Source organism: Abrus precatorius, unplaced genomic scaffold (genome assembly GCF_003935025.1).
Source record: "Abrus precatorius isolate BTA unplaced genomic scaffold, Abrus_2018 Scaffold3, whole genome shotgun sequence".
Classification (NCBI taxonomy): Eukaryota; Viridiplantae; Streptophyta; class Magnoliopsida; order Fabales; family Fabaceae; genus Abrus; species Abrus precatorius.
Window position 1 is genome coordinate 17142745 of NW_020874373.1, and position 72089 is coordinate 17214833.

The 72089-nt window shown below is 30.2% G+C and overlaps 4 protein-coding genes across 4 annotated transcripts; 2 read left to right on the top strand and 2 right to left on the bottom strand.

Moving 5' to 3' along the window:
- Positions 1–4034: 4034 nt before the first annotated feature.
- LOC113861454 (long chain base biosynthesis protein 2a-like) lies at positions 4035–18379 on the bottom strand. Its single transcript, XM_027494272.1, has 12 exons — positions 18127–18379; positions 17988–18053; positions 17732–17820; positions 17487–17632; positions 17272–17396; positions 17084–17177; positions 16281–16444; positions 15721–15882; positions 5263–5389; positions 4986–5152; positions 4799–4906; positions 4035–4477 (listed from the first exon to the last, which is right to left on the bottom strand). Exons 1-12 carry the CDS (start codon positions 18250–18252, stop codon positions 4382–4384), a joined length of 1470 nt encoding a protein of 489 aa, XP_027350073.1. The 5' UTR covers positions 18253–18379; the 3' UTR covers positions 4035–4381.
- Positions 18380–27399: 9020 nt separating this feature from the next.
- On the top strand, positions 27400–34033 carry LOC113863503 (prostatic spermine-binding protein). Its single transcript, XM_027497105.1, has 2 exons — positions 27400–28127; positions 32659–34033. The coding sequence occupies exon 1, from the start codon at positions 27505–27507 to the stop codon at positions 28114–28116; it is 612 nt and encodes a 203-aa protein (XP_027352906.1). The 5' UTR covers positions 27400–27504; the 3' UTR covers positions 28117–28127; positions 32659–34033.
- Positions 34034–58191: 24158 nt separating this feature from the next.
- LOC113862634 (protein AUXIN SIGNALING F-BOX 3-like) lies at positions 58192–61541 on the top strand. The gene is made up of 3 exons (XM_027495723.1): positions 58192–59394; positions 59921–60416; positions 60503–61541. The coding sequence occupies exons 1-3, from the start codon at positions 58943–58945 to the stop codon at positions 61268–61270; spliced, it is 1716 nt and encodes a 571-aa protein (XP_027351524.1). The 5' UTR covers positions 58192–58942; the 3' UTR covers positions 61271–61541.
- A 1468-nt stretch (positions 61542–63009) lies between these two features.
- LOC113863102 (cysteine-rich and transmembrane domain-containing protein WIH2-like) lies at positions 63010–69386 on the bottom strand. Its single transcript, XM_027496524.1, has 3 exons — positions 69178–69386; positions 68816–69089; positions 63010–63477 (listed from the first exon to the last, which is right to left on the bottom strand). The coding sequence occupies exons 1-3, from the start codon at positions 69224–69226 to the stop codon at positions 63426–63428; spliced, it is 375 nt and encodes a 124-aa protein (XP_027352325.1). The 5' UTR covers positions 69227–69386; the 3' UTR covers positions 63010–63425.
- Positions 69387–72089: the final 2703 nt, after the last annotated feature.

Below are 72089 nucleotides of genomic sequence, written 5' to 3' on the forward strand. Positions count from 1 at the left end.
AGTAAGGACTACCACGTACACCCTCTAACCTAGAAAGGCAAGTACATCGGTTTTTAGAGTCCTAGTGCCTTCGACAGTTAGGTGTTTCAGATGTGGAGGATCGCACTATCTGAGCCAGTGCTCTCATGTCAACAACAGTGTTTGTTTTTCTTGTTGGCAGTCGAGACACCTTGTTAAAGATTGTCCTTTTTCACAGCATAGAGCAGCATCATCTACGACCAGTACCTTACATGCAGTATGACCCAAAGCAGGCGAGACCTAGACCAAAGGCGTGTCTCTGTACTACTTTTGAAGCAGAGGTGGCTCAAGTAGCGGACCCTGATCATGGGAAAGAGGTAGTGGCAAGTACTTCTCTTTCCATACTCTTTGATTTTAGAGCCACGCACTCCTTCATTGTGGATGCATGAATAAGGAACCTAGGGTTACCTATGAGTGACTTGAGGTGTAACTTGATAGTGTCAACACCCACTTTGAGTTCGGTGATAACTTTGACTATTTGTGTCGGATGTCCCATAATGGGTGAGGGACGAAGGTACAAGGTAAATCTTATTAGTATGCCTATGATGGGCTTAGATACAATCTTAGGAATGGATTGGTTGACTACTAATCATATCTTGATTAATTGTGCCCAATGACACTTGCTCTTTCCTAAGGAACAAGGCTCTGTGGAAGTAATTTCTACATGCTAGGTAGAAACACCTCTGAACGAGGGAGCTTCCTATTTCATCCTTTTGGTTGTTATGGATGTGGAACAAGAGCAAGACCTTCGGCTGATACCAGTAGTGCAAGAATTCTCTAAGACCTTCTAGAAGATATTCTTAGGATACCCCCAACCTAGAGAGGTAGAGTTTAGAATAGATTTGATTTTGGGAGCTGAACGAGTATCAACATCACCTTATCCAATGGCGCCAAGGGAGTTGTTGGAGTTGAACGATCAAATTAAGGATCTAATGCAAAAGAAGATGATTAGACCGAGTGTGTCACCCTAGGGAACATCAGTTCTTTTGGTGAAGAAGAAGGACGTAAGTTCTACACTTTATGTTGGCTACCACTAGTTGAATAAGTTAACTATAAAAAATAAATACATGTTGCTGCAGATTGATGATTTAATGGATCAGTTGAGAGTTGCTAAAGTGTTCTCTAAGATTGACCTTAAGTTTGGGTATCATCATATCCAAGTCAAGGATGAGGGCATTCCAAAGACAGTCTTTCGCACTCGGTATGGCCATTATGATTATATGGTGATGCCTTTTGGGGTCACCAATGCCTAGTGGTATTCATGGACTACATGAACTGGGTTTTTGGTCTTTAGACCATTTCTGGATCAGTTTGTAGTGGTCTTCATTGATGATATCCTCATCTATTCCAGTTCACCAGAGGAGCATGCGGAACATTTAAGGATTATTCTGGGAATGTCAAAGGAAACACAGTTGTATGCCAAATTATCTAAGTGTAAATTTTGGCTTGACGAGGTGATGTTCCCTTGGCCACATGATCTCTATCGGAGGAATTGCAATTGACCCTTTCAAGGTGGAGTCAGTGCTACAATGGGAAAGACTAAGGACAACTGTAGAGATTCTTAATTTTGTGGGCTTAGCTGGTTTTCACTGGCGATTTATGGAGATATTTGTAAAGATTACTTCACCTTTGACATGGTTAACTCGTTGAGACCAACCCTTCATATGAATGGAGGAATGCGAGCGAAGCTTCATTGAGTTGAAGCAGAGGTTGACGACCTTTCCAATATTAATTCTTCTTGACATCAGCAGACCTTTTGAAGTGTTTTGTAATGCTTCAAGCCAAGATTTAGGATGTGTCTTAATACAAGTTTAGAGAGTAGTAACTTAAATTTTTAGTTATTTAAATATATATAATGTTGAGTAGAATAAGGGAATGAAATGGAATAAAATTATAATTTTACTATTTGAGTGTTTTTATGAAGGAATAAAAACAAAAGGACAGGTTTCATCCCTTACCTCTCAAATTGGAAGAAAATAAAAGGACTATTTGATGGAATTAATAGATTTGACTGAATTTTATTCAATCCCATCTTATTTTATACAATTTATTACAATAAAACCTAATATCATTTTATTTCATTTACTGAATTTCATAACTTTTCAGCAATCCAAACGCGTCACCTTAAAGCAGGATCGGGTAATCCATTATTCAAATAAGACTGTTCCCTTAGACCTTGCATTTTTAACTGATTGGACTATTCAATATTTTAATATATTAATAATGTTTTACAAAGTGATAAAGAGCCTCATTTAATTTTTCTATCTTTAGCTATTAATTTTTCCTTAACTCTTTCTAGTGTTTGGTACCTTTTTTCCATTCTTAGAAAAAAAAAGTTGCACAACATTAATATTACTTAATTTGATGATAGCAATTTGTAAAATTAATCAACTAAAAAATGTGATTGTTGCAACTTGCAAGCTATTAATTATCAAGTTTCGTCGATGCTCTTAATGGTATATTTTGTTTTACTATATAATTGCAGTTTTAATATATTTTCTAAAATAGATTCTTTTCCAAATTTATTATTTATATAATATTATTTACAATAACTATAAAAGCTGCTACTGCTTAAAGAATTCTTTTAAAATTAAAAGTACTTAAATCTTATCTCAAATCAACAGTATTATAAAATAGATTAAAAGGATTAGTTATACTATCTATTGAGAGTGAAAGTCAGAATTACTTAATTATAGAACTTTGATCAATAATTTTGCAGCTCAAAAATCTAAAAAAATATTAGAAAAATGATAATAAGGCCCTTTTGATATTAAGGATCCAAATTCAGATGGCATACATCTTCGGGTTGAAAAATATCTAAAGATCATTACAAAATGTGATCGAGTGTACCTTTGCTTAACTACCGCACTAAGTTGGAGAGTAACTGATTTGGTGTCATATAAATGACTACAGTAAGTACCTGCACCGTTGCTCAACCAAAGCACCAAGCTGAGGAGCAACTGATCAAGCAACTATCCTCACCTCGGGCAGGATCACTCCGACTTGACCAAATGACATATACCATTCAGTAATGCAAATAAGCATGCGTCAATAAGATCTCTCTCATTAATCAGCATAAATTGTGTCTAACCCTCTATTATCGAAGGGTTTAGCCACCTAAAAATGTCCAATCCCATCAAACAACTCCTATTACACGATATTAAACCCAGTAGCTAACAATATTATGATTAGAAACTAAACTTACGAAACTAATGCCTATATAGAGAAGCACAAGGATCCTAGGTACGTCAACTCACCTGAAAATATCACCATCCAAGCTAATACTGAAATAACGATAGCAAAGCAGGAACAATGAATTCATTTAGTTAACACGTGTAAACACTCAACTCTTGTTCATAATAAACAGAATTTGCCGATTAGCAAAAAACAAGTTTCAATTTGTTAGCGTGATGGTATACTACAATTTGTATATGCTCATTCATACAGAGACCGTTATAGTAGATTAGTATAATTCCGTTATTTGTATGGTAGGTTAAGTGAACAAGTGTAATTGAAAAACGTTGTAACGCAAGAATTGTCCTTAAAGAATGCAGGAAAAACTTATAAATAATCATCTTGCAATTGAAAAATAGCAGTTTTTTTAACAATACAGTGTTTGGTTCCTCGTTGAAGCCCAGTGTAATAATTCTCTCTGAAGGAATTAGTATGTGCGCGTGTTGTAATCCAGTTAGGAGCAGAGTGAGTAGATTCAGTCCTCTAACATAGGCAAGGCAACCTCTTAATTTAGCTAACCATCCAAATCCAAACACGAGTGCAACCATTACTTCCCTTCATCATTTATGGTTGTTGATTCGATCAAAAGGGCTGACTTTAAGTATATGTAACCAATAGTCAAGACAGCATTAGGATGCTGAGAAAGTGAGAGTTTGAAGAAACGTGATTCCATGATAAAAATCAGGAAGATAATCTATTGGATAAAAATTTGCAAAATAGCAAGTAGCCAGTCAGACTATGCACTTCCAGGTACAGTCCCATTACGCCCTAATAAATATTCAACTTCAATTTTACAATTTTATTAAAAATTCCAAGATTTGGTTTCAATGAATTACTAAAAAATTACAGGCGTATCTATACAGATGATCATACGACCAGATAAATATAAGATTATATAGACTTCCCTCTAACAGGAGACAAAATATTCACCTGTTTCTGGACAAAAAATAATTATATCTGCAGCTCCAAGTATAGTTAACACTTACAAAAACAGCGACAAGATTACTAGACATGCACATGGCAGTTAGTCTGAAGCCTACCACCCACAATTGAAACAAAAATGCTTCTTATAAATCCATTATCATCATCAATTTTTGCTCTTCTTTATGCTTTTTGACAAGAACTTCTCTTAGTCAAACTTCAGTGTCTTTCCCTCTTCCTGCTGCTGCAATGATTCAGCAGGGAAGTATTTTATACCAACGAGATCACCAACTCTGCTGATAACCTAAGAAAGGAGAACAATGCCAATAAAACATAACACAGAATATACCTGGTGTAAGTAACAAACACCAACAAAATCTGGCAAGATAAATATTGCAGCAAGTAAAATGACAAAACACATTGATCCTTGAAATCTAATACAAAGGGAGTCACCTCAGTCTAACAAAAGCTTTGTTTTCATAGCTATGACAAAGTACAGACACACAGTGACATGGGAGTAGAAAACTAAGCAGCCAATAGTCTACTACACTAAGGTGAGATATTCAGAATCAATTAATTGATGTATTTTTTGTGACGTTAATATTGAATGAAAGTCAATATATACCTCCAAGGCTTTGATAAGGTCTTCCCTTGAATGAGAAGCAGATATGCATATACGGGCTCTGGCAAGTAATAGTGGTGTCGCTGGAAATGCCACCGTCACGACAGCAATCTGAAAAAGGATCATTCACACACACACACACAGCGAGTTAACAAGTATAAATATAGTTGAATGTTTATGACAGGCTCACATTTTGCTTGAGACACTCCCTTGAGAAGGCAGGGATTTTGGCTGGGTTGTAAAGCATGATTGGCATTACAGGAGAATCATTATCCCCAAGAACCTCGAATCCCATCTTCTGCAGTTCCAACCTGAAAAAATTGCTGTTTTCTCGAATTTGTGCAAGTTTCTTGGCACCTAGAAGGTAACAACTTTGCTTCAATGCAAAGTAAGAAAAGTATATGCATCGGATGCATTTATGATTGGTGCAAGAGAAAGCCAAAGAAAAGTACAAGTGCTAGCCAAACCTCTATTGGAACCATCCGCTCCCAGAATAACTTTTATGGATGATATTATTTGCTGTGCAGCCGGTGGTGAAATTGAAGTTGCATAAAGATGAGCAGGACAAGTGAACTTCAGGTATTTGATAAGCTCCTGACAGTAGATCCAAAGTTCAACAAAGGAATGCAAGCTTAAATTATAATATTATTAATAAAAGTCAATAACTCAATGATCCAACCTCATAGAGAAAATGTGAAACACAAATCCACAAAATGAACTTCCACATAAGAAACAAAATGTATTCTAGAAGTAGCTCCATGATCATAACTTCAGTTCAATGAAACTAGAACTTCCAATTTCCCCCTTATGTCTGACTTCTATTGGTCCTTTTATTTTTCTCTTCTCATACAACCATATTTCTAAAAAAAAATTTTGGCTTTTTGTTGAACTATATAGCATCATGTGACCTATGTAGCCAACATCACCTAATGAGATAAAACTTGGTTGGTGTTTGTTCTTATACAATCATAGTTATTTCAGGGTGCACAGTGCACACTAGCAACAAGGGTTCATGATTTTGTCACTAATTGTGCGTTACAATGTGCTGGACAACATCGATTATTTTAGCAAACATGTCAACATTTTAAAATACAGGTTTTGCTCTGGAAAAAGTTTTTTCTCTCAAATTAAACTCAATCCAAACACACAATAGATATATTAATTTAACCTACACTAAAAATATTATATAAATAAAACACATGAAAATCTCATTCACACCTAAAATATAGCAGTGTTAATGTCTCAACTCTCCTTAATTCAAAATATCCTCAAAAACACCAGTCAAGGCTCAAGTTAAAACACTGCATTTTCTTGATGTGGGCCAGAATTTCAGGCCACTAGGGGCTAACTGCCACCAGTCAAAAAAGCTACAGTCAGAGGAGTCACTTAACTAGTGTAGACAATGATTGCCAGCCTTACCATTCAAAGGAATGAGATAACAGCGAAGGGAAGAAGACAAATAGAAGATGAGAAACAGTAATCAATAGGACTTGTCAGTGCTAAGTGGATGTTTCACGGGCTCCAGGTCTAGGCCAGAGGTTGCTGGTATAAAGGTTTCTAAAGTGTCAGAGGAGAGACAGTTTATTTACCTTAGGTTTTCTAAAGTGTGCTTATTCACATTGCTCATATTGTTCACAAAGGATGCAACATACATTGGTGCAAATTTTATGCCAAGCCCCTCATTGCCCTTCAAAGCAAACTATTGCAACAACATTACGCCACTAATAAATAAAGCACAATGAAAGCAATATGTAATCTCTTCCTGATTTTAAATTTAAAGGAGAAACCAGTAAGGCTCATGATCAATCAGAAAAGATTTCAACCTCTCTTTGTACCATTTTCGCAACATACTACTTGCCCTGTGTTATGAATAGCTATAATAGACTTATTAGGATTAGGGTTTATGTTAATATTATAATAACGGGCTTGGCCCAATAGGGTTACATATGTATCCTTATAAATATAAGGTCTTTACACATTGTAGAGCATCCAATTCCAGCACACTAATTTGTCTCTCTCTATACTCTCTCTCTCTTAATTCAACAATGGTACTAGAGCTTAGTCGATTTAGATGACCAGCTCAGATGAGTAGATGAACCGTGAGTTCAGTAAAGTTATATATGTATCCTTATAAATATGAGTCTTACACATTGTAGAGCATCCAATTCCAGCACACTAATCTGTCGCTCTCTATGCTCTCTCTCTCTCTTAATTCAACAATGGTCTTAGTCAATTTAGGTGACTTGCTCAGATGAGTAGTTGAACCGCGATCGAGTGAGTCGACGGTATGGACTTATGGTCAATGTAAAAAGTGCACCGTAAAGGAAACGATGACACTAAATGATCCATGTGTGGAGGGTTTAGAGCCCAAAAAGTGTCGTTAAGTGGACGACAGCCCACGTGGTGTAGACTATGAATACTCATGATGAAGAAAAACTTTCCCTGTGGAGGGAGCCGATATGAATAAATAGGTTCACACTTGAGAGGGAGTGTTGGACCCATGTACTCATAGCCTTAAGGTTTTGGGGTTGTATTGTTGTGTCTTACTCATTGTAAGGCTCCTTACCTAAAAAAAACTCAACCCAACAGTGGTATCAGAGAGCCTTCTAGGGTTCCTCCTTAGTCGCACACTACCGCTACCGTCGCCGCCACCACAAAAAACAAAAAAACAGCAGCTTCAAAAAAGACCGACCATGGCTGTTGTGGGGATAAAAAACTTTTTCCAATGTCCAAAATATGCAGTAATTCGATGTTTACAGTTTGAATGCGGCGTTTCTTTCTAGCCATTGAGACAAAACCCAGACAGTTCCATCACTATTTGTGGATATAAAATGTCTAAACATGATAGCCAGGATGCGCAGCACAAGGGAGCTATTACGGAGATTGTATCTCTATCCAAACTTACCGATGTTAAGCTGGATGGAGACTGTACGAACTATATGGAGTGAAAGTATTTGGTTGAGATTAACCTGAGTGGAAAGGGAAAGGATAATCATTTGACTGAAACAGCACCTGTCAATCCTAAGGATATTGACACATGGACAATACACGACAAAAAGATCCTTGTGCTGCTAGTAAACTCTGTTGATAGACAAATACAAGCGATTATTACCCATTGCAAAACCGTGAAGGAGTTGTGGGATTTCTTGCAATTATTTTTCTGTATGCTCTCTTGCAGGAAATTTATCGACCCAAACAAAATAAGCGAAAGCTAATGGACTATTTTTTAGAGTTTAAGAAACATACTGAGGAGATATAATCCTTTTAGCTTGCAAAACCATTGACAAGATGATAGTACAACAAAAGAAACTCATGGCTTTGAGTTAGCTTTCTAGACTTGATCCGAAATATGAGGTAGTTCGGTCTTAGATTTTATCAAGCAGGTTGATAATCTTGCCAATATCTTTTCCAAAGTTATACAGTCTTCCTTTGAGGAACTCAAAAGCACTACAAAAAATGAGTCTCCTGACCATTCTGCCTTGGCAGCCCAATACAATCACCGTGGTGGTCACAGTGGTGATAGAGGTGGTAGAGGTAGTCGTGGCCGTAGGCGTAGTAAAGGTCGTGGTATTGTACAGTGCTACAACTATGGCGAATTTGGCCATTATCGGAATCAGTACATTCATCCTCCACAAAATCAGTCATTTTTTCACTCACAAGATAATTCCCGCTTTGCTAACTCGGTGTCTCAGCCTAATACAGCTAGTCAAGAGAAAGAAGGACGTACTATGCATATGAGTGATGAGAAATTTATTCATCATACTCAGTCTCAGATTTTCCAACAGTCATCTACATCCTCTACAGCCACTTTTGTCCAAAAAAGTAATCTTATTGCATGTCTTTCCTCTTCTTCCAGGCATTGGGTCATTGATTTTGGCACTACTGATCATATGACTAGGGATTCAGGTATCCTTTTCTCTTTTTGTCTACCCAATTCTCATTCTTTTCCATTAGCCAAATTACTTTATCATTAAATTGTTCAGTAATATTCTTTTTTGATTCTTGTGCTTTTCAAGATCTGGTGACACAAAAGATTATTGGTAGAGGTAGGATATCTAATAGGTTGTATCTATTGAAAGAAGAAAAACTTCCGCCAACTTCTATTGCTTCTAGGAATGAAAAAGTGTCTCATTTCCAACTTCATTGTCGTCTGGGTCATTTGTCTTTAGGAGTTCTTAGAAAATTATGTCCTAGTATATAATCTCATTTTTATTGTGAGTCATGTCAGTTTGCTAAACATCATCGTAATGTTTATTAACCTTATTTAAATAAAAGGGTTCATGCCCCCTTTGAAATTTTTCATTCTAATGTTTCGTGCCCTTGTACAGTTACTTCTAAATCTAGTTTTAAATATTTTATTACCTTTGTAAATGATTATTTTCGTGTAACATGGCTATTGTTTATGAAATTCAAATCTAAAGTCTTTTTTACTTTGTAATTTATGTGCTAAAACTAAAATTCAATCTAATACTTGTGTGCGTATTCTTAGAAGTGATAATGCTAAAGAATATTTTTCTGTATTTTTCATTAATTTTATTAATAACCATAGCATACTTCATCAATCCTCTTGTATTGTTATCCTACAACAAAATGGAGTAGCTGAACGTAAAAATCATTATCTTATGGAGGTAGCTCGTGCTTTAATGTTTAAAATGAAAGTTCCTAAACCTTTTTAAGCTAATGATGTTTTTACCACTGCATATTTAATTAATCGCATGTTATCATCTATGTAGTGATAAAATCTCACAAATTTCTTCTTTTCTATTAATTTTACAGCAATTAAGTAAAAATATTATTTTTGTATTTTCAACAACTGTGTTTGATGACAAAAAATAAGTTTTGATTTTGACTCTAATTTTAGAATTTCAAGTAACTTTGATTCATTAGAACTTAAGATAATCATGCTTCACTTTGGACATTTGTCACTATAAAAGATAAGCTAGGAGATGGAGGGGGCAACAAGCTATGGAGTTGTAATTTTTGTGACAAAGTGGTCAAAAGTTCATACTCAAGAGTGAAAGCACATTTACTTAAAATATCCGGTGTTGGTGTTGCTCTTTATCCTAAGTAGGAATGGAAAGAGGCGCTGGCTTGACATTTTTAATAAACAAACAAGACTTAGGCTTTCTCTAAGACTAGTTTAAGTTTAGGGTTTCGGGTTTGAGCTGTTTATTAAGCCTAATAGACCGGTCTGTATATATATATATATATATATATCATAATTTAAAAATAAAGCTGTCAAAATATATTTAAGTAATAAATTTATTTAATAATATATTTTTTATATTCTTAATTCTATTTTTATTAAATTAATATATTATGTTATAATTTTTTTATAATTATAATAAACAAAAATTATATTCTATTAAAAATTAAAAATATTTATACACGATTACACTTTTTAAATAATAAATTTATTTAATAATAAATTATCATATTTGCAATATTTAAACAAATTAAAGAATAATTAAGTCTTTAAACAGAAATAAGACCAACCAAAACTAAACGACATAAAATTTAAAAATAAAATAATAAAATTATATTAATATATTTTTTATACACTTAATTTTTTATTATTAATTTAATTATTTAATTATTATATTAATATATTATGTTTAATTCTTTTTCTTTATAATAAATAGAAATTATTTAAATATGAATTATATTTTATTCAAAACTAAAATTTTATAAAAAAAGATAGAAAATAAAATAAAAAAATTCAATACACAATATATATATATATAATAGGACCATATCGTAAATAATATAATTTTAAATAAATTATGTATAATAATATATACTTTTTATAACTTACTACGTATTTTATCTTTACTGGTATAAATTTTTTGACCAAAGTACCTGTAAAAAAAATTTAGATACCAGATTCATTGCACACAGCCACACCTAAATATAAATATGTCAAATTTTAAATAATTAATTTATATTATATTCAAAACTAAAAATATTTATACACAATTACACATGTTTAAAAAATAAATTTATTTAATCATAAATTATTAAACTTGTTACATTTAAATAAGTTGAAGAACGTCTAAGTCTTTGAACAGAAATAAAACACAGTTAAAACTAAATGAATTAAAATTTAAAAATAAATATTAATGCTCTATTAATATATTTTTTATATTTTAATTTTATTATTATTAATATTCAATTATTATAATATATATTAGTGTGTGTGTGTGTGTGTATATATATATATATATATATATATATATAAATTATATAATAATATATATTTTTGTAATTTGCAAGTGTTTTAATTAAATTATTAGTTAATTTATCAATTTACATGTAATATATAAGCACGTGTTTTAATTTATTGTATCAGTAATATTTTTTATATTATATTAATGTTATAGTGTAATTAATTTTATATTTATTTGTTAATTTAAAATAACAAATTAATGTTATTTTAAATTAACATTAATTAAATTATTAGTTAATTTATCAATTTATATGTAATATATAAGTACATGTTTTAATTAAATTATTAGTTAATTTATCAATTTATATATAATATATAAGTACGTGTTTTTATTTATTGTATCAGTAATATTTTCTATATTACATTAATGTTATAGTGTAATTAATTTTATGTTTATTTGTTAATTTAAAATAAAAAATTAATGTTAAATATTTTGTAATTATTTTTTAAATTTAATAGTTATTATTATTGTCATTATATATATATATATATTGCATTAAGTTTAAATTTATTTTATTTTTAAAACATAATATATATTTGTTAATTAATTCAACAAATTGTATGAATGTTATTTTTATGATCAATTTTATGTGTTCACTATAACTTTATTTGTTGAATATAAGATGTCTTTAAACAAACAAAATATGCTTCTAAAATAAAACTAAAATCTTTTAATATTTAAATAATTTGTAAAAAATAAATCAAGAAAATATAAATATAATTTTTATTAATATAAAATATTTATAATTAATGTTTAAATAATATTTTAAAAATTATTTATAAAGTTATATAAATATTATTATAATTATTTAATAATTATTAATAACATAGATGAAAATTAAAAAAATATGTAAACTAATTTAATAATAAAATATTTATATTTTTATTAATATTAAAAAAAATTGTAACTGACTTCAGGTCAAGTCATGCTGAAAATAAAGCCTTTAACAAGTAAACTCAAGCCTAATAATTATGCTACAGGTTAAGTCTGTTTAAAATAAAGACTGGCCTGGTCTGTCCTGTTTCTATCCCTAGTCCTAAGATCCCTCCTGAATACTTGGCTAATTTGAAGAGAATTTGTGAAGAAGTTGAGAATAAAATTAAGCCCAAAACTATCCAACTACCTTCAGCAGCTCCAGCAATCTTATCCTAGAAAAGGAAAAAAATAGGAAGTGGTATACTAGAAAGGGCTTTCAATGTGAATGAAAGAAATCAACTTAGGGCAGAGATAGCAAGAATGTTTTGTTCAGCTGGCTTATCATTTCATCTTGCTAGAAATCCTTACTATGTTAGCTCTTATTCATTAGCTGCAAACCATAACCTTAGTGATTTCCTTCCTCCTAGTTATAATGCTTTAAGAACTAGTCATTTACAACAAGAGAGATCTCATATTGAAAGATTGCTCCAACCTATAAAATCTTTATGGCTTATAAAAGGAGTTACATTAGTTTCTGATGGATGGACAGATGTTCAAAGAAGGCCATTGATAAATTTTATGGCTGTAAGTGAAGGAGGGGCAATATTTTTAAAGGCTATTGATGGTTCTAAGGAGTACAAGGATAAACATTACATGGCCAGCATAATAAAGGATGTAAAATGATGAAGTAGGGCAAAAAAATGTTGTCTAAATCATAACAGATAATGCTCCTATTTGTAAGGCAGCTGGGATGTTAATTGAAGCTGAGTTTCATCATGTGTTTTGGACCCCTTGTGTTGTTCATACTTTGAATTTAGCATTGAAAAACATATGTGCAGCTAGAAATATTGATGGAAATGAAAATTTTTGCAATGAGTGTCATTGGACTACTCTCCTAGTTGATGATGCATCTTTTATCAAGACTTTCATAATGACTCACTCTATGAGATTGGCTATTTTTAATGAGTTTTCATCTCTTAAATTGCTTTTTGTTGCTGAAACCCGTTTTGTATCAATGATTGTCATGCTAAAAAGATTGAAGTTATTGAAACATGCTTTGCAAAATATGATCATCAATGACCAATGAAATAGTTTAAGAGAAGATGATGTTGGTAAAGCTGCCCATGTGAAAGAACTTATTTTAAATGATATATGGTGGGATAAATTAGAATATATTCTTTCTTTCATGGATCCTATATATATCATGCTTAGAAAATGTGACAGAGATGCTTCTACTCTTCATTTGGTTTATAAAATGTGGGATTCCATAATAGAAAAAGTGAAGACAATCATATATAGGCATGAGGAAAAGGAAACAAATGAAGTTTCTAATTTTTATGATGTGGTTTATAGTATACTGAATTTTAGGTGGAGCAAGAGTTGTACTCCACTTTATTGTTTGACTCATTCATTGAACCCAAGGTAAATTTCAACTTAGTTAATATCTCTTGAAAAATAAAAATCATACTATAACAAATTTTTTAATCATATGTAGGTATTATAGTGAAGAATGGCTTAGGGAAGCTCCAAATAGAGTTCCTCCACATCAAGATGATGAAGTTTTGAGAGAAAAGAACAAATGTTTGAAGAGATATTTTTCTAATGCTGAGAAAAGAAAAAATGTTTTTGTTGAATTCTCGAATTTCTCATCTTGTGCCTGTGACTTTGCTTCTTTTGATTTGATTGAAGATAGGTGGATATTAGACCCAAAATCTTGGTGGGCAATGCATGGATCTTCTGCCCTTTTACTTCAAAAGCTTGCCTTAAAGCTTCTTGTACAGCCTTGTTCCTCATCTTGTTGTGAGAGGAATTGCAGCAGTACTCATTCATTCATTCTTTGAAGAGAAACAAAATGGATCCAAAAAGAGCTAAGGAGTTGGTTTATGTGCATTCCAACCTTCTTCTTTTGTCTAGGAAAGAAGAAAAGTATACTAAAGGAGAGACAAGGATGTGGGATATTAGTGGAGATGTACATGATCCACTTGATAATGGTGCTGGATTTCTTGAATTGGCTGAATTATCTCTTGATGAACCAGACTTAAAAGTTATGCTTTTTGTAGACGATGGGGATGGAGGAAATGTGTGACAATGTTAGAATTAAATAGTATAAAAGCAGAACATTCTTTTTATGATAGTTCTATATTTCTTTTGGATAGAACTAACATTTCTTTTGTAGAATTCTAACTTGAATAGGGGGTAAAGTATGTAATTTTTTATATGTTCATAGATAAGGGAAAGATATGATCGTATGTATCTTTTTTTGTAAAATGTGATCATTAATATGTGAATGTAACACATTACTATAAATTAATTATCAATATCTCTTTATAAATATTATTTCTTTAAATTCATGTTAAAGTATCTAAGTCATATCGTATCTTGAAATTTAAATTTTTTCCGTATCCCCGTATTCGTATCGTATCAGTGTCGTTTGAAGTATCTAGGCTTCATAGCTTGAAACAATCACCTAGAGCATAGTTTAGGAGATTCAATGACATGATTCTGGAATTTGGATTAGTGAGAAGTGAAAGTGATCATACAATGTTTTACAAACAAACTAACCATGGTTGTATTTTACTTGTTTATGTTGGTGATATTGTTATTACAGGTAGTGACAAAAAAGGAATCAGCAACCTAAAGAAATTTCTTCAAACAAGTTTCACACACAAAACTTACAAATTCTGAAATACTTTTTGGGTATTGAAGTCATGCACTTCAAGTAAGGAATCTTCCTTTCACAGAGAAAATATGTCTTAGACTTAATTACTGAGACTGGACTAAAATGAGCTAAACCATGTAAGACACCTATAGAGCCAGGAGTGAAACTGATAACAGATGAAGTTCTTTTTGCATATCCACAGAAATACCAAAGATTAGTAGGTAAGCTAAATTACTTGACTGTCACAAGGCTGAATATTGCTTTTCCAGTGCATGTTGTTAGCCAGTTTATGTCATCTCTGACAGATACTCATTGGAAAGCACTAATCCACATTGTGAAGTATTTGAAGAAAGCACCAGGAAAAGAAATTGTGTACAAAGATCATGGACATGCACAGATAGAGGCATTTTCTGATACTGATTGAGCAGGATTTATGGACAGAAAATCTACTACCGAATACTCTGTGTTCTTAGGAGGTAATTTAATTTTGTGAAAAAGTAAGAAACAAAACATTGTATCGAGATCGAGTGCAAAATCAACATACAGAGCGATAGCTCAGACTACTTATGAGTTAATGTGGTTGAAACATATGTTGGAAGAGATAGGATTTGGTAGCATTAAGCCTATATGCAACTTTGGTGTGATAACCAGGCAGTGATACGCATTGCCTCAAATACAGTTTTTCATGAACAGACAAAACATATTGAGATAGACTATCACTTTATTTGCGAAAAAGTTCAACAAAAACATCCATCCATCTCTCATGTTAGGACAAGCGATCAACTAGCAGATGTGTTTACAAAGGCTTTAAATGGGACACGTAGCAATTATATTTGTAACAAGTTGGGCATGATTAATAATATCTATGTTCCATCCAGCTTAAGGGAGAGTTTTATAAATAGTTATAATAAACGTAATAGGATTAAGGTTTACGTTAGTATTACACTAACGGGCTTGGCCGAGTACATTACATATGTATCCCTATAAATATAATGGTCTCTACACATTTTAGAGCATCCAATTCCAGCACACTAATCTATCTCTCTCTCTATGCACTCTCTCTTAATTCTACACCCTGTAATCATTAAATTTGAATACGATATTCAAATATACATGCAGCATACCTTAGATCCTGCAATGTAACCCCCACATGATCCAAATGATTTGGTGAATGTCCCCATCATGATGTCAATATCAGCAGTATCCACACCTAAGAGCTCACAAACACCTCTTCCTGTTTTTCCCACTGCTCCAATGCTGTGTGCTTCATCCAAATATGTATATGCCTATACATCAATGGAAGTGTACGGAGTGTAACCATATACAAAATTAAAATTACAAATAAAATCTGATAATGAAAAATTAATCCAAATTTCCCTTCAAGGGAAGGGAAAGCAAGGAGCAAAATGAAGAAACACCTTCTATTTCGACGGTTTGAACGGAATCCACATTAAACACAGACAATTTTTGTGGACACAAACCAGTTACAGCAGTTCATTTATAATAGTAACAGGATTCTTTTTCCTTATAGACTTATCGCAATCTATGGATCTTAAACTGAGATGAAATACTTCAACAGCTCCCCTTCCCAAAATATTAAAAAAACAAGGCACGTGGAAAACAAGTACTAAAGAAAAGAAATGCACGATTTGTACAGAAGATAGGGGTTACAATATTAACCAACCTTGTATTTTTTGCATATAGCTATGATCTCTGGAAGTTTGCAAAGCTCCCCTTCCATACTGTATATCCCTTCTACAATAACAATTATTTTCTTCCATGGCCTATGGGTCCTTGGCTGTCCCTCTGCAATTTGTTCTCTTAAAACTTCTTCAAGATGTGGTGGTGCTGCAGGTAACATAGCAAAGAGAAAGCAAATAAACAATGCTATGAAGATTCTACGCACCATAATATTAACACAAGAACAGAAAATAGACAAAGGCAAAACTTCAACCTAATAGCTAAGTTAAAAAAATAGACATAACTAAAGAGACAAGCGTTCAAAATCCACATAGACATAACTAGAGGACTAGCAATACACTCTACTATTGAGTGGAATTCATGTGGATCATGTTAAATAACAAATGTTACTTGTTAAATAAGGGATGAGACCCACATCATTTAGTGGGTCCCACACGAATTTCTCCCGATAATAAGAAGTGTGTTGGAAAGAGTATGCCATGAAGTGTGTTGCGAGCGCTTCTACTCAACTAAAATAAAAAACTAGTTCAGTAATACCTTTTATGCTATGTCAGCAGAAATTACATGCAAAAACATGTGATTTTATACATTTACTGTATATAAAATGGAAATGATATAGTGCAGAACAGTAGCCAACATTATCTCCCAACCAATAACCGAAACTAAGACCTTTCTTAATAACAGGAGATAGGTTTTAACAGTCTACAACCTTGGTATTTGGAAACTGAAAACATGACTACTTAACAACCAATTCATCTTATTTTAGTATGTGGCATAGACACTCACTATTATGTTGAAAAACGCGAATAGTTGCTCCAGATCCTCGTGCACCGTTAACAATTGAGTTGTGGTTCAATGAATCACTGATGATAAGGCTTCCCTGTAAAAAATATAGAAATATCAATAACTAATCACGCAAAATATACAATCTACATATCTCACTGAAGCAAAATCATTGAACCATTATCACAGACCTTCCTCATCAGGACTGGAAGAATAGCAGAGTTAGTCACATAACCCATACCAAAAACAATAGCAGCTGGCTTTCGAACAAAGCTTGCAACTTGTTCCTCCAACTCATTGTGAAGTGCAGTAGTGCCTATGAGAGAAGCCACATTTCAAACACATGCATAGATAGATAACCAACCAAACTGTTTTAATTGCCAACACACAAAATAATGTACTTAACCCCCATCCACCCGGCTGCTGCACGTGCTCGGCGAATACTTGTTCAACGTCTCAACAACTCGAGGCGTACAGTATTCATCCGCCGCAGCAAATCCAAGATAGTTGTAAGACCCCAAATTGAGACATCTACTTATCTTATTGGTCCGTCTGCATTAAGAAACAACAAGAGAGAGCCACATAAATTACAACTGCAACAGTTCCAAAGAAAGAAAATTCAGGCATTTCAAATTAATATAAGAATTATACTTTAGAGTCTTATTATTATCATTCGAGTAGCGTTCCACTACATCAAACCAAGCGTCAGGAGCACTTGATATCGGTCTTCCAAAGCAGTCCTGCCAAAAGACAAATTCGGAAACAAACAAACAACCACTTCATAAATGCAATCCAAATGAAATTAACGTTTAAAAATAAAATTAAATTAAAATTTGGAGTATCGAAAAACCTTTTCAAACACTGCTAGTAACGAATTATATAGAAATTAAAAGAGAAAACAAAATACCTGAATACGGAGATATAATCGACGGATATAAAAGTCTTCGAGGCCTAAGCAGATCGGAGCGTAACCCTGCATGGGAGAAAGAAGGGTTAACAATGAAATGAAAGGGGTGGATGGAGAAGAAGGGGAAAAGAAAGAGAACCTGAAGATTGTTGGAACTGCACCAATCGATGAATTTGCGGAAGAAATCTCTGAATTGACCGAAGGCGAAGAGCAAACCGTAGCTGAAGTAAGTTGTTAAGGCTGTGAGATAGGGAATTGCTATCATCTCTTCCACCACACACAAACACGATCTAAAATCTAAGTGCTACACACAGAGAGATGACGTTTGATCAGATTGTAATTGGAATTGAAATCAAATCCAAACTCCAACTAACTACGCCTAGTTCTTGTTTGTTTGCGTGTCAATAATTTTTTTCCTTTTTTTTTAATATTCTTTTTGTGTTAATAAACAAGTAAATAAATAAATGTGGGGCGGGGCTTGGAAGGCTTAGTTTTCGGAAAAATAAGAACAGAGAAATATCTGGAAATTCATTTTTACACACCCTCTGCAAATTTTAATTACGAAACTCTTCCGTAAATTTTTTTTTTTCCAAAGGTGTAATTAATTTTGAAAATCAATGCAAATTAATTTTTCAAATTAAATTTTGAAAATGTTTAAAATTTTTAAAATTCTAAAAAAATAAAATTTTAATTTAAAAAAAAAGCAATGTAAATGTAAAAAAATGGACCATAACATCTCAAATTTTTTTTAAAAATAAAATAAATAGAAGTTTTCAAAAATATTATCTTTTGTAAAAATATCTAAAATATGTTTTTTTATATATTACATAATTCATACCAAATTAAAATAATTCAACACTTACACATAAGTCGCACGAGCGAGCATAAGTGTGTTGATATTGAGTACAATTCTGCTTGAATGTAAGTCGTATCAAACACAAAATTAATGTGACTTATGTATTAATGCATAAGTCATAACAAGTTATTACAACTTATGGTTAAGTATAATTATATTTAATATAAGTATATCTCGTGCTTGATCAAAAGCTGAACATAAGTCACTCTAAGTTATGTGACTTAGATTAGGGCACCCTATAGATAAGTAAGTGAGTATATTTATTTATAGTTGCATAATGTAAAACAAAATAATTGTAATATTACTAGCATCTTTATCTTGTCATCTTTGCTCTTGAACCAAACCACAAAGTTTAAAGATATGTGACAAATACAATATGCATGATATGCTACTAATGGATGACACACACTACCTTTTACATTCACACTAGCTTTTATAGACCTATGTCTATAAAAAAATTACAAAAATTTATTCTTCCAAAGTGACATACTATCAAAGGTTACTAAAAAAGCATCACATTCCCTAGTCTCTCCCTGAACTACGGCAAATACAACAAGCAATATGTTCGAGTTACCATCTTGGACAATGACCATTAATAGTGTTTCACTATACTTTCCATACAAATGTGTGCTATCAATTGAAATAAATGGTTTGCAATATTTAAATGTCTCTTACAGAATATCCAAAACCAAAAGGCTAAAAACATTACACAATTAGGATCAACAATATTACCAACATAATATGGTTGAGTCAATAGATGAACTAGACGTATAAGACTATAGTTCAAGAAACCATCTCAAAAGTTCATTGTAAGAAAGTTCCTAATTACCATAAATCTTGTCAATTTTCTTCCATTTCACATATCATACCTTCATATACTTTAGTTTAAATTTAAATCTTGACTCCACAACACTTTGCAATACTTTAATGGATATTGTTGGATTAGATTACACTATTGACAATATTGCACATATAACATCATTATTTAATTGCCGATAGCCTTCTAGAGTTGAAACAAACACACATGCGTGTGGTCTATTATACTTCCAAACTTCGCATATTGAAATTTTATGACAATAAGTAACACAAATACTCCAATTGCATCTGCTGCCAAACTTCACACATTTACCATAGCATTTATATGATTTGACTCAAACTTTATATTCATTTAATCTTTGAATATTGTAACTCTTGATTACAAATAAAACAGCTTTCTTATACTTGAACAATTGTTTGACTTCTACCTCTATTCATCCATCCAAACTAACAATTCCACTTATTTTTCTTAAGAACTCATCAACACTACTGGGATTCATTGCATCCAAATTCAATGTTAAATAGTGACTAGGTTGTCGTTGAGACTGTGACATGAACTATTGTATCTAACTAATATCATCTATCTTCTTGTAACATCTATCTCCTTATCAAATCCTTCATCACTTTCATTTGGTACAAGGCCATCAAATTGTTCTTCTTCCACATCTTCCGTGTGTTTAATCAAATTTAAAAAGTCAAAACTAGTAATAAGCTAACCATCCAATAGTTCACAAAGTTATGCAAGCTTTGACTAGCCAATATTTCCTCTTTGTCATTCATAATTATTTATGTCAATATGATCAATTAAAGAGCATGACGTCCTAACAACTAAATCTTTGGGATTAGAACCTCCTAAGTTGAATTGACATTCTTGCAAACTTATAAATATTTTCATTATGCAAATCTCTCTTAATTGGGCTTGAAAATTAAACATTATACTCACATCATTATCATTGTAAATTGGATAACTTGTATATTTGATCAGGCCTTGTCCAATGCTACCGGTAACTTGTATAACATCTCCATGACCAATCTATTATTTTCATGCCCTAATTGCTACAATATATTGTTTTGCAACTATAAATAATTGATGGTTGAACAGATAACTATGCAAATTAGTAAAACACTACTGAAAATAACTCTTTCTGTGATATTTGTAACTTTGTCATTATAGTGAACTAATATATAACAACTTCTAGTCATATTTCTTCTAATATTACAACTATTTTGCAAATTTTTTACTTTATATAATAACAAATAAATATACTCACTTACTTATATAATAGATATTATAACCTAAGTCATATAAATTTATAGCGATTTATGTTCAACCTTTGGTCGAGCACGAGATGTGCTGGTGCTAAGCATGCCCATGCTTGACTATAAATCATACCAGCCTGCCATAATTTTGGCATTAACACATAAGTTACAGTTACACTCAAGCACGTGCTCAATAGTAGTATGTCCCCCTACCATAATTAAGTATAAGTGCACTAGGTTGGTGTCACTTGTATATAAATTTTAAATTGCTCTAACCTAGTGCAATTATGTAGTATAAAAACATAATATATTTTGAGTTTTTTTTACGGATGACATTTTTAAAAATTTCTATTTATTTTATTTTAGTTTTTATAAAATAATATCCTAATATCTCATTTGGAATTTGAATATTAATAGGCTTGTGATTAGAAAATTCTGAGGCCTGCTATTCTATAGTGGAAGTTCGACCCAAATCATATTATTTAGTCCATGAAAAACAAATGTTAAATTGATTAAAACAAATAAATATTATGTGTATTGTACGGAATTATTATAAGTATGTATTTAATAAAAAAATATTTAAAATGTAATAGACTATGATGAAATAAACTTAATGTTACTAAATGTAATTAATTGATCAATAAAATAAACAAAAATTCTTACTTAAAAGTTTGATTATTATTAGATGATTGATGTTAGAATATTAAGTTTGGCTTAAATAATGATAGTTTAAAATAATGTCCTTTATTTAATATAAAAATAATTTATTTTAAAAAAAAATGTCTTAAAGTATGTAACTCGCATAAGCTTATTAAATAAAGAGTTGAACTTAAACTATCATTAAGAATCTTATATTAAATTTAGATTCTTAATGATAGTTTAAGTTTAACTCTTTATTTAATGAGTTTATGTGAGTTACATATTTTATGACACTTTTTTTTTAAATAAATTATTTTTATATGTATTAAAAATAAAAAAATACACATTAAAATTTAAAACATTAAATATTTATCAAATAAAATTAAAATAAATATTCTAAGTAGTCTTAAAAATTTAAAATCACTAGTAGTGCTTTTGCGATGCAATGAATTAATTTTTTTTTGAAATTATAAAAAATCCATAAAAATATATAAATATTTTAACATAACATTATTACATAACGACCATTAAATACATAGTAAAATAATACATTGTGAAATATTTATTATTTAAATATATAAATATTAAGGTGTTTAAAAAAATAATATATTTAAAAAAATACATAAAAAGAAATAAATTATAAAAAAAATTAACATTATAACTAAAATAATATCTCAAGATCTAATGATGAAAATATTAGAGAAAAAAATTATTATTTTTTATATAATATTTTAAAGACACATTTAAGTTATAAATAGATGAGAAAATTTAAGAAATAGAAATCATATGCAATAAGTTATTGCAAACTTATATTTAGTCTTCTCCAGCAAATCAAGCTTGTAAAATACAAGCGTTTTGCAAAGAATTCAAAATATAGAAGATGCTCAATATAATAATAGAAAGAAGGAACGAAGATTCAGAGTGAAATCAAAGAAAAGAGGGATGATTATGAGAGAAATAAAAGAAATAAAATAAAGAATGTATTTTATAGACTAGTTGAAGGAATGGAAAATTCTTTCCAGCGAAAACATATAAGCTTTCAAAAGAACAAATAGGTGATAATTAACGTCATTAAGGTGATCAGATGAAAAGTTTAGAAAGGAGAAATTTTGTTTCTATGACACAAATATATACACTTTTTTTAAAGAAATTAAAAAATATAATGACAATAAAAATTCTCAATTTTACCATACTTTGAAGATATTATATCTTTCTATAAAATCATATTCTCAGTGAATAAAAAAAATAAAAAAATAAAAATTATAAATGATAGTTTTAATTTAAAATAAATTTTAGATAAAAAAAAATATTTGCCTAACCTGCTAAAATGCAAGTCAATGACAAGTTGTAATAGACTAACTTGTCAAACTCATTTTTAATTTTTAAAAATAATAAAATAATTATTTATTTAGTCTTCGATTGATTAATTTGTTAGCCCACTTTAAAAATGATCAAGTTAAAAAATTTAATTTATTTTCAAATAGAGTCAGACGAACCAACTCATTCTATAACGAAGTGAAACAAACCTGTTTTGACATCACTAAATTCAAGCAATATTTAATTTTGTATTCTTTTAAATATTTTTGAATTTATCTTTTTACGCCCTGTACATTTATATAACAATCCTCCTTATTCTTGAGATTCAAATTTTCTTAAGAAATTAAAAAGATTAAATTTATCTAAAAATTGTACATACTTAGTATTGCGCAAACAAGAAGCGAAGTGCTTGTTTTCTTCTCTGTTACAAAAGGCCACAATTAATTTTGCAAATATATTTTTTTTCCACAAAAGCTGAAGCACTTTGAACGATAGTAAAAATTTTCAATTCCAGCAAAATCAATTTTGGACGAACAAACAGGCCTAAAATTTCCTTTCTCATTAGAATTTGTGAAAGAAAAATAACTTTGCTTTCTTCATTGTGGACATCATATAATTCCCCATGCAATAACCATTATAGCTGGACACTATTTTTTAAAATTAATTTTCACGTAAAAGTGTTTAAAATTAAACCAAATAATTTTTAAATTAATAAATAAAAATAAAAACAAAAAATATTGTCAATTAGTTTATTTTTAGTTTATATTATTAAAATTGGCCTCATCTATGATATATTTTAATTACTTTACTATAATATATATTTTCATGTAAAAACTAAATTTTCTTCATAATATACCATAACTTTGTGTAAATACATGGATTGTCACTCTAACTTTGTATCTAACTTTCATGTATATCATTTTATTATTTTTTTAGCCTCTCATAAAAATCATAAATATTTGAGAAGCTTCATTGCTTATGTTGTGATTTATCTCAACACAAAATATTAGTATGCTTGTGAGAATGTGATTTAAGTGTCATATCTAAGAGCTCTGTTTACGATAATATTGAAACCTCAAACCTTATATTTTTTATTTTTTTGACAATCCACTATGATAAGTGCTTATGCATTATTTTTTTATAAATGTTTTTATGCTTGATCCTCTAATGTGGTTCAAGAATAATGATTGGGATTTTGAGCTACACATTATGGGAATTTATACTAATTAGATTGATATTTATGTTTTAGGAAGAATGAAAAAAAATGAGAGCTTTTAAAAGGATAATCAATAAAAAGAGAAGCAATGTCAACTTTCTCTCAAGATTTACAAAATCAGCAAGATACATGGCCAAATTCATGACCATTTATCTATACATGTGCTTTCTAGGCTAAATGAATTGTTATGAGTGCAAAGGCAAAGATCTACAGTTTATGCCCATAAATCTACTCATGTACTTTTTGAATCACATAAAATAAGCAAAGTCTTAAAAGCAGAGAGATAAGCGTTCAGATTCATGACTGTGTATCTATGCTGAACTTCATTAATCATGTTTTTAAGCGTGTAGTTTAATAGAAAGCTTAAACGGCTGAATTATTAGAAAATAAGAGAGATACACGGTCAAGTACATGACCATGTATCTATGATGTATCTAAGAGTATAAAATGATGTGCATCAAATTTTAACATCTACGAAATAATGAGCAATTAGGCTATTTGATATAAAAAGAGGAGGATGGAAAAACCTAGAAGGGGATATGATTAGCGAGAAAGTAGGTGTGACAGCTGCAACTGGGGGATGACAATAAGAATTTTTTCTCATTCTCTAATCTTGGATTGTAGTTTTCTTATGTTTTATTTCTAATTTATTTTCTAAATACCTAAATGAAATGAATCCTTTGTAATCCTTTTCTTGAATACTTCTTCAAACTATTTCAAGTTTTGTTTTTTTGAGTTCAATTAAGTAGTTTAGCTTGTTGGTTGATAATTCATTTTATCTCCTATCTTGTTTTCATATTTCTAGTTTTGAATAGAAATTTAGTATAAATTGATCATTACTCATTTGAAAAGAATTGCTTGCAATCTTAGAGATAGAATTGCATAAGTCTTATGCTTTAAGGACAATCCTAATTGTAGAATTCACAAATTAAATTTAATGCAGCCTAGGAGTATTAATTAGGAAGAGATTTGGGTTAATCAACTCAAGGTTAGGAGTTATTTATCTTGAGAAAGATATTGGGTTATTTTAAGAATTCTTCCAACTTTAAGAGATTAAAACTGGGTAGTTAATGGAGAAATATAATTTGTTTGAATGCTTAGGAGTATTTACAATCTAGGTATCTGCTTTCTTTATCTGAATTTACTTAATCTCGCTTCTTAATTTTAATTCCTCAAATCAGCTTTCTTTCTATTTACTATTTTTTATCTTAGTAAAATTATCATCATAATTCTTTTGTTTGTGTTTCTTAACAATTGAGTGATTACGGGTTGAAAATTATAATTAACAGCCTCTATAAATACAATACTTGGTATTTCTTTTTAATGATACTTCTGTGACAATAGATGCACTTGTGTGTTCATTTATTCGAGTAATCAAATTTCTCTATCTTTAATTCTTTAATTTCGTTTGCATATTTGTGACCCTTTGCAAGGCCTTGATTGCATGTGGTTCAAACCTTTACCAATTTTGATTAGAGTTTTTATTGATATTGATTCTCTTGTTATGGTTCTAGCATTGTTGAATGCTTGGGTAGGGAATGAAAGTCATCCTTTTTTTTTTTTTTCCAAATTATCATCAACTTTATGTCTAGTCAACAAGTGTCTTTTACTAAACTAAATGGACATGTTGTCTTTGTGTGGCTTGCTTATTTATCTTAAATTTTATCGTGAGAACTTAATTTTGATTTATGCATCTTTCAATATTACTCTAACATAAGGTCATTTGACTTTACGATTTCTACCATGTCTCCTTGTATATTCATGGTTGGTTTAATGAAGTCTTTTATTTGAAAGGCTTTGAAAGAAATGATGAAATTTGTTTAAGTTTAGATAGCTTCATTCTTTATTTGTCTTGGAGCTTATGTGGACCTATGAGTCAATTATCTTTATTGATCAAGAGTGTCATGATTATAATGTCAATCTTAAGAGAAGAGTCATAGAAAATTAAAGAGAATGTTTTATTATGGTGGCACTAATTTCTTCATAAAATATGATGTTAAGAGTGTAAAAAATAGTGTGATTTAATTTTATGAATCTTATTATCAAGTTTAAGAACCAAAATTATTTATATTTTTATTATGAATAATATAATATAACGTCCTATATTATAATTAACTTCTATATTATAAATTACAGTACTTTTTATCTAAGAAATGAAATATTTAGTAAAATTACTTTTATTTACAGTTAATTATGTCTATTTTTTAATATTAAGAGAACTATATTCTTTTTTGTTACAAATGATTTAAATTTTACTTATATATTTTTTAATTGCATTTCAAATTTAAAAACTAAAAGTTTTTACTTAATTTTTTTATTAACTTATATAAATTTATATATTTTTCTGCAATATTTATATTGATAAAAAATTATTACTTTATATTTTTTTGATTATAGAGTTAATTTAAAATAATTTTATTGCATATATATATATATATATATATATATATATATATTAAAATAAAGTATTTATGTACGTGCAATTAACTAGTTTTATATAATTTAATATTAAATTGATAACAGTCAAATACTATATAAATTTACTGAATGACAAATAAAGCTTTACACTGATATAAACAAATCTTTCCTCTATTTATCATCAACGGGAGAATTAGAAAAATAACTTTGTTAACTGATATTCTTAATGAATCAGTTAAGAAACTAATAATAAATAATTATATTAAAAATTATGTTGAATGATGTTTTTATAACTTAAGATATTAGTATTCATAATTTAATACACAAATTTGACTTTAGAAAATTTATGTTTGCACCATTTAAAATAAAAATAATTTTAAATTTGAATAATAAAAAGAGTTTAAAATAAAAAAGTTATATGTCAAGTTAATTAATATATTAAAAAATAGTGTCATAAAATAATATATACGAAATTCACTGATTAAAAAACAGAAAATATTAGAAGCGTCATTAAATTTTTTTTTTATTATAATCTCTTATATGTATTTAAATATTATAATAAAAATAAAAAAATTTAAGAAAAATAAAAAATTATATAAAAGTTATCTGACTTAAATATGTTTTTACAAATTTTTCATTTTAATTTTTTAAATTATTTTACTTTAAATTTTAATATTGATCTATTCAAATAGCGTGACATATTAATTTTTTATTTAATTACACTAGCTAAAGTTAAAGACTAAAAGTAAAAATTTATAAAAAACAAAAATTAAAATAAAAAAAATTATTTAAAGACACTGAATCCAGAAATTAATTAAAATGTAAATACTAAAAACATATTTAAACAGCCCTTACTTGACAGAGCAATTTGGATTTTGGGAACAAAGGAAGCGAATCGGTGAGAGTGTGTAGTGATTGAGAGAGATTGGTACATCTCATCTCCCCCCAAAACCCTAACTTGCCCCATCCCCAAAATCTCAGTCACACCCGCATTCATGGCCGAATTCAACGACAACGACCCCCAAGAACCCACATTACCCTCCAAACGCAAACTCGATCCCATCGCCCAAGACATCCAACACCTCCCAACCAAATCTCCTAAACTCGCATCATTAGAACCCCAACACTCAAACGACAACACTTCCCAATTTCCCACTTCCCCTTCCCACCGTGTTCTTGGCCCCAGTGAAGACGCCAACGACGACAACCAACATCAAAGCGACAGCGATGATGAAAATGAATTAGACGACGACGACGAAGAAGAAGAAGAAGAAGAAGATGATGTGGAAGAGGAGCCTGAGGTGGACCGAAAGGGGAAAGGGATTTTGCGTGACGACAAGGGAAAGGGGAAAATGATAGTAGAAGAAGGAGAAGAAGAAGAAGACGACGACGACGATGACAGTGACGACGACGATTCCGACGACGAAGGAAGTGGTTCCGGCGAAGACAGCGATTTTTCCGATGACCCTCTCGCGGAGGTCGATTTGAATAACATTCTTCCGTCGAGGACTCGCCGGCGAACGGCTCATTCCGGCGTGCACATCGCCGGTGGTGACACGGGGAATGTCGGTGGGAACGATGATGATAGAAACGATAGCGGTGCCTAAATCCTGCGAAGGTTAGTCGGGATTTTGGAGAAATTGTTGCTACTTTTGGATTAGTTCAGTTGTGGATTATGAGTAGTGTTCTTAGTAATTTTTTTTCGCATAATGCGGTTTTGGTTGTTTCAATTGCGAATTGCTGCTAAAAAATTTCAATTGCAACAGACATTCTGTGTTCAGATATAGGTTTTTATTTATATGTGCTTGGTAGGTAGGTAGGGTTTGGTTAGCGATGTTTTGAGGGACTTGAAAGCTAAACTGAGATAATGTTAATGGAAATTATGGCCATTTAGTTTCTGTTCAAGATTTAGAGGATTTGGTGAGGTATATTGGACAATTTACCAAGATCAGAACATGGTATAGCATGTGTACTAAAGATTGAACAACTTTCACCTGATTCTGCTAATGAACACTTGAGATGAAAGATGACTCGCCATCTTTAATGTTGACTTTAATATTAATAGGTCATAGAGTCTTCTTCTTATCGGGTGCAGTTGGTTAGTACTTGATGTTCTATAACCTGTGGTGGACCCCAAGTTTATGTAGGAAATATGTAGATCTTGTTTGATTTGGTTTATAACTGACTACTGAGTCTGCATGTTTGTTTATACTAAGTTATATCCTTTTGTAAATTGTAACTAGTCTTCCCTAGTTTAGTAGTTATCCCGAATGTACGTATCTTTGATTTGTATGAGATGGTGGATTAATTTTAACTTTGCAATTCAGTGATTCACTATTTAAAATGTTCATATATGAGGAGTGTAGCAGGTAGTGTGTGGGTTTGAATATATTCATCGTCAGCTAAGTTTGGAAATTCAGGTGGAGCTAAATCCAAATCTGCCCCTACCATCCCCATTCTCAGGCCTACCCTAGATGCCGTTTAATTGTGAGCAATAATGAATTATGTCCCCTTCATACTTTTAATTTATAATGAAAACAGAAGAGTTTTTGTCACTATAATAGATGCTTCTGCTATTCATATGATGGAAGACAAATTAGCTTTAAATTTCAGTTAACTTGTATATAAAACTTTAGCATTTGATTGGAATTTGAATGTTTGAAGGATGCCTGATTGGCCATGTTGAGTTTAACATTTTAGTTAGTTTGTTTATCAAACTTTAACGTTGTATCAGAAGGTTTAGATGCAATCATCCTTACTCTCATGAATGGAGGACAGGATATTTCCACAACTAGAAACAATGGCATCAAAATGAAAATATATTATACTTGTTGAGTTTTTACCCCTAGTGTCACCCTCTAAAAGTACAAACACAAATAATTTGTAAACAACTGTTTTTTCATAGAAACATTTTAAAAAATATTAAAAAAAGAAAATGATCTTTGAAAAGTAAGAAATTTCACAAAGACAAACAGGTGCTTGGTTCATGATTGCATTGATAGCTTGCATTTACTGATCTGACTTATGTGAACTGTTGTTTTGTTTCTGTCACATTCATCATATCATTTTGTGGATGTTGCTGAGGAGTATAGGGGTCTAGACTTTTCTTGACAAATATATGTTGTTCTATCACTTCTGCTGACTAGAAACCTTCATTAGTTGGTTAAATGCAAATTTTGCTCCTTTCTTTGGACATGCTTAAATATAACATGCTTTCCCCTATTTTGAAATTTGAAAAACTGTACTTCCCTTCCCTATAGAGGAAAATGGGTTACATTTTAGTCTATTTTAATGTAAATGAACATTGGTCTATTTTAAGAGTGCCTAGAGAGATTGAAAAAATAAAGCCCCTAAGGTATCCATTTACATGAAAATGAATTTAAGTAAAACATAATATCTTATGAGTCTAATCTACCAATTGGATAATGGGTAGTAAGCATTATGCGTAGTACTCCTTCTGGTCCTTTAAATAAGGACAAAATTTAGGGTAGTATCATTGGCACTTTCCGTATTGTTTTCGAATAACTGTTGGAGTTTCATCTTGATGATCTGCATAATAAGGTTTGACATTAAATGTCAGTACACATTATTGATATGAAACTTCAATTCTAATCATGGTTATCAATCTTGGATAGTGACGTGTAGCAGCCAACGCTAAAAATGCTATTGTAGGATAGGGCACAGTGGGATTATTGTTTGATTCTTACAAAAGTTGTATAATTTGAACTTAATCCTTATAAAATATTTGGTTAGAATATAATTTCTATTTTTTACGAACTATTGTTTTTAGTCTTTTTAGCTAATGTGATTCAACTAAAAGCTAACACTTGGTAGTATGTCAATTATCATGTCAGTTAAAGGGATTAAAAACAATAGTTTGTGAAAATGTAAAGACTATCCTTACCAAAAATTTTATAGGGACTAAGTCTAAATTGTATAACTTTTGCAAGAACTAAATACTTGAGCCATTAAAAAAATTATACTCTATATATATAAATGCAAAAAGGTTTTAAAAAAAACTCAATTCATGACATATTCATAGTTCTTAGGCAAAACATACAAGGAAATAACAATTAAATTAAAAAAAAAAAATCCCCGAAGGCATTGCTTTTTTAGGACAACGATTTTATTTTTTTTAAGTTTACTCTAGCAGTGCTATGGCCGCATCAACGGCCGTTCAAAATCGCCCTGCTATTCAGCTATACCGCCACTATAGCCTACTATTTATAACTATGATTCTAATTACAGAACACCTACGTTTTGTCTTTATAAGAAAAAAACCAATTCGTCAACATCAATATAAAGTTATTATATGTCATAAATTTATGGTGTATTTCAAAAATATTCATAGTAATAAATGGTTAAATTAGCAATTTATACATTAAACGAATGAATTTATTAACTTGTATGGTAATGGGAAGTATCTTGTTGATACGAATCTCACAGTAAATAAAGGTATAAAAAATTTAACAGTTAATGCATCTGAAAATGGATCTTTATAACTTGAAGATGGCCTTGCTGTGTGACTAGGTCACTGATTCGAGTTAGAGTCTGCCTCTTGCAAATGCATGGTAAGGCTGTGTGACGAGTCCATCCCTTCTGTGGCCTTTGCCTTGGCGAGAGGTTTATAACACCAAGTTGACTTATTTTAAATTATTCAACTTAGAGAGCAATAGTTTATTCAACTTTCTCTTGTTGCTTTATTTTATCATAATTTTGAGTTTGTGAAAAAAAGGAGGGCGATATTAATTCATCGTTTCAGTTGAAGCTGGCCCAACTTGTCCACTTCCGTGTGACTATTATTACCTATTTAACGTTTTCTTTCTCGCGTTAGCATGGCTGTTTCTTTTACACTACGATGTGTATTGAGGCAAGGTTGGAGCTAAAACCGTCAAATCTTATGCGACATGTTCTACGTATATAACATCTTGTATGCAAAAACTAGACTGCTGAACGCCTTTTGTAATGACACAAGCGCGGGTAGGTATCCTATACAGGTAAATGAAAAAAGAAACTTGATTATATTTTTTCAAATCGAGAGTATGTTTCCTCTTGGTATCTTACAACTTGTTTGCGAAATTTCGTTGCATGAATATTACCTTAATTTTATCGAAAGTTAATATAATTTTAAGCTTAATTTTATCCATGCCTAGGGTTACTACCGCAGTTATGCTTTAAATGACAGAAAATTAGTTACATCTAATAGAAAAATTTATTTCAGCGGCATATTCTCACAGCACACTTTACAGTAAGAAGAGACAAGAAGAAAAGAGAGAAAAGTGTTATAAGATAGAAAATATAGTGTGTGAAAAGCGTTACAAGATAAGAACATATTATTAAAACAGCTCCTTCTAGTAAATACTCATTTTATTTGATTTTTGTGATATAAAATAGCTTGTGTTGAATTTCGGAAGCCTACAGAATATTTTAAAAGCTCTTGAATGGAATCGACCTTCCTATACTTGACGACCCTTTTATGCAATTCATAATGTTTTCATTCATGAGTTTGGTTTACAATCACTCAAAATCGCATCTGAATACAAAGTTGGACCTTTTTCCTATTATCTTTACAGCCAGGGATGCACATACTTATATACACACTACATTAGCACATTGGAACAAGTTGTAGTACACAAAACTACCTTTAACTCTTGGATAAAATGCCTGGTGAGAGTTGACTTGCTCAGCATTTTTCATTTTCCAGCATGGGGTATTTGTGCGATTCTTCATCATGTCCATTGCAATCGGTTTCTATTTGCTCTTTGTCATCTGTTAATACATTCACTGCTTTAAAGATTCTCAATTAGGTCATCCTGTCGTCTCATACGGTCATGTCGGATCCCTTCAAAAAATTCTCCAATATATTCTTCAGTGTAAAAAGTTGCTACGCTGGTTGCTGGGGTCACGTTTGGGCAATTGTCACAACCTTCTTGTTTTTCACCGTTTGCAACGTCACAAATATTGCACTATTTGCTTCCTACAGCATTATATCAATTAAATTTAACGATAATTCGCATGAAATTCAATAATTTTACAAAATTTATAGTTAATACAATGTTACGCGTTACTAGTTCGAGACAGTAGTATTAGTCATTAAAAAAATGAAGAGTGGTACATATATACTGACTAGTACCTTTTTTTTTGTACAGTGGATAGCAGCTTTTGACTGCATGTGTCAAGTGTTTTAACCTGTGGCTCTTGAAGTGGGCCTACCCATGTTACTTGAAGGGAGGTTTGGTAAAACTCCACTTCAAGCCCATTTTATACATTTTGGTTGTAGATTTCAAGGGCTTTGTGTGGACCATGTATCTTTCTGTTTCCTGTTCTTAGTTTGACTGAAAAGAATGAGCAGCGTGCAGTTCAAAGCAAATTGGAACTTCTTAAGCTCCACCAAGTTACAAAGCACTGAAAAACAAATGGGCAACTTGTGATTATGATTTCAGATGGTAAGCATAATTTTAAAGATTAATAGCATATTTAGTTTTATTTAATTTCAAAAAACAATCACTTGTGTTTTAAAAATTCTCTAAGAAAGTAAAAACATAAACTAAATATGCATTGAATTACATTATTACATAGCTACTTTGGACAATAATGAAGTTTCCTCCTATAAAATATGTCAAAAACTTCTCCACATTTACAATTTGAACTCTCCTTAAAAAAGTTCAAAGATAATATGAAATTATTATTCTAATTTTTTTAAAAAAAATTCTTGCATGTTAATATTCCTAAATTCTAAATTTGGACATGCTGAAATGAGCAACAAAGATATGCAATGGTGGGTTTGTCTTTTGACACACTTTTTCTTTTCCTTTATGATAAAAGGACTAAGTGGGTGACATCACCAGACCATTTATGTGGTCCTGTGTTCTCCTTCATTCTATCCATCCATTTCCCACACCTTTTTACTTTTCAATGTTTGAAACTAACATCCATTTGCATTTGTTGGTTTTGGGGTTTACCCTTTCTTGCAAGATTGAATGTTGGGGAGGTGTAGTTTGGGGCAACAGAAGTGGGGACTTGTTTTGTTTTATTTTCCCTTTGGAACAGTATTAGATATATCCAATTCAACTGTTTAATCATCTACACTCATAAAAGCAGGACCACCATGCATTCGTCATGCGTTATGATACCGCATGCTGCCCCGTTCCGGTGTGGGTCTTCTCGCACACAACTTAATTTCTCCTCAATACAATTTAACCATTATTAGTTGTTTAAACTAGTCTTATAAGGAGCTGATATTTACATTTTTAAGAATTAATTGGACTTTTAGTCCCTTTAATTCGGTTCAGGTGTGATTTTAGTTTTTTATTTTTTTCAAACTAATTAAGTTTCACTACTTTTAAAATTGTACATTTTGCTCCCTCCATCGATTTTATTCTATTAAAATCATCAGATTATTATTTTTGTCCAAAAAATGAGGATTATGTATTGGGTAGAAAATTTGACAAAAAAATTTACAATATTAAAAGTAGAGGACTTAATTAAAAAAAAATATTAAAATCGCAACAATATCAAATTAATTAGACAAAAAAAATGAAAAACTATATTCTTTATTATTAAATTTTTCTTGCAACTTAGTTATTATCACTTAACATCAAGTTTTTCATTTACGTTTGGATTGAGCTTTTATTTCCGGACTAAAAACGGTAACTGTCAGGGTCCAACTCTTTTTATTAAAGTCTATCATTTAGTATAATGATTTGATTTGACTCTAATCTTACTGGAATTTTGATAAGGCTAGATGCGGGCCACAACTAACAGTTTGACTAAAATACAAGAAATTTTCAATAATTGTAAGTTAATTTCAAAATATTCATTTTGGTTCAAAGTTCAACTCTTTCAGCTTATCAAAATGTATATATATTGACTCTTTACAAGGAGTGTTTTAGACATGAATATGGGGTTAATCTTGTTACCAGATTTGGTAAGCTTAGTTGCATAGTTGAGTTCTGAATCATGAGACTTTGTTGAACACACACAGTTACATGGAATTCCTTACATTTTAATTCAACATTTTAGATTAAAATAGTCCGATAATTTTTTTAAAGTAGTTATATATAATAATTAAAAAAAAAAAGCAGTAGAGATTCTAAAGCAAAACTTTACAATAGCTCTCTTTTCTTTTTTTCTGGAAGGGTCTCTCTACTATGCTGAGGTGGATGGAATCAAATACTATATGGTAAGCATGAAAATTTCATGTTCCTCTTCCATCCTTTTGTATTTTCTTTATAAATGAGGATATACGTGATTGAATGCCCTTTCCTAATTTTTGTGAATGGAGTGGGGTTAGGTTAGAATGTAAATGCCTTTAATATTGTCGTTTTGATGTGCATATTAACTTTGTTATCCCAATGTAGTCCATATCTTCAGCACAATAAGCAATATAGGATATGTGATGTGATATAATTTGTTGTCTTTGGGACTTCGATCAAACAACAATAAGCTGATTTGAATAGATTTTTTTATTATTTACAAGAGGAGAAAAAAGATTGAAAAATCAAAGTGAAGAAATAGAATAAAATAATTCTTTTATAAATTAAAACTAATTTATATATCTCAATTTATTTAAAAAAATTCTCTCACCTAATTGCTCTAGATTAAGATAAATAAATAAAATATAATTTATAGAAGAAACTTTATTCTTTTCAATTTTTTCTCTCATCAATATTTATTATAAAATTTATCCAAATTAACTCTTTTAGACACAAAAGTATTAATCTATATTATTTTTAACAACAACGAAATATATATATATATATATAGATATATATATATATATATTGAACTTTTTAAAACGTCGTCTATCTTAAAAAAACATTCAATTTAAACATGATTAATCTTAAAATTCTTAAGTAATAAATTACTGAAAGTATTGTATAGTCTCGTATTTGTACAATTTTTAAATAATTCTCATTATAATATATGTTTAATTTATTCATGTATTTTTTTTGTTAAAAGTTTGTCATGAATCTTTCATTAGTTGTGCCTCATCTTTTTTACCAACAATCACTCTCTCTGTTCTCATTAGTGTTCAAGATACCACATATACATAGGAACTGTTCATTATTTGTGTCTCATTTTTTTTTATCGACGATCACTTCTTGTCCTCGTTAGTGCTCGGGATGTCATACATACTCAAATTCTTACTCTTATTAACCATAATTATCTTTAAGCAGTAATGTTAACTTAAGTCAATTTACGTTGTTCATATATCATGTATTGTAAAATAGAGATACATTATAATTTTTTATTTTATAAAATTAAATTTTTATTTTTAAACATGATAAGGTTTTATATTGTAAATTTTTTCTTATATGTGATTTCATCATTATTTAATAATTTTGTATATATTTTAAATTTTTTAATAATATATATATTTTTCTCAAATCCCATCTACTTTCATTCTTAAATGATTATTCTTTCAAATTTAAGGGGCTAATACTTTTATTTGTTTAAATTCATTATACATATTTTTTATAATTTTAAATTTGTATTTTTAAACTTTACTTAAAGTAAAACATACTCATAACATATAAGACACGTGCAAGTGTACTGAACAAAGCTATGAACCAAGAAAATATTACGTTTTTAAGAGATAACAGACTATTTTGGATCAAATAAAACTTAGATGGTGAAAGTGAAATTCAAAATAAATAAACAAACAAAAATAAATGTAATTTATATTTGACGGTGGAATTACTATTATTCAAGAAGGTTCACATCACCTACCACGCATCAAACAGTGCATCAATTAAGTGAGACTATTTAAAAATAAATGAATAAATAACAAAAATTTAGGACAAAACAATTTTATATTTTATATTCATCCGCTATCTTACATAAATGAAATCCCCCTATATGTTGATCATTGGACATCATTTTTCCAAGCTTTGAATAAGAACAATTTAACAATAGACATAGTGGTTGGATAATCTTGCAATGCTTGAAAGTCCTCATGTACTTCACATGGCTGCAATTCTTGTCAATCATTGAAGGCGCAATATGAAAATGGAAGCGATCATGACCTTTGTTTTTTATTTAATTTTTTATTATCCCTCCTTTGCATTTCTTTTTAAAATTTTGTCCTTCTCCTAACCATACGTAAGTGGAACTACAACTATCCTTTGATTAACAATCCTTTTGGCCTAACCATTCTTTTTAGATGCAAATTACAAACCTCTAATTGGATAATTAGTATGTTAGTATATAAACGTCAAATCGCTACGTATTCGTTGTTGAATTGTCCAAGTTAAAGACAAAATTTGCCAGCCTATGAACACTTTATACACACTTTTCCATTTAGAAAAATACAAAAGTAAGTTGATAACTTGTTACCCATGAGCTCTCATTATCAAGTGGAAAGGAACTTTCTGTATCAGATTTAGACACTTTGTAGGATCTAACATTAATTAAGTAATGGAGTCAACAAGATGACCTTAATTAAGAATGGGTAGGGTTGCTAAAATAGGACTTTTGTTGAATGATTGGTATTTGGGACAGTGAAGGGAAATGGCCAATAGTCCAAAGATGGGTTAGAAAGAAAACATAGAGGGAAAAGAAAGAGACATGGTTGTGACTATGCATTGGAAACAAACAGCTTCCATGAGTTGCAAAAACATGTTAATATCTAATGGGTTGCATTGAATGGCACATATTCTTGGGAGTGAAAACAAGTCCCAGCGGGTAGTGAGGGTGACCCACCATCACATGGATGGATGAGATCCTCTAGGGAATGGTCCAGCTCATTAGTGCAAGTTAAGGGAATTTTACAAACGAGGAAGCAAAATGTACACATTAGGAACAGAAGGGAAACTAAAACATAGAGAAAAGGATGTTACAAATATCTTGTGTTCGCTTAGGGAAGTAAAACTACCACACCAAGAAGGAGAAATAGACATAAAAATAACACCTGCAATCCCAGAAGTTAAACGTTGCTGGGAAAAGTTTTTAAATAGCTATAGACGGTCCCTATGGGCACGAGTTTGAGTCCCCTTTAAGCTTGTACAATAATTCTCTGGCTTGAGCTTATGCTAATCTTCCCAGCAAACTCGTGATGCCTTAACCTGTGTAGGATTGGAGCGTCATCTCCTTCCTATCACCTTTTTATAAGAAAAATAAATCATTTTAATTGAAAGAATGAAGCTGTTTTAAATAAATAAATAAAATTTTCTACAATTTTGATTCTTTACTATTTTATAGGTAAATTTTTTTAGTCTTTATTGTTATTTTATAGAGTTGGAATCTATTGATATCAAGTGTCAAATTTAAATACTTACACCACTTAATAACTTTTCATCAAATGAAAGATTAATTATCTAATTAATGATTTAAAAATTTATATTAAGTTGATCAACTTTTATATAAAAATAAATTTAATGATTTTCATTACATTACTTTTTTTAATAGATAATATGTCTTTAAAATATAAGAAAAATTATCAAATTTTGGATAACATATGAATAAATATCCGAATTATGTTCAATTTAATATAAATGATCATAGGAACGACATAAGATGATTCAACTCTTGCATTTGTCAATCTCATATTCTGATGAATCATATTATATTATTTTAGTATCTTTAATTATTACTTTTTGACATTATTTTATAATTATTTCACTATTTTAAGCTAGTTTTATTGGTTAGAGTCTATTTGAGTCTTAATTAATAGCTCTGCCTAATTCTTGCATTTTATTACTTTTGACATCTATTTACTATTTTGGCCAAAACTCTTAATGCAAGTGAAATTTTCAGTGATTCTTGTTGCATTGAAAAGCTAACTCAAAGTGTTTCAATTTAACATCTCATTTGCTGAATTTGAATTTCTAAGCTAAAAGTTATGTACATTTGAAGTTGGCCTCCTAATAATGTTACAAGAATTAGGTGCCCACTAGTAGTTTTTTTATTAAGATTTGAGTCTAATTAGACTTTATGATACATATTACTTTTTAAAGTTATTGTTTTAGGTTTAGTTTAGAGTTAGCCTTTGTATAAGGAAAGGAAGTTAGAGGAATTAGAGACAAACTCTTTTTAACCTTTTTTTTTTCTTTTGACATTTTTGTTAAATTTTGATTTGGAGTTAATTTGAGTTCTTTCTTATTTTCTTTCTTGTAATTTATTTTAGCATTTTCATGATAATTACTCTTAAATATGCGTTTGTGTTTACAACTCTGATGGAGGAGTTATTTCATAAATCAATCTACAAATTTGATCATGTAAAGTGATGATATAGTGTTTTCTATTTCAATATAATTAGAAACCTTATTTCTTACCTTCTCAATTCTATCAAAAATACTTTTGATTTGATCTCAGATTATGTCGACACAATTCTGGATAATCCATAGTTATTAAATTCATTACTTGTGTGATCTTGAAATGTTTGTTTGCGTAATTCAGACTTTCGAGATTGGATTGAGAAGAATCATATCTAATCAATAGGAGATGTTGTTCATCAATCATTCAAAGAATTTAAATTAAAGACATATGTTCTTAAAATTGAATTCACGAATTTAATTAAGATTGATTTAAGAACCAAATATGTTTTACAGAATAGAAATCGTAGGTCGATCGCTTTTGGTTTATTTAATTTCTTTGTATTTAAATTTCTTAATTACATTATTTCTTGCATTCAAACCTTTATTTTTAGTGTTTGTAACTAAAGTCCTCAAGAGAACGACTCAATTTTTTTTTTCTAGTTTACTACATTTAAATTATTTTTTATTTGATTAAGTACGACATAAATCATATTTTCTAAAAAGTTATTGTGTTATATAAATGTTCAACATTTGATGTCAATAGATCTTATCTTTATTTCAAAATTGTTAATTGATGACATGATTAATGAAAAGTGATTTCACTAAAACCACTGTGTCAATAATTTGTCACATAGGTGCCCATACTTCACTTTTCTCTTTTCTTTCCCTATTTTCATGTCTTTTTTCTTTCTTTCTTTTCCCTATCTCTTTCCTCTACCTCTCGTATCCCCACTCTCTCACCTTTCCATTCCACCTTCCTTCTTCTAACCTTCTTCCTTTTTCTTTCCACCAATACTCTTCCTCTCTATCATTACACTAATCACATGTTTCAATTTCAAATTTTATAGTAGTGAGAATCAAGAAAGTTCATAGTTGCTTACACATTAACTTGAGAATTTAGTTTTAAAAACAATTAAATGATAACAAACAAATGCGCAAAGACTAATTTTGGAGATAAATATTAAATATTAAGTGAAAGAGGAAAGCAGTTAATTATCTTCTTCAAGTTAGGAATAGTGGCAGAAAGTGCTTTGAAACTCTCATTGAATTCATTTATCCTTAATTAATTATCTTTTTTTCAACCCTAAATGTTGATGTTAAGATTTTCTTAAATAATATGGTGCATTATAAATCATTAGATTTTCACACATTCATTTAATATTTCATATTATGCCACATCATTAAGTTCAATAAATATGTCTTATTTTGATTGTAATTAATTTATGTCTAACACATTCTTATATTCATTAGAATTAAAATAAACCTCCTATTTTTTACACATCTTTTTCCATTTTCTCTCTCTCTCTTTTCTTTATTAACAATGAAACCTCTTATTATTTTGATTTTTTTTTTGTTTACTAATATTTTGTTCATTTATATATAAACTATTTGATTAACACAATATAAAAACTCGAGTTTTGATGAGATAAAAGATTGATTTTAGTTTATAATAAAAAACTCACAATAAAGAAAATTTAAATTTCAAATATACAAACTCAAATTTAAATGTAATAATAAAATAATTTTAATTTATAATAAACAAAAAAATTACAAAGAAAGAGATTTTAAATTTTAAATTTGCAGTTCATATTTTAAAAAATAGTTATAGAAACTATTTTATAGGTAATTATTCAAGTACAATCACTTTAAATAACAACGTTAATTAAAATGTTTTAAATCACTTTCTAAAACAATACATACTTTTTAATACTTTTTTGTTGTAATGATTTTCTAATACCTTTTCTGTTGTAATTATTTTTACATTAAATTTGGAAAAAGGTTAATTTCTATTAATTTGTTAACTTTAAGCTTATGTTAGTTCATAAAGACAATTTACTAAAGGAGACTAACATGGATGAAATATGAAAGGTAACATGCATTGTCCAAGTACTTAGATGGAAATATATAATTTTAGGGATAATATGTTTAACATATGACAAAAATTAAGTCTAAATACTAAAATTATTTATAACTTGCAATGAAATAATTATTTGAAGTCTTGAAAGTTTTGAGATGTTTCACGTGCCAAATCTATACAATTTTCCCATTCCCTTTTTATCAATTGAATAGGTTAAAATGAGACTAAATAAAAATAATTTCGAAAGACGAATTTGATTCAGTAGTTTAGAATGAACAATGATAGATTTTACGCAAAAATATAATTCTTACTAATCAAATGCCTTAGGATTAAAAAGAAACACATCAGCATCAAAATTACGGTGAACTTTTTGACAAAGTAATCCATAATTTTTATCAATGTTAGAACATTGAATTTAAACTTGTAAGTATCCCTTTTACATGTTTAAGGTAAAAGTTTAAAATACTATAACAAACAATTGAACTTTAGAACAAATTTATTAAAAAACCATGGTACCTTGAAAGCTTTACTAAAACAACAACAATAATCTTGAAATATAACATAACTTATTTCTTGAGCTTATGTAAAAGTTGTAACCTTTTCTATCCAAATGATCTAAAATTGACTCATAGATCATGATATCGAAGCTTCTAATGAAATCGTTGTTCTCAAAAATAAAAACTGTTGAACAAAAATAGCAAGATCCATATTGATTAAAGTGTAGTGATATTTTTATTTTTTTATATTTTATTTAAAATATTTTTAAAATAATATAAAAAATTACATAATAAGAATATTATATAAATTGTATAATATAAATTGATGGCCAGGAGTTTGAGTTTTAAATGTAGATAAATTTACTTCAATGAATGATGTGTTATAGCGTAAATCATTAGATAGATATACATTTATTTATCAAATAATTCACATTGTGCCATGTTATTAAGTGCATAGAGTGTTTCTCATTTTCACCATAAGAGAATTTAGGTGCTAAATGTACTCAAATTTGTTGTAGTCAAAATCACTAGAGTGAATAATGTCGTATAATTTAAATCATTAATTACATAACGTTACACTTATTCATCTAATGGTTCATGTTGTGTCATATTATTGAATTTGTCCTATTTTTACTGAACAGTATGAATATTCAAAATGTGCTCAAATTTTTAATGCAACATAAACTATTGAATAAATGTGCATTCATCCATCTACCACTGAAGGAGTGCTACGTTATTGAGCATAAAGGATGTATCTTATTTTTTATATGTAGAAAATTTGAGTCCCAAATATTCACATATTCATTATAGTCAAAATTACAATATATGAATGGAATAGAGATAATTAATATTTTTCTCTCATAAAAATAAATGAATAAATAACAGTTATTAATTACTTAATGGATGATATTTGAAGTGAAGAGTTTTTTTTTTTTAAAAAACAATAGACTTTTTATTTTGTCATTTTCTCTCAATTAACAAATATTCTATTAATAACTTTAATTTACGATTTAATATTATTAATCTCATGTAAAATATACTCTTATTATAAACGCTCCCAAATATTAACTAAGTAATGCTTGAGTGACTTTCTTTTTCTATTTTTTGTCTGGCAACATTATATTTATCCCTTTCAATAGCACATAAATGTTACTGTTAATGAGAATAAGTGAGAAATTTTGCAACAGTAGGCCTCTCAACAGAGGAAAATTTATTTATTTATTCTAAAATAAACACTAAATTATTTTCTCAAATTTACTCTCCCCCTCATCCCTTATGTGCGTGAGTGCTTACACTATGTCCCTGCAATCTTGACGGTGAATTTTGGAGTAGTCATTTTAGAAGCAGATTCACAGGCCTTTTGGGAAATGCCTGGCTTTGCAGTTTGCAGGGTAGCACTCGTCTTCTTCCAAAGGGGTGAAAGGCTCTGCCACAGAATCTTTGACTTGCCAGAAAATAAAATTATTAAAAATTCAATTAAAATGACTCAGCCTCAAATTCAAATTGACATTGCCAGAGAAATACTAGAGACTGGTCATCTTTCACAATCCTACATGCAGGCATGCACTTGTAGTATCTGTTGGACCTTCTCTTTGCTTTTGGATTCCAGAGTCAAATGTTCCTGAATTTCGATTGTGACCCCCCAAAGTTAAATTCCCAATTCACAACAAAGTGGCTTGCTTGGACTATAATAAAGTATTATAAAAACACATGTAATTTGACGTGGCATTGAGATTAATTCAAAAGGAATAGAAATATTTGGGCAACGTTGTTTCGGTTCATCATCATACATATACGATAAATTAGTAATAGAAATAGTCTCACAAGTACAGATTTGGGTAATCGAGGAATGATTAAGTTAATTATAATTTTGATCAAGTTATATAAAAGATGCTTTAGCTAATGATAGATTAGTGGTTTGGGAAAATGAATGCGAAAGGAGGGTGAATAATAATAGGTTTAATGTGGTGTGGACCACATCATGTTAAAAGAAAGTAATGAGATTGTGTTAGGGATATTAATAAGGGGGTGAGAAAAGTGGGGGAAATGAGTTTATGGCACACAGTCAAAGTGATAAATGATTAGGACGACACAAAACAGCAAGAAGTAATGAAAGGGTCATTGCGTGAATCATGATATGGCTTTAGTTTAGGTGAGTCTTTTACAAGCTCCTACTACGAAGGTTTCTTCAACAGAAAACAAGCTCTTTTTTCAACCATAAAATCCCAAAACTTTTGGGTGCAATTTGCAGGTCAAAGCGCCAAAAAGGTGTGGCCGCGGTGAACCCGCCTCTGCTGCACGAGAACAAAGCATGCTCCGCCGTCCAACTTAATTGCTTCTTATATGTTAATTTATGTACAATTTTCATTTTATTATAGTATAACTGTATTTAAAAGTGCTCATAAATTTAATTAATCTCCTTGCGTATTTTTTCCTTAATGCGTCTTCTTTGTTGGAAAAGGTTAGAAAATTGCTATTAAAAAGGAAATTTCAAAGATGTATAGTGAATTGATAACTTTTACGAATGCACTAAGCTTAGTACAGGGCATGCGCCTTAAAAGTATATATCTTTTGCATGAAAACTTAATTTGTGTGTAAATAACACCTTTAGCTGTGTTCAATTTCATGAGTTGTGTCAAACACAAGATGATGACTTAGTTTACAAATTTGTACATTGTTTACTTTTCTTAAGAAAATATTTGGTCATCTTAAAAAAACCATCCAAATTAAAGAAATATTAATTCACAAGATACAATAATAATTTTATTTTTACATACCTTAAAAATATTCAAGAGAAAACACATTATTACCAAGTGGCCTCCAAACTCAAGAAGGGAGTGATTTTAACTCTAAAGATTTTTGCAAATTTTTTTGTAATTTACTTTCACAAATCGAAGACACCGTGTTTTTATAAAATGGCCAACAAAACTATAACCACAATGAAGAGAGTGAGACTTTTTAGAATTAATCAAGTGTATCAAAGATGAATAAAATACAGAAATTAAAAAATATAGAGATAGAAAAGTGTAAACTCGATTAATTCAGATTCAGTTACCACCATTTACAATATCCTATTAAAACATTGGGATACCATGCCTTGATTTAAAACTCTTCTCTCAAGCATTCTTCACTCTTTTACAAATAAATGACACAAGTTGAAGCTCTATAGACTAAAAACATGTGTACAATGAGCTCAAGAGAAGTAAGAGTTAAGTTTATGCTATGTATACATTACTCTAAATAGATTTGCAACTTTGATTTTGAATAAAGATAAAAGAAAAGTGAACAATTTTTTCTGCATGAAACATTAACAATATGATATAAATGTACAATGTGATCAATTAGATGGATTTCCAAATGGATTAGAACCTTTCTAGAATTAATTGATCGTAGAATAGAGCCTACTAATTGATTAAGCAAATATTGTTAACTTAAATTTGAGTTTGGGAAGCTCTCTATTTAGTTAAGTCAAGTCAATTTTGTGATATTCTTTTAAAAGTATTTAGAACTCTAATTAATTTGGTTCAAAAAGTATTTTGCTTATATTTTAAAAAATAGTTTGATGCAATTAAAATTTAAGTAAAAAATGTGAATGATAAAGTATTTTTGTGAGTTCATCAATGCAAAATTATTGCCTTTATAAAATAAAATTCTAAGTCCTAAATTTAAAAACACGCATATCTTAGATTAAAAGATTTTTGGATTGGATCATCCATCATCAATTAATACTGCCATTTCTTTCCATCATTGCTTATATGTTAATCATTTATAAAATCTTGAATTCACATCAACAAACACAATCTCTCTCCTTTTTATAATAACAAATATGTCTAGAAAGGAGTTTAGGAGAAAAAAATAATATACTGAAAGTAACCACAACATAAAACATGTATGCTTCATATATAGTCCCATTTACTAATTATCAAATAGCTAGCAAAATATAAAATGTGGTATGTTATTGTGTTTGTGCGGGTTCTGAACAAGTATAGATTAGGTTCATTCATAAATAAATGAAGTGAATTATGTAAATTTTATAATATTTCACCTAAAAGCCATACAAAAAGTTGGTGTAAGAATTGCAGCCTCTGAATGGAGGGAAAGAGCTTTTCCAATTTGCAGCTAGAAAAGCATGCATGAACAACTAAATATTGCTTTGGAATAATTAGTGGGGGTTACTTGATTTGCTATTCCAAGTATATTCTGAAGAATGAACAAGTGAAAATGGTAAATCACAATTGCTAACATCTGTCCCCACCAAAGGTGCTGTCCGAGGCTCAAGCTATCAAAGGTGATATGTAAAATCTCAAGAATATCCTTTTATTAATATTTTTTTAATTTAATATTATATATAATTATTTAATTCAAATTAAATGAAACTGTTTATAAAATTTTATATTTAAATATATAATATAATTATATACATTTAAGATTATTAATCATATAAATTAAAATTACCTCTAAATTTATTATTAATTAATATTTTTATTGATATTTTTTAGATACGATAAATTTGAAAAAAAGAGAGTAATTTATGAGGAAGAATATATTTTCTATTTTAAATGTTTTAAAAATTAATTAGAAAAAAATGGTTGTAATGAAAACTAAAAGAAAAAAACTTTTCTGCCCTCCATTGTGATAAAAATTGCATAGTAAGGGAGGGATTAGAAGATTATATTATTATATAGTATAAAAATATAAACGATTTTTTATAATAAATTTTAAATATTTTATTAAGTTTAAGTCATATTATTATAAATATTTCGTAAATAAATTATTTTTATTCTTTTTATAATCATCTAAATAACCCAAAAAAATTATTTTATTTTTATCAATCTAAATAATATATTTTTATTCTTATTTCATTTTTCATCCAAATAAGCGGAAGTATCCTATTAAATTTTAATTTGAGTGGAATTTCAAAGAATTAATTAAAATAGATGGAGTATTATACTATGTAATAACATTTATAGCCATAATTTTTTAACACCTCTTTGAATATCTACACTTGATTAAGATAGAGAATAATAAACAGAGATAAAAATTGATGAATAATATGATAAAAAAAATTAAGAAAAAAATGTACAAATACTATTAAATTTTGTACTAAAAAAAGGTTACAAAATAATGTTGATTTTTCAAAATTAAAAATGTAAAAGGATTTGAACGAGAAAGTCTGTCATGATTGATAATTTAACCACTCGCATTATTATCACTCATTTTAATATTTATGAGATTTTGTAAATAAAATATGAGATTTATAACTGTTATCAAAATGACCCGAAGTAACTGATCAATAATTTAGTTTGAGGTGTGTAGAATACTGTTTTTAAGGATTATTTCGGTGTAGTCGAAAATCCTCCAAGATGCAGCAGACTCTTCTTGTCTAAATGTACATGGCTCTCAAAAACTAGCAAACTTAACTCAACTCATAACCTAGAGAAATAAATATAATACAAAATCTATGCATCTTTCGTGCCATTTTGTGCTGTTTTCTCAAAAGATTTAAAATACTTTAATCACTATAATTACTCACGTAAACGTTACATATAACTAAAGATATAAATAATAATAATAAAATTAAAATAATAAAATATAATTAATAATTAATAAATTCTTTTGAAATATAATTATATTATTTCCAACAATCTCTCGCTTATTTCAAAATAATATAATATAATATAATAAATTATTTTAAAACTAGGTTATTTCATGAATGTAAATGCTTCGAGTCTAGTGTCTTCTAGACTATGAACCAGACCTAGATAAATAGGACCTTAATTAACAATGTAATCGGTGAAATAAAACTTTTATGAACCAATACATTTTTTTTTATGTAAATTAGAGTCTCATTTGATCACATTTACATTATACATTTCTCTTGTTGTTAACGTTGTGTTGTGCTTTTTAGACATGCACGTGCCTGAATGTTTATGAGTACTCTAGACACTAAGCTATCATATCATATAGGTGATTCTATCATGTGTATATTGCACTTTATACACAACTCATAAGGGATATAAAATTCATTAAAAGCTTCCACTTATCCACACGTTAATGCAGTCTAGTACTTCTCATATTTCTCACATTATAGGAAAGGATAAACAATGTATTAGCAAGACTAACAATTGACTTGTTATAACCTATATGAACCTTTTCATGGGATCTCCACTCATAAGGTTGGGTTACTATCAATGTTAGATATCAAATTAGCTTAAGTCTCATTCCCCTTGATGTGGTATTTATTAAATTCTTTTGCAAGGGCTTGGTCAAAGGATCTGCCAAGTTCAATTCTGACTTCATATAGTCAATGGATATAATTCCATCCTTTAGCAGCTACTTTATTATCTCATGTTTCAACCTAATGTGTTTATTCTTACCATTGAAGTTTTATTATTTGCAATAGATATTGCCGCTTTATTATTACAATGTATAGATACAGAAATAGTTACCTTTATTCCCAATGGAATATTAGCTATGAAATTTCTTAACCACTCATCCTTAGTTCTGATTTTCTCCAAAGCTATAAACTCTGATTCCATGGTAGATTTTGCAATTATTTTTTGTTTTGCTGAACTTCAAGTCACTACACCACCACCAAAGGTGAAGACAAAACCACTAGTACATTTAATCTCATCTGAATCTGAAATTCAGTTAGCATCACTGTATCCTTCTAATACAGTTGGAAATCTACTATAAGTAAGACCATAATTCATAGTACTTCTTAAATATTTTAATAACCTAGTCAAAGCGATCCAATGATCATTACTAGGATTATGAGTATATCTACTCAATCTGCATACAACATATGCAATATCAGGTCTAGTGTAATTTATCAAATGCATCCCAATGATTTATGCATATTGAGACCAAGCAATTGGATCACCTTTATTTTTCTTCAACTGGGCGTTAGCATCATAAGGGCTACTCATTGGTTTGACATCAAAATATTTAAATTTATTTAGAATTTTCTCAACATAATGTTCTTGTGATAATATTATACTATCACACTTCCTTATAATTTTAACTCCCATAATTACACTAGCTTCACCCATATCTTTCATGTCAAATTTAGATGCAAGAAAGCATTTTGTTTGATGCATTATGTCATGGCTAGTACAAAAAATAAGCATGTCATCCACATATAGACAAATAATCACACATTCACTATTTTCTAATTTTGCATATACACATTTATCAACTCAATAGTAGAAAAACCATTACTAACTAAATTTTGGTTGAACTTATCATGCCATTGCTTAGGAGCTTATTTTATACCATATAAAGATTTGAGGAGCTTACAAACTTTATTTTCTTGTCCAGGAATTACACACCCCTCAGGTTGGACCATATAAATTTCTTCCTCTAACTCACCATTTAAAAAAGTTGTTTTAACATCCATTTGATGATGTTTGGGGTAAGAAAAATTTTTCAAGTTAAAAAACATGTTGAAGAAAGCTACATTTTGACAAAATGTTTGGGGTCAGGAAGAAGCCTAAAAATAAGTCTAAACATGGAGAAGTATTGGAAAGTTATCCAAGACATTTCTGTTTCATATCAAAAAGGACACATTTCGAGCTATTTTAGATGATTTTTGTCACCTCGTTGATTTTCCTTTAAAACTGCTCAAAAAATAGGATTGACAAGAAAATATTCCAAGTCCACAAAACTGAAGGCTTTTTCGAGGAGTTTTGAGGAGTTTCCAAGTCACTGACACCCAAAACTACTCGAAAACTAACAAGAAAATATTCTAAGTCCACAAAATTGATGGCCTCTTCGAACAGTTTTGAGGAGTTTCCAAGTCCCTGACACCCAAAACTACTCAAAAAACAGGAAGTGGTCAGAAAATATTCCAAGTCTGCTAGCCTAGTTGAGCTCCAAAGTCCCTCCAGAATTGCTTGAAAAACAAAAATGAACAAAGAAAATATTCTAAGTCCACAAGACCAAGACAAGGTCTCAAAACTCCAGAATTGCTCGAAAAACAGAAATGAGTAAAGAAAATATTCCAAGTCCACAAGATCAAGACAAGCTCTTAAAACTCCAGAATGAGTCGAAAAAAGAAGTCAAGGAGAAATTATTTTAAGGCCATAACACTAAATGCGTCTCTTAGATTTCTCCCAGAAACACTCGAAAGATAGAAAAACAAAAGTCTCTATAGGTCAAGTCATTACAAAATTCAAAAGTGGTTACCAGCAGTTATCAACATTCACCACTACGCAAAGGAGATCGTGGGCGATAGCAGTTACGAAAGAAGGCCCAACCAAATAGCACAATCACAAGCGAATCGTGAATAATGGACATCAACAGTTGAAGGTAGTTACAAAGAATTGCCTGCAAAAGGAGGAAAACAATAGTGGTCTTCCTGCCTATAAATACTCCAAAGCGCCATTTTACAGAGGACTACTTTTTACACCCCGACACCGTACCTAAAACCTCTGCACGCTGAAACCCTGCACCACGCCAAGCACCAACTACCAGGAGACTCACGGTGGACGTTGTTCGCTGTTGTGAGGAGTTGTACGTTTACATTCCCGCATATTTACATTCTTGCACATTTACCTTTCTGCATTTTAATTCTGGTTTCTTTGTTTCTTTACTTCTGGTCTTGTTTCTACAATTCAGTTCTTGTTTTAATACATTTTTGTAAAGACATCTACTTCTGATTGAATTCTGTTTGATTATTAGTTGCTATTTCCATTTAATCCTCTACTTTATAGCGCCAACTTTATTGTTACGTTAATAACACACTTAAAAGAATTCAAAGAGGACCTAATCCAATTTCCAAATTACTCTTGAATTATTTGTTTACAAAACTGACATTTTCACCGTAAATAGATGAATAACTAAATTATATGTAGATGCTAAAGCAATCAAAATTCAAATAGAGGAAATCCTTGTTACAAGAGCGAAAGTATCAAAATAATCAACATTTTGTTTTTGAGTAAAACCTTTAGCTACTAATCTAACCTTATATTTTTCAATTGATACATCGAAGTTATATTTCTTTTTAAAAATCCATTTGCACCTAATTGATTTTACTCCGGGAGGTACATCTACCAAAGTCCAAGTATTACAATTTGTAATGGAATCAAGTTCATATTGGACAACTTTTTTCCAAAACAATGCTTCAGTTGAGGATAAGGCTTATGAAATAGAAAAAGGTTCATCATCAATAAGATACGTGTAAAACTCATTTCTAAAAGATTTTTCTTTTCTGTCTTTTACTTCTTCTCAAATCCTCATGAAAAACATCAAACAAACGATGTGTTGGTGTTTCACCAAAATTTTCTAATTTTAATGGAAAAATATGTTCAAAAAATTCAACATTTTTTGTTTCAATTATTGCCTTACAATCAAGTACATCACTTTTTAGAACTAAAAAATCTATACGCAGCACTATGATCAGCATAACCAATAAACATACAATTTGATGTCTTATAACTTATTTTTCTCTTTTTAGGATTAGGTAGCATAACTTTAGCTAAACAACCTCACACCTTCAAAAATTTCAAACTAGGCTTATGTCCCTTCCATAACTCATATGGTATTTTACCTGTCCTTTTATATGGAATTCTATTTTTTTAAAAACATGTTGTTAACAAGGCTTCGCCCCAAAGGTTACCAAGTGCATTAGAACTAATTAAAAGAGCATTCACCATTTTCTTTAATGTTCTATTTTTCCTTTTAGCTATTCCATTAGATTGAGGTGAGTAAGGAGGTGTAACTTCATGAATAACTCCTTCTTTTTCACAATAATCATTGAATAAAGTGTACTCACCACTTCTATCTGATCTATCTCTTTTAATCTTTTTATTTAATTAATTTTCTACTTCTCACTACTAGAAAACTAAAAAATATAGACGAATTTACAGACGGATTTTTTCACTATTACAGACGGATTTTAGCATTACAGACGGATTTATTGACGGCTACAGTCCGTCTATAATATGCGCATCGGTAAATAATTACAGACGAAAAAATCTGTCTGTATTACATTTATTTATGAAATTTCAAAAAAATTGTTTCATTTTTTTTATAAACATAATTATTTCTCGCTGTTCCTAATTATCACAATTTATAAACATAATAAAAACTACAAAACTATATATTTAAAATTAAAAGTTATTTATAAAATGTAAAATTAAAATTTCATTACAAAGAAAGAAGTAAACATCTAGAAAAATAATATGAAAAATAAAATAACATTGTAGATAATTAATAATCGGCGTGATCATCTTCTGAAAAAGTATCGCCATCAGTTGAGGAGGAGTCAGAGGAAGAATGACGCATGGAGCTGAAGATTGGTGGTGTTGGAGCTGGTGGAGGAGGAGGAAGAGATGTAGAGGTGCTTGCTCTCATGAGCTCAAAGTATGCATGCATTTGCTGCATCTGCATATGTTGTTGTTGCATCTGTTGCTGCACCTCCCTCTGCATCCTTGATGCCACCTTCTTCTCTATCTTCTTCTCCATTTTCTTCGCTCACTTCTTCTTCCATGCACTTTCCTTGCTCTTTCACATCTCTTCATTTTGCTTCTGCAGTTCTTCATTGAGGGCATGGACCCGAGTGCGGACCATCTCCTCCACTTCTTCAGGTACAAGAGAAGAGGCATCTCCGGTGACAGATGCAGGAGACATAGAGTCTGCAAAGCGACTCCCTATGCCATAAATTCGGCCTTTATAAAGCCCACCCACCGTCTCTGACCATATAGTATCATGGTCAACTGACTCTGAATCTTGAGAAGATGCCTCCTCAAGCCTTTGAACATAGTCATCCTATAATTCAATGCAGATAATTATATATTAGTCTCGAATACTATATAATAAATCATTAATAATAACATATAGTGTCAATAAGGATAACTTACATATGTGGCCTGAGATCGTGTATCAACCCACAAGGTTTTGTCTCCCTTGCGAGTATGTGTCTCCTTGAACACCTCTCCATATGTAGGTGGTCTCTTCAGTGACTTTTCCTGCAATTTCAATTAAATCACCGTGTCACTCATATATATTAGATTGAATAACATAAATTTTAAAAGAAAATTAAAAATCACATACCAAGTTCGCTTTAGTGTCAGCCAAAGTCGTAGAACCACCGGTATGCAAGACATGAAGGAAGTTGGGTGCTATCCAATCAACAGATGATGGATCCTGACGGGCCTCAGTGTACATCTGTCTTAGGCGCTTTGCAGTGCGACTCTTTCATGCCTTGAAAATCATCTTTTCATCTTGAGGGGGAATGGAGAAGTTGCTCTACATAAATACAATTTCATTAGAAGAATTACAAGAAATAATATCTAATTACACTTAGCTGGAATTAATTATCTGTTATTACCTTCCAATCTTTAAACCATTCCATCTTTGTATCCTTAAGCACCTTTGCAAAACTTGTGTAAGACGCATTAAACATCTTCTTAATGGTATCTGTCACCTGGTGAAGACCCTTCTGTGGTGGAATCCAACTTAACACACAATAAAATAATACAATTATTATAATTTGTTTAAAACAAATAGAGTTATTATTTATATTTTAAATTTAACTTACCAAGTAGACCCATCCCATCTTAAAGTTGGAAGTGATCTAGATGATGCCTGGGTCTGTGATGATTGCTGTCCACTTACAGCTGGGACAATAGTGGATCCCTCACCTGTGCCTTGTGTAGAAGGAGGTTGTGTGGTATGTGTAGTCGGCAGTGAAGGGGGAGGAGCAACATATTGGGCACCATGATAAACTGTTCCTGTCCCTTATCCTGCGAGGTCTGCATAGTAGCTGGTGTAGAAGTAGAAGTGGGAGCGGTGGGTGAAGCAGTGTTGCCACGATTAGGACCCTGCGTAACACCTTTCTTACCTTTACCTACCATATCTGAAACAAATATAATACATGTTTAAAGACCAAATATACAAATACACAATATTGTATCAACCTTTTATTTTACATTACACAAATTTCTAATGTAAATTTTGACATAATTTCTCCCTAATATATGAATATTTTATTATATTTATTTACACTTAATAAAACATGTATCTAATGTAAATTTTGGCAAAATCTCCCCTAATATATGAATATTTTCTTATATTTGTTTACACTTAATAAAATAAATTTCTAATGTAAATTTTGACATAATCTCCCCTAATATATGAATATTTTCCTATATTTGTTTACACGTACTTAATACAAAAATCTAAATTTTCTTTACACATAATCTATATATTATATAATAATCTATTAATCAATGCATCAAAAACATACACATTACAATCCTAAACCATTCTAGAGTACATCCCCTTATAACTCCATAACATGTATATTCCACAAACCCACAAACACAAACAATCCAACAGCACACAATAATCAGGTTCAGAGAAGGACCTCTACACCCTTCCCCCATGCCAGTCATACAATCTCTAATCCTACAACTCTATCTTAGAAATTTTAAGTCTCTAAAATACATCAAAAATAAAAAAACTAAATCGATTAAAAGTTAGAGTATCGTACCAGGAACACAATGATGCAAATTATCTTTCAAATGGATACTCCAATCACTCGCAAAGGCAAAAAAACTGAAGCTCTTTGAGAGAGAGACAGAGAGAGGCGAGAGACAGAGAGAGATTTATGAAAAATGAGGAATGGGAAGGGGGGCGCGAAAGTGGATCTATGTTGATACCGTTTTCATGATTATTTGCAGCATTGTTGATGGAGTTTTCATTATTTATTGATTCAGCCATAATCCTTAAGATTGTTGTCAAAATGACCCGAAGTAACTAATCAATAATTTAGTCTGAGGCGTGTAGAATACTATTCTTAAGGATTATTTCAGTATAGTCGAAAATCCTTTAGGATACAATAGACTCTTCTTGTCTGAATGTACAAGGCTCTTAAGAACTAGCAAACTTTACTCAACTCATAACCTAGAGAAATAAATATAATAAAAAGTTTATACATCTTTCGTGCGATTTCCTCAAAAAATTTAAAATCTTTTAATCGCTATAATAACTCATGTAAACGTTACATATAACTGAATATGATAATAACAATAATAATAATAAAATTAGAATAATAAAATAAAATAATAATTAATAATTTTTAAAAAAAATATAATTATATTATTTCCAGTAATAACTAACTTTATGACTTAAAGTTTAAATTTTCAGTTTCTAAATTTTAAAATATTAATAGTCTTTAAATTTGTAAAAAAAAATATTTATTTTAATTTCATTATAATTTATATTTTAAAACTATAATAAAAATTAATTTAAAAAATAAATATTTCAAATTTAATTTCTAACTGACATACTTTTAAAGGTTAAGTTACGTATTTATTGATTTAAATTTAAATATCATCAAAGTTAGAAAATCAAATTTGTGCTAATATTATTGAGTTATTAAATTAACATCCCACCCATCATTCGACTTCTGACCTATGAATGCATAACTGTCATTTTAATTGTTGGAAGATACAATGTTTTCTTTCTCTAATGTGACATATTACTTCAGATTTATTTAATTTAAACTTTAATTGTCATATCATATTTTCATTTTTAAAGTAAGCGAAAAGCCATAAAAACCAAACTTTTACTGAAAATGAAGATATTGTTGGAACACATTCAATATAACAAAAGGTCCTGTTAAAATAATAAAATATTTCTTTAATAAGTATTTTATTAATATTAATCTCAGCAAATAAAAGTGTATAACAATTTAATAATTAATATATTTAAAAATATCTTGAACCAAGACCATGTCTCACTCCTCCTGCAATTGTTTTTTCTTTCCATATTTTAAATGAAAACAACCCTTTACACAACAAATACTAGAAAGCAAATGGGAACAACTCATGGACACAACCCAAATTGCTCAAAGACCCAACAATTTTTGAGTAGTCACAGTCGCTTCAAATTGATTTAACACAAATAAACAAGTCAACAAGAATTGTACAATTGCATTTGCACATGTGCTTCCTCACATCACAAACAACAAATCTATATTCAATCAGTAATGACAATAATTTCTTCCTCAAGGAACAAGTAATCATCGTTCATAGAAAATCATGGAGTAAAGAAATATTCTCTGAGACCCATTTCTTTTCTTTTCTTTTCTCTTTTTTTTTCTCGAGAAACAATCACAAACACACCCTCAAAACCAAACCTCACCTTCAAGCATTCCCATATTTTGGCACTTCACCGCTATGATTGCTGTATTATTCCATACCCTATTGTTTCTGATGCCTTATCCAATCACTATTCTCAGATCACAAACACAAAATCACCTCTCTCTATCTCCTGGGGTGGTCTGTACGGTCCCTATCATGGACTTGGACTGATGTGATCAACGCAGTGATGTAACCAATTACGTGGACCTGTTACGAGGCGTACAGTGCACCATAACGCACCGAATCATCAAAGGACCCAAAAGGTTAAAACACAAAACAGGAAATCATGTGTACGTTGGTAGTGCAGGGTTAACATCTTTATGATTCGTAACTCGTTATTAATATTCTCATTTAATACTACTTGGCAATGACATTCATGTAAAAACCACCCAAAAAGTAACTCTTAGATTTTGTCATTTCAATATATCATTTCTTTTCTTATTTTTTTCTTAACTGAATTTCCCAATCATTTAAAGCATATACTATTAATAAATATAGTATTTATCAAATTTAAAAAATAAATCTTTTAGTATTTATTTATTTTAGCTTTATTAAAATACGCTCAAGTTTGTATTGTTTAACAATAACAAGGGTGATTTTAAAGTATTGATTAAATAATTACTAATAAAAAAGTTGTAATAAAATAGTGTTATCAATGATATAAAGTATATAGTTTCTTTTAAGTATTTTTAATGATATTTTTAATTAAAATCAATAAAATTGTTAATTTGAAATACTCTACCCACGTAAATAATACACTTGCTTATATTCAACTTAAAATCTTTAAAATTATTGGAACCAATAAAATGGTAGTACAAACAAAACTTAGTTAAATACAAGTAATGGATTGTTTTTCAATGTATTTCTTTTTTTATTTGAAAAAAGTTCAGCATGCTACACTTATAAATATTGTATATAAATTTCAATTTATAATATTTTGTGTTAAAAAATTAGTATAGTCAATCCAACAAATTTAAAATAAATTTAAACATATTAAAAACTCTAAAAATTATTAATCCATCAAATACTCAGTAATTTAAAACGTACCCTAATATAACCACTTTATGAAATGCTTGTGAACAAAATTCTTATAAAAAATATATAAAATCTTATTTGATACGATAAAGAAAATTTTATTTGCTTATTTATTATTATTTTCTTTAACATAATATCATAAACAATATAAATTATACAAGAACAATATTTTTATGAAAAAACATATAAAATCTTATTTAATATGGTAAAGGAAAATTTATTTTCTCATTTAAAATTATTTATTAATTTTTAATTAATATATTTAAAATATAAATTACATATGTGCACGCACAATAAATTTACAAATTTACTTTTTTTTTTATAAATGAGAAGGTGTATTATTTCAAAAAATAGTCAATTAATCTAATAAAAAATAGGTCAAATTACTAGTTCAAATAATTAAAGTAAAAAATTAAAAAAATTTATCCTAAAAAAGTGATTTAAACCAATTATTAAATTTTTTCTTGGTTTTTTAATATTTAATTTAAAAATAAAAAAGATCATATATAATATTTATTGATGAATTATTATTATTAGTATTATTTTATAAAGTATATAAATATTTATTTTTTAAAATTTAATTTATTTTTCTTATAGTTTATATTAATTTATTATTAAATATGTTATGTAATATAAAAATATATTTGATAATTATAAATTTAATTTTAATTAAATATCAATGAAATCAATAAATCATAAATTAATATTATTATTAGATTAATGACTAATACAATTTGAAATATTGAAAATATACAAAAATTAATAGACCCATAAACATTTTAACCTCACATTATACGTATTATAAGTATTGTTACTATTATTTTTTGATTAAAATTATAATTTTATTTTAAGAATTAATCTCACAAAAATCAGCATTAAATGTTAACACAAGATGAAATTTCAATTTCAAACACCAATAATGTTGATAATAATAGATCTTAAACTAGTTTAAAATTTGATATTGCTAATTATTTATTTTTATATTTTAAAATAAAAATATTTTAATATTAAAATTTTTAATTAATTTAATCCTTACTTATTAAGCTAGTTAATTTAATTTTATATATTAAAATGATGTAAATAATTAAAAATCAAATGTCAAATTAATCGATAATCATTCAAAAGAATATATTATTTTTAAGGATTTTTTTTAATTTTAACTCAAATTTAAGCAAATTCATATATAAAAAAGTTTTTATGAAAAAATATAGATTTATTATATTAAAATTATAAAAATATAATAAATATATTTTCTAATAAAATTTTATTATTATTAATTATTTATAATTATTCTAATATTGAGATTAAAAATAATTTTTTTATTAAAATTGAATTAATTAACCATTCTTAAAATTAAAGACGATGTTTTTTTTTTGCTAATTTCTGGAATCAAAACGTTTTTGTTTTTACTGCAGCACCACCATTCGCAGGCACCCTAAAAGCTAAAAAGAGGTTTCAAAAACTGAGAGTGTTGGGCACGCGCGGTTAAAGGTCCGTGACGAGTGTTGCTTCGATCTTATCTACGTAGTTATCTAAAAACGTAGGCATGGCATTTTCGTAGTTTTCCGTGAAAGCAGGTGTCATTAATCAGACAGTCGTTTTCAATTAGTCGTTGCCATTTTCTCTTTTTTATTTTCCCTTTGATTTTAATTTTAATTGAAATATTTATATATTATGAGGGGTAACATAGCAGAGTGCAAGACTTTGGCAGAGAGGGGAGGCTCACTTGGAAAGCAGTGACAGGGACAGATGCATGTTCACGCACTCAACGGTCAAGATTCTCTCAATATCCCATCATCAAAATCGACGCTTACCCTTTTTTTCATTTTATTCCCAACTCATCATGGTTACCACTACCCAACCATGGTTAAATAAATCCACACTCACCCAATTGCTTTCCTTTCTTTGTTTCGTTTCACTTCACCCACCTTCTCCTTCTTCTTGTTCTTCTGCTTCTTTTCTCTTTACCACTCTCACTTTCTCTGAGTTTTGTTTTAACCCGAGGCATGTGATTTGAGTGACAGAGAACAACTAAAGGGGTTTGCTTCTTTCTCTCACTCTAAGCTCTCCCTTCCCCTTTTGGGTGGTGTGGTGTATAATGTAACTAATCTTAGATCTGAGAAGATAGTACTAGTTCTTCTCTCTCTTTTTTCTTTTTTTTTTGGAAATCCTTATCTTCGTCATCATCATCATTTGATTTGCAAGATCATAATTTTTTTCGTTTGATTTTCTTTTCACCCCCACCATTTTTCCAATTTTATTTTTTAATCTCTGCTTGTATTTTCCTGAAAAAATTTGAGTTTTTCTTGTTTCTCTGCTAGTAGATCCAACCTCCGAAATGTAAAATTTTCAACTTTTATCAGTACCCTCTTACCTTTGAATCTTTTCTAGCCATTTCTCGGACCTCACATCATATCCTTGATTTTGAAGATCTTGATATCCCACTCCTTTTTGGGCCAAGATCTGTTTTTTATTCACCCTTTTGTTGTAGTAGAACTTCAAATTTGGGAGCTTTAGCCTTCTGAGGTTGTGTTTTTCTTTCTATTTTCACCATCCCTACCCTTTGTCGGAGTATGAAAATTTTCCTGGACAGTTGGGGTCTTTGGATTAGTGAGTGAGAGCAAAGAGATAAAAAGATGAATTATTTCCCGGACGAGGTAATAGAGCACATATTTGACTTTGTTGTGTCACACCGTGACCGGAACACTTTGTCTTTGGTGTGCAAAAGCTGGTACAGAATAGACAGATGTACGAGGCAGAGGGTGTTCATAGGGAACTGCTACTCAATCACTCCTGAGAGGTTGATCCAGAGGTTTCCTGGTCTTAAGTCTTTGACTTTGAAGGGAAAGCCTCATTTTGCTGACTTCAGTTTGGTTCCTTATGGTTGGGGTGGTTTTGTGTATCCATGGATTGAAGCAATGGCCAATAGAAGTGTTGGATTGGAGGAACTTAGGTTGAAGAGGATGGTGGTCTCGGATGAGAGCCTGGAGCTACTTTCTCGTTCTTTTCCCAACTTCAAGTCTTTAGTTCTTGTTAGCTGTGAAGGGTTCACCACCGATGGCCTTGCTGCTATAGCTGCAAATTGCAGGTGAGAGGGACTTGTTGGCTTGAATCTTGTGTGTTAGTGTTTCCAAGGTTTTGTTTTTTGTTTGTTTTCATTTAGTGTGGGTCTTGTTATGTGTAATTTTCATGCTTTCTTGCCGTTTTATGTTTTGGAATCTAGTTTATCAGTATTTGTTTTGGATATTTGTTAGTCAATAATTTGCTTATATTCCGTGGCCACTGGTTAGAGGAAGGAAGCTGAATTGTTGAGCAAAGTGGTTGAATGGCTTTGACCTTAACCATGTCAAGGACAGGCTAATGCTCAAGGGTATATTGAGATCTCGATTGATCTATTCTTGAGTATATTAATTATCGTCAGTTTGTGCATTATTTATTATTAGGAGGGTTTTCTTTTGTTGTGAACAGCGTCTTCCACCAAAATATCCTATGTGTGGTGTTAAGGAAGAGTGGTGTTAAGAAGCCTATTCTGTTGTTTGAGAATGATCTACACAATGTTGAGAATGTGTTCTTGATTCCCAATATTGCTTATGCTTTCATTATTTGAAATTTAGGTGTCTTAGGGAGCTGGATCTGCAAGAAAATGAAGTTGATGATCACAAAGGCCAATGGCTAAGTTGCTTTCCTGATAGCTGTACATCACTTGTGTCTCTTAATTTTGCTTGCCTGAAAGGAGAGGTTAGTTTGGGAGCTCTTGAGAGACTTGTGGCCAGATCTCCTAACCTCAAGAGTTTAAAATTGAATCGTTCAGTGCCCCTTGACGCACTTCAAAGGATAATGGTGCGAGCGCCTCAGCTAGTGGATTTGGGTATTGGATCATTTGTTAATGATCCAGATTCTGAGACCTACACAAAGCTTAAGAATACCATCGTAAAGTGCAAGTCCATAACCAGTTTGTCAGGATTTTTGGAAGTTGCTCCTCGGTGTCTTCCAGCTATATATCCTATTTGCCAGAATTTAACATCCTTAAACTTGAGCTATGCAGCAGGCATTCAGGGAAGCGAGCTGATAAAACTACTTCGCCTTTGTGTGAAACTTCAGCGCTTATGGGTAAATATGTCAAATTTGAAACTTTGATTCTCTTTTTTATTTATTCTTGTATTGGTGAATATGAATAATTTCTAGAATTTGTGCAGGTAATGGATTGCATTGGAGACAAAGGACTTGGCGTCGTAGCTATGACATGTAGAGATTTGCAAGAATTGAGGGTCTTTCCATCTGTTCCCACTGGAAATGCTGCAGCTGTAACCGAAAAAGGGCTGGTTGCAATATCATCGGGTTGCCGTAAGCTTCACTCATTACTCTACTTCTGCCACCAGATGACAAATGCTGCCCTCATAACCGTGGCAAAAAACTGCCCCAATTTTATCCGCTTTAGGTTGTGTATCCTCGATGCCATAAAACCTGACCCTGATACAATGCAACCACTTGATGAAGGGTTCGGCGCAATTGTGCAGTCTTGCAGGCGAATAAGGCGCCTATCACTCTCGGGGCATTTGACTGACCAGGTTTTCCTCTACATTGGAATGTATGCGGAGCAGCTTGAAATGTTGTCAATTGCATTTGCTGGGGAGAGTGACAAGGGAATGCTGTATGTGTTGAACGGATGCAAAAAGCTTCGGAAGCTCGAGATTAGAGATTGCCCTTTTGGCAACTTGGCACTTCTGACGGACGTAGGGAAGTATGAAACAATGCGATCCCTTTGGATGTCGTCCTGTGAAGTGACCGCCGGAGCCTGCAAGTTGCTAGCTAAGAAGATGCCAAGGTTGAATGTGGAGATCTTCAATGAGAATGAACAAGCAGATTGTAGTCTGGAAGATGGGCAGAGGGTAGAGAAGATGTATTTGTATCGTACATTAGCTGGAAAAAGGGAAGATGCACCAGAATATGTATGGACTCTGTAGGTGCATTTTAGGTCATTTAATTACTTGTTATTCAGCAGTTTGTACTTGTTTTTACGCTGACTGATTAATGCAATTTTAGCTGAGTGTAGTGTTTTCTCATTTCCTTGCATCTGCTAGTCTTATACATATATATTAATCTAAAGACCAAGCTGTTATTATTTCATGATTGCACTTTTTATCATGTATATTATTAGAATTGAGTACTTTGCTTCTCTCCACTTGTTGGATGCAAGAGTGTTCACTGTTTTTATCATCCACTCCCAATTTTTTTTCTTCTCCCTCCATATGATGATTTAAGTCATTTGACCCGTACATTTGAGCTTGTTCAACTTGTAGTTCAAGCATTTCTTTCCATGTTCAACAATGTTCTCATATGTTCAACTTGTAGTTCAGATCAAACATATAATGCTTGAGAGGACATTTCCCTTTTTGTGAGAGTAGTTACGTAATATGTTGATGAACTAAGCTTCTATGGACACGATCCAGTGGAACAGCTTTAGAAACTGCCGTGGTTTTACACCGTTCCATACATGTTTTGGGCTGAAACAATGAGCATCAACTTTTCCGGATCATCCTGTTAACTAATTTCGCCTATCTAGCATTTTTCATTATCTAATTAATTGCATTTATTATTCGTTTCTTGAACAAATTGGTTATTACTTTTCAATTCCTTATACTCTTGTTTACCTGTGATTTAAGGATACTAGATGAAGATCTTGTTAGAACAAGTTTGGATGCATTAAAAATCAGAACAAAAATTCATCAATGACATTTTTTAATATTCCTTTTATTCTTAACTAGTATCTTTAGTAGGAACAAAGTAGTATTTGTCTTGACAATAATATTGTGCCGTAGCCTTTAAGCAGCGCCATCTATCCCCATAAATTGATTTAGTATTTGAGCGGGTGTAACGAGTTTGAAAATTTTGATTTAACAAAACTAGTTTTGGTTGAGGTTGAATTTGGAAATAAATGATTTATGTTCAAAGTATTTTTGAAGTTAAAACTAAAATTTAGCATGAAATTTAGGTTAATATAACAACTAAATTATTTAATTTCTACTCAAAACTTGTTAGTAAGAACAAATTTGAATTTTAACTTGATCCCTCTACTCATGATTCTATATTTATACAAAATCCCATTATGGGTGCGATTACCATTCTCGAAATGAAAGCTTTGCATGAATACTTATCCATTGTCACTTTTATCATCGAACATTTTCTTGGGTAGATTGTAGAGCATTTGTCTACAAAATCACATCTCTCACTCTAAATTTAGTTGAGGAAGAGGAAGGTGGGAAGAGGGGGGGGGGGGGGGGGGAGGGGCATGGAATTTACAATACTACCAGTTGTAATTTCTGTATTAGATTTATCTCTACCTACTTTTTTAACCTGCATCTAAATACACACTTAAGCTCCATTCTAGCCTGTGCTAAGCAGTGTTTTCAAAATCAAATTGAATTGGCTACTGGCCACAACTCCCTTTTTAACTTATCCTTTACCTGTAAAAATGATAAACTTATATTTGTTTGTAAAATATAAGCTTAAATATATTTTATTTCTTAGAAAACATATTTTGCTAATTATTCCTTATTTAAATTTTATTCGTCTAGTTTCTAAAAATTAAACAGTTTCTGGGCCGGAAAAACAAGGGCAAAATTATATTATGTTTGATTAATATAAGAATTGCAATAAAATAAAATAAAATTCTTATAGAAAAGAAAAAAAAAGAAAATTTTCAAAAACAAAAATATACTTATATTCATACACTGCTTTAATCGCAACTTTGACTATGCTTAAGCCAGTAAACAGTGACCTAATTTCTACCAATTCAATGAGCAATTCCATATTAAATCCATTACTTCTAAGCATAGAAGAATGATAATGACGTTTAAAGATAGTAGCGAGCAATAACTATAACATATTAGTCTTGGTCCACATAAAAAACTATACATCAAACATTCACACGAAGACCACATCACAGAACCTATGAACAACACAGAAATGAGCAGAGGCAACGATAAAGACCAAGAGTCAAACGATTTTAATACTTGCCAGATCCCGCACAATATCAATTGAGCATTAGAGCAATATTTCTCCAGAGAGCTATAACCAACCGGGTACACGAATCTGGAGATACAACTTTTAATGCGATTATCAGAAAAAGCAACACTCCTCTAACAAACAACAGCAACAAAGTGCTGTCAAGCTGCACATGTAAACAGACAAAGGAATCTTAGTCTTTAACACCAAAAGGGTTTTTAAATAGGACAAGAAATATAACAGTGAAAGTAAAAGAATTTCATGACTTTTTAAATTAAAAAAGTTGATGTCTCAGGCTGATATTTAGCAATTTTTCCTATAGGATTTCCTTTTGTTTATTGATATGTTTGTAAAACAAATTGATTACAAATTGAAAGTTTATTAAACCGATGAACTTTCCAAGTTGCCAAATCATGGCAAAGCTTGGCTTTGGATTAAAAAAATTAACAATGAATATGAATGCATTATTGAACCGAAAAAACTGAGACTTGCATTAAAAAAGAGTTTGGCTCATCAGCGAAAGGTAACTGTTAAGCAATTCTGACCCTTAGATTTTATTTTAATTTAACGGTTCAAGGTCACCCGATTTTTTAGTGTAATATGAAGAAAACTGACTTCAGCGAATAAAGAGAACTTGACTCTAGTCGTTGTGGAAATTCAATTTTTGCTTTGAGTTCCTAGAACTACAAGTTTGGTGACAGATTAATCAGTCCAAGCAACAAGAGATGTAGTCAAAAGGAGGCAAACAAAGTCTAAAGGATTTTTAGATACCCAGAGTACTTTTGGTCTCAAGTAATGTTGGTTACCCAGTTTTATCACTGTTATCAAATTTTTGCACAACCAAAGACTTGTCACATTGTGGACCTCTAAAAAGCTGTTCCTTGGTGTTGTGAAGTAAGGGACATATCTATGGATTCCATGGAGAAGTACTGTACACTGTACAAGTGTCATTGACCCAGCTAAAGTGCCAAAGTTTTATGATGATCTATAGTTCTATACAATTTTCTTATTTCCTATATTGTTAGATTGATTTAAGTTTGACAATCAGCAATGAGAACATACTAGAAACTATTTCAAGAGGTCAAGAAGGATATTTTTGTCCTACTAATACGGACTCCATTTGCCAGTATGTGCATTGGGCACTTGAGAGAACCTCGGAGAGTAACAGGATGTAGGAAATGGGAGACTAGAAAGAGAGAGAGAGAGAAGACAAAGGTTTCTCCTTAGGCCATTCTAACTTAGCATTGCACTTGGTTATCTGTTCAGACACCAAAAGGAAGACAACCTCCAATTTTTCTATTATTTATTCCCTTCACACCTCTAACTGCCAAAAGATACTCCAACTGTCTAACTGTTTATGTCTCCAAGTGTATACACTCCATCTGCTGAGTGTTGTTCTTAAAATTTCACCAAGTCTTTTGCTACTCATATCTATGATTAGCATTTGAATATTAGATGTAACTTGCATCGAGTAGAAATAACCATAAAGTTACTGTTAATGTGCATCATAGGACTCAGTTTGTGGCACTTTCAAAAGTTGCATGCTAGAGCTATTGACCCTTTTCCCATTTTAGATTTTAGATAGGTGTAAATGTGAGCCTAGTGATATGAGTATAATCTTGTTTTCAATGAGGATCTAACACCGTATAGAGGCATATTTATCCATCCTTGTTGTATTCAGTTGTTTCTGAAGGTCCTAGGTCTCTTTAGATTGCCAAGGTTCCTATTGTTCCTTGGCAGTCAAATAAGATAGAGATTGCTTTGGATAGTGAAATTGTTGGCATGCCACTCCTTTTCTCCACTACCTTGTGAGTGGAAGAACCATTCTGCTTTGAATGCCACATGGATAAAAGGATAGGAAGTTTTGTCAACATAGATAAATACCTTCTTGGATCATTATCTTTCTCGAGAATTCTTCTCACCCAAGGGAATATGTAAAATAGGCAAGTAAATTTACAGTTTAAATTTAGGATTTGATTTTGAACTTAGGGAATTTGATTTGAGACTATTTTCTATTTAGAATAAGACTTGGTTGTTGTTATTGCTAATTACTATTAAATTTATCATATGATGGATTGGATTATCTTATTCCAATACAGAATAGAGTTATTATTATGATGTTTCTCTCTATTATTATAGATAATCAATTTAAACATTTGGCACCTTGCCTACATAAATATAATATTGATTTACATTTCTTTAGAAAGTATCAAAATTGAAACCTTTGGCTCCATTTGGGATGATTTAGTTTTAAATTTCAAAGTTTTTTAAAAACTAAACCATTTTTCAGTTTTATGGTTTAGCTTTCAAATTCTTATAATTTTCACTTGTCAAATTTTAATATTAAATTTCATATCTAAAACATAAAAACCTCAGTACATGTTTGGATTTATTCATTGGAAACAAAGTAACCAGTGGTAATATTGGCGAAGATGGTGATAGGTGGTCAGAACAACTAGGGAGTAACCACAAAGGTGGTGAACATGGTTGTAGAAATAATGATGATGACAATAATCAATAGTGATGGTGGTGGTGAAATCCTTAAAAGATGGTGGTTGCCATAGCAATGGTAACAATGACTATGGTGGAAAGTTGTCAAGGATTGAAAGATAACGATGAATGTGGTCATCAACAGAGGTAACTATGATAGTAACGATGAAAATGACAATGACAATTGATGATAGTAGTCATTGTGGCATCGTTGTAATTGTGGTGATAGTGGTGCTAATGAGGATGGTTGGTCACTGACGGTAGTAACAACTATAAGATAGTGGTTGGTGATGGTAGCAATAATGGTGACAATGGTAATGCGAGAAGTGATGACAATGGTAATGAAGTTTCAAAAAAAACCAAAAAATTGAATGAGTTGTTAATACAAAATGAACACAGTAAACCAAAAAAGTTTTTTTTTTTTAAATTGAATTAAATTTATTTCAAAACCAATAAAAACCAATTCCACTTCATTTCAATCATATACTGATACATATTTTGTTTTAAAATTTGCATTCAAAAACAAAAAATTGAAAACTTAAAAACATCCCAAATAGACTCTTAGTGAACACTGCCCATTAGGAATATGCTTGACTTATTATTCTACATCAATGGGTTTCTTACAATCTTTAGTGAAGAAAATAATACTCTTAAAAGGTTATCATTGATCACAAAGCAATGATAAAATAATTCTACTACTGCACCATTAACTAACTGTGTAGAAGTAAAAAAAAAAAAAAAAGGAAACTTGGAATGAACAAAGTTAACACTTGAAAGGTTACCAATTGTCAATTTCTATGAGATTTAAAAGGTTTTTTACTAACAACAAAACTTAGGTATAGTAGTGTTACTACTGTATGTGACTCATTGTTTTTAATTTACTTAAATCTTAATTAAGTTTAGAAGTTTTGGTTAAACTTAATGATGATTACTTCAAAACAGTCAAGGTAGAATGGATGACACCCGAGACTGATGAGAAAGCATTGAAATGCAAGAATTCTGGTTCGATAAGTGGTCTGATGACTTTGGATGGAAATGCTTTCAAGGCATCTCAGGCCTTGAGATGAGACATCACGGTTATCATAGAATGGAGAATAAATCACATGACACTTAATTTAGATTAAAGGATGCTAACGGCCAAGGTGGCCCTTGACTGCAGGATGCCCTTGGGCAGTCTAGTACTGCCTTTTATTCAATGCAAAGCAACTTGTCACTTTTCTTTCACGTACACTACATAAAAGTTGCAGTTATCTATAAAAATACTCAATACCACTTTGTCTCGCGTAATATAGAAATTGTCATCCTGACTTGAGAATTGAGAGTTGCACATCTTGTCCACTAGTCTCCACATGAAAGTGACCAATATCTGCTAGCAACACTACCTAATAACAGCTTTAACCCACCTTTTTGACCAAAAACCTCTGAATCACCCAAATAAAAAAAAAATTCTACTCCTCCCTAATTGCACACATCCCAAGCCTACGGATCCATTAAACTCTTTTCTTGTCAATTAGAATTTCACACCGGTAATCTACGCAATAAATGTCAAAATTAAAAGTTGACACACATTACCAAGGTAAGAGCCCACTCTTGATTGATACTGCACCTAAGTTTTATCCATTTACTTACTGCGGTAAAATATAGGAGCACATATGTCATCTAATTCATATTGTAGGGAATTGTAGACGACTTTCCTTTGGGAAATTTTGTATGTAGCAAAAGTGATTTCCCTGAAGACCATAATGGGATGGGAGGCTGGGAAGAGAATGATGTTTTGCCTGTTTCGTAACATTGCATTCTATGAGCAGCTGAGTGGTGATTAGACCAAGCTTTGTTTGAGAGTTTAGAAGAACAAAGGAGAAAGGGAGGCTAAACTCTACTCTTGTTGTTTGGATGTTAAAAACTCTCCAAAATGAGGGAATTAAAAAAAAAATGAACAGAAGATATACCATAGTCACATAATTCGTTCAATTGCCTGAGTACCGCGAATTGGATCGTGCGTACCAATCCACGGTACGTTGGAGAACCAGATCGCTTGACTTGGCGTATTGCTTTTAACTTTTGAATATAATATAATTTTATATGATAAAACTTCAACTTAGCAATACTGACTCATGGAAAATATCAATCGTCATATTTATTGTAATTTAAGCATGGAAACGGTCAAATAAATTAAATATTAAAGGAAATAAAACGTTATTCATCAAGAAAAATGCATGGGAAAGATCAAAACTTCCCGTATAATAACTTGAATTAAATGTTGCATTGATTGATATATAATTCTTCTATTGATAGCGTACTGATTAATATATTTTAGCGTACCACATACCTAAATAACGTACCGACTATGTATAACCCCACGTACCGCATACTTAGCAAGGTAGCGTTACTACGTACTCGTACCACGTACTGGATAGTACTGCGAATTATGTGACTATGAGATATACCCCCATCCCCTTATTTTCAAAAACTTCTAAGCAAGGTCCCTAAGGCTTTGTTTGGTAGTTTGGAGAGAGAGAGAGAATGAAAGGGTTTGAAGAGTAAAAGAGGAGAGGTGCAGGGAGGAGGGTTTATAAAACCTTCCCCTTTTATCTAAAAACTTTCAAACAAGGGTTATCATCAAATAACCCTTCCTCTTCCCTCCCTTTTTTCCCTAAAAATTAACTCTCAAACAAAGCTTAAAAGCCCTCCATTCCTCTCCCCTACTCCTCTACTTACAAACATAGCCTAAGTGAGTGCCCTGTTCCTATCTGTGGTAAGTCATTAAGCAAATATTTGATTTTCAGCAGAAAGATTACTTTTCATGTAAAAGTAATGTCAAAATCTTGTTTTTCATTGACGTCAGACTTGGATATTCATTTTCTCCATCAATGTTCCTCAACAAAAATACACTTAAGCCACTAGATTAAAATTTAAAAAAAGAACAGAAATTGGTGCAAAAATGTGACTCGCATCGTGTCAATTGATAACCCATATATGTGAACAGGGTGGGAAAATAAAAATGAAGAACGTACCAGCCTTGGAAGAATGAAGAAAAACCGGAGCTGTCGTTGTGATGATGCTGAACGTGGTGGCAGTGGTAATGTGGAGGAGGTGGCGGCGGCGGAGGATAACCATCGTTGAAATAGGCCTGATAACCGTCGTACTGTGGACGCGGCGGAGGGTACGGCGCATACTCCGGAGGCGGTGGCGCTGATGGGTAACCGGGTGGCGGTGGTGCTGATGGGTAACCGGGCGGCGGTTGTGCTAACGGGTAACCTTGTGGCGGGGGATACGGAGAAGCGTAACCTGCGTGGATTGAAATTGAAATTACAGAGAGATTGCAAGAAAAAACAAATAGAGAAAGTTTGCAATGTTAAGAAAGGGTTTTATTTACCTGTGGGTGGAGGATAAGGGTCTTGGGGTGCTCTCTGGTAATTACTCATTATTTGTCTATGCTTTTGGTTTGGGTTTTTGCGATGAAACCTCTCCTCTGTCTCTGTGTCACGCTCTTTCGATTTTCAATGCTCTGCCTCAATTTTAGGAGATCCAAATACAAACCCCAAAACGTGTTCGCACAGCGTTGCTACTCTGTTACACTGCTCCAATCATCATTTGCCACGTATCACCATCTTAATCCTGCAAATATAATTGGTCCCAAGATTGTATTTTAATTATTTGTTTATAGTATATAATTGTATGCAAATTTTGTTATTTCATAATGTATTTAATAAATTAAATTTGTAATAAATAATTTTATTTAGTAGCAACATTTTTAATGTTTTATCAATATCAAAAATTATAAATTAATATAATTAACATATTTTAATTAAAAATATAGTATTTAATATTATTATTTAGGTTAACTATGCACTAAATTAAATAATAACATTTAATACTGATGTGTGTTTAATTTTATTTATAAATAGCGTGTATTCAATCATTATTTCAATATATTCAAAAATTAGATATTTTCCCAAATATTCATAAAGAAAAATTGGATAAGTAATTTATTAAGAGCTATACTATGTCTCTTAAAAATAAGACATGTCCTGTGTCAAATAAATTTTAGGTGTTGGGTAAGTATTTTATTAAAGTTAAATTATAATTTTTCTACTCTCTATTTAAGTGATTTTTAACTTCTTTATTTAATTTAATTTTTAAAAGTTAATTTAATTCTTTGAAATTATTTTTAAAAAGTTAATCTTTTAACTTTATTCCATCTCTTAATTTCACTAAAGTTCTTAAAATAAAAGAATTTACGTACAAACTTTTTTTTATATATATTTTATTATTATTCATTCAAAACCTTTAAATTATAATTTTTAATTACCTTCAAATCATTTTTACTAATTACTTATTTATATTTTTTTTCTATTATGAATACCTAATAATTATTATCAACTGTTGATAAATTGCATAATTTTATTATTTTTTATCATTAATTATCTTCATTATGAACTCGTGTCTATATATTGTAAACCAATTAAAATTTAAAATGAAGCAAAGTTAGAGAAAAAAATTATCATGATAAAATAATTTAAATAATTAAATTAAATAAAAAATCTTAAAAATTTAAAGTGAAACTCAAACTAAATTAAAAAAATATTTGAATAAAGACAATATTAAATGATAAAATAAAAAATTCAATTACAAATTAAATATATAATTTAAATTTTTATTAATCATTATTATTAGTGAATGATAAAATAATAATTTTTTAATTTTTAACTTTTAACATGAAACTTAAATAATTATTAGCAATAAAATTTTATTAAAAATTATAATATTTATTATATTAAAGATTTTTCAAGCGTAAATCACAAATATTCTTTAAATTAAATTACATTGATATTCAAAATTAATATTATAGGTTAAATTAAAATATATGTTTAATAATTTATTATATTAAAAATATAATAAATATATTTATTTTTTATAAAAATAATTATTATTAATCACCTAATTTATTTTTAAAATTTAAGATTACTAGAGGCTCAAGCTAACATGAGTTAGCAAGTAAGTAGTGCATGAATGAGTGACTTTTTTTTAGGCTATTAGATATATTTTTAAAAGAAAAATAATTTAAATTTTTTACATATAATTTAATAATATTAATTTTTATATATTTATGATTTAATCCTCTATCAAAATTTGTAAAAGTATTCTTTAGATCTTCAAAACTTATTATTTTATATCTTTATATGATTATATTGATAGTCATTTTTTATATTTTTTTCTAACTGTATGTATCATATATTTAGGTGGTGATTTTAAGAAAATTTGTATTTATAATTTCAATTCATAATTAAAAACTTTTGAACTAATAGAAAGTCAAATGCTATTTTAAATTTTTAGAATTATCTACAAATCTTACGTATGAAGTTCATAATTTTTAGAATTAAAATTTTTACATTCATTCTCATAATCTCAATTTATTATGGAAATCAAATTTTGTATTGATAAATTGTTCAATATCATTTTATATCTTTCTAATGTCTATACACTAGTCGCATTTGCTTTGCATAATTTCTGTAAATTTCACTTAAGTCTTATTTTTTTCATTTAAGCGAAAGTGACAGAAAAAAAAGGGTTACTAGATACAAAATATTCTAATATTCGCTTAAGCAAATAAAATTTGACTTAAGCGAATATTGAATATCATATTTTCTCTTAAGTCAAATTATTATGACTTAAGCAAAATTAATTTGACTTAATTAATAAAATTTGTATATTCATCATCTTATAAAATTAGCTTAAGAAAAAATTACAGAAAATAATTTTTTGTATTTTTTAGCACAATTACACCTTTTTAGTCATTATTTTTGTTTTGATTTAGTTAAATTATTTGTTTGTAAGAAAATTGAGATGAGTATATGATATGTACAAATTTAATTGATTCTATTTTCAAATATCACATTTCAAAGTATGACAATGACAAAGAGTTGTTAGATTTAAGAAACATATTTATATTTTATTTGAGAGGGAAAATAAAATGGGAATAAAAATAGAATAAAGAGAAATTGATCAAAATTTTTATAATATTATTTCAAGTGGATATTACTTGATTCTACCTAATCTCTTGTTTTTAATATTATTTCCAAGCTTTTTATTGCTTAAAATCTATCCGTAAGTACTTAATCAATTGAATTAGTTGTTAAAAATATGAAAGAAATGCTTAAATTATCTTTACAAAAAAAAAATTGAAAAGGAGTAAGTTTGGGAGAATAAAATTAAGTTTTATATAAATAAAAAAACTTAACTTTATAAATGTTACAATTATATTTTTTAAAAATATTTTAAAAATAT

Bases quoted from the DNA above. Each gene is read 5' to 3' on its own strand.
- LOC113861454 (XM_027494272.1), bottom strand. From the start codon at position 18,252: ATGATAGCAATTCCCTATCTCACAGCCTTAACAACTTACTTCAGCTAC. The intron at 5,153-5,262 runs GTTTGGCTAGCA...GTTACCTTCTAG, and splicing joins AGCGGATGGTTCCAATAGAG to GTGCCAAGAAACTTGCACAA. The intron at 4,907-4,985 runs GTGAGCCTGTCA...ATCCTTTTTCAG, and splicing joins GGGAGTGTCTCAAGCAAAAT to ATTGCTGTCGTGACGGTGGC.
- LOC113863102 (XM_027496524.1), bottom strand. From the start codon at position 69,226: ATGAGTAATTACCAGAGAGCACCCCAAGACCCTTATCCTCCACCCACA. The intron at 69,090-69,177 runs GTAAATAAAACC...CAATCCACGCAG, and splicing joins CCCTTATCCTCCACCCACAG to GTTACGCTTCTCCGTATCCC. The intron at 63,478-68,815 runs GTACGTTCTTCA...TTACATGTGCAG, and splicing joins TCTTCATTCTTCCAAGGCTG to CTTGACAGCACTTTGTTGCT.
- LOC113863503 (XM_027497105.1), top strand. From the start codon at position 27,505: ATGGCCGAATTCAACGACAACGACCCCCAAGAACCCACATTACCCTCC.
- LOC113862634 (XM_027495723.1), top strand. From the start codon at position 58,943: ATGAATTATTTCCCGGACGAGGTAATAGAGCACATATTTGACTTTGTT. The intron at 59,395-59,920 runs GTGAGAGGGACT...TTTGAAATTTAG, and splicing joins GCTATAGCTGCAAATTGCAG to GTGTCTTAGGGAGCTGGATC. The intron at 60,417-60,502 runs GTAAATATGTCA...GAATTTGTGCAG, and splicing joins TGAAACTTCAGCGCTTATGG to GTAATGGATTGCATTGGAGA.